This window comes from Panthera uncia, chromosome C2 (assembly GCF_023721935.1).
Source record: "Panthera uncia isolate 11264 chromosome C2, Puncia_PCG_1.0, whole genome shotgun sequence".
In the NCBI taxonomy this organism is placed as follows: Eukaryota; Metazoa; Chordata; class Mammalia; order Carnivora; family Felidae; genus Panthera; species Panthera uncia.
This window is the reverse complement of record NC_064810.1, coordinates 151,241,841-151,313,929: the sequence shown is the minus strand read 5'-3', so window position 1 is coordinate 151,313,929 and position 72,089 is coordinate 151,241,841. Positions and strand designations below refer to the sequence as shown.

Below are 72,089 nucleotides of genomic sequence, written 5' to 3'. Positions count from 1 at the left end.
TTATGCTGGTTTATCAAAAGACTGTTTTCTGTGTTTTGTGTAACTCCTTTTTGAATTCTACTTAATTACTCGTTTTTCTAGTACCCAATCACAACACATGTGAATCTGATTCATTTGACGCCTTCTTTTCTGACCTTAATCATTTTGCTTCTTTATCTTGACTTTTTCACCAGCTAAGACCTCACAATGCTGCAAAAAGTGATCCCTTTCTCAATCTCAGTGGACCTTAGAAATGCTTTAAAATCTTCCGCTCTGATTGTGGATATACCAATTTCTCCCGTAAATTTTTATCATTTTTTCTTCACGTGACTTGAGACTTTACACACTTAGATTTGCTCTACTTTTTCAGTGAATTGAGATTCTTGATTATGAAATATGTGTTTGATATCCAGCAGGGCCTTTCGCATTTACATTTGCTTCTGGCAGGAGGTCAAGGGTAGCATCTTTGGAGGCTGTATGGAGCAGGCCCAGGGTTGCGCTGGCAAGCTTAGTTTTAAAGTGAGCAGGCACAGGGGCGCCTGGGTGGCCCGGGTGGTCGAACGTCTGACTTTGGTTCAGGTCACGGTCTCGCAGTGCGTGAGTTGGAGTCCCGTGTGGGGCTCTGTGCTGACAGCTCAGAGCCTGGAGCCTGCCTCTGATTCTGTGTCTCCCTCCTTCTCTGCCTCTCTCTCTCTCTTTCTCAAAAGTAAATAGACATAAAAAAAATTTAGTGTGAGCAGGTACAGAGCTGAATATCAGGAGGCAGATGCACCAAAGGTCAAAATAAGGTTCCCCCCACCCCCCACCCAAGGCATCAACATCCTTAGCTTTTTGTAGTCATTCTATTCGATTTCCTTCTAGAAGAAAGACCTGTCTGTTGTTATTCCTTGGCATTTTGCCAAAAACAGTGCCCTTGGAGAGGAGGTTAGAGATCATGCGGTTGCTGACTGCCACAAGGCACTCTGCAAAAGATCTGCACACGAATCTCGGTCGAAGCACTGCTGTCCCTGCCGTCTTTCAGGGCAGAGCCCGTCTAGGGTTCCTACAGCAGACATATTCCTATCTCTTCTGCTGGTGCCTCCTAACACTATAGGTTGTGGTTATTCTCCCTATTGTATCTAAAAACGTTGTTGTAATCGCTGACACATTGATGGCCTCTGCGGCATCCTTCACTCCCTTAGCCATTATTGGTGTAGTCTTTTATTTTTTTATTTTTTTTTGACCGTTCATTTGTGTGTGAGAGAGAGAGAGACAACGCATGAGCAGGGGAGGGGCAGAGAGAGAGGAAGACACAGAATCCGAAGCAGGCTCCAGGCTCTGAGCCATCAGCACAGAGCCCGAGCGGGGCTCGAACTCGTGAACTGTGAGACCATGACCTGAGCCGAAGTTGGATGCCCAACTGACTGAGCCACCCGGCTGCCCCTCTGTTGGTTTAGTCTTTAGCTTATTTCCGTATTTTCACTTCCCCTTAAGAAGGAAGGGGAAATGATGCATGCTCAGGCTTCCTACTTCAACCTTGAGTCTTTGTGAAATATTTTTATTGAGAGAATTGTAAAATTAATCCCTAATAGTGTTGCATGAAGGGAAGCTCTTTGTTTTTATGCACAATCCTTTTCTTGACGTTCTCATTTAGGGGCCCCCGGGGGGGCTCAGTCAGTTGAACGTTTGACTCTTGATTTCAGCTCAGGTCGTGATCTCACAGTTCGTGAGCTCGAGCTCCACATTGGGCTCTGTGCTGACAGTGCGGAGCCTGCTTGGGATTCTCTGTCTCCCTCTCTCTCTCTGCCTCTCTCTCTCTCTCTCAAAAATGAATAATAAAAAAAACATAAAAAATAAAGTTCTCATTTAGGGACTTCATTCCCACCTTAACAGTTTACAATGAGAACAACAGCCCTTAACAAACATATCAATCTAATTTTATTTCCACCAAAGTGGATGTGATTGAGCCTCCTGATAACCGTTTCACCATATTGTCAAATATATATGCCTTCAGGAGAGTGCTCTGGGAAGTGTGGTAGAGTGGCTTCAAAGAACCCATCAAGCTCCATACTCCAAAAATATATATATTAACGAGAAGGGGGGCGGGAATAAAACCACAGGCTTTGGACAGGATAAGACTGAGGAGCAAATCTCGACTCTGCCGTTTATTTGGGCAAATAACCCAAGTAACCTCAAGAGGTTCGATTTTTTCATCTCTGTTAAAAAATGAGGATACTGAACCTCTTCAGACCAAGGGCAATTTATCTAAACATCATGGAAGAAAATAACCTATCGTGCTCAGCGGCATCCTGACATTTGAGATATTTGTTCTCCTGCCTATAAGTGTGCCTAACTTGAATTCAAAGACTTTGTGCCAAATCTTGTGGTGAATGGCTTCCTTATATTCCTTATATTTATTAATTTAAACCTCACAGACACACTAAAAAGGAGGTAGTGCTAGGATCTCTATTAAAAAAAAACAAAAGCAAGCAAACAAAACAATAGGAAACAGAAGCACAGAAATATAAAGCAACAACTGTATAAGCAGAAGAGTGGCCAAGCAGAAATTCCAGCATAGAGCCCTGGCCCAGCCCCATTCCTAAGCCCTACACCAGGCCACCTCCCCAACTCCCCACCCCAATCTAGGGAAAGGGCCAGGCTTGGCAGTAGGAACTCGCGTAGAATATTAACAGATACAAATAGAAATGAAAACTAAGATATCCATACGCAGTCATTGGCAGAGACCTTAACCAGGGCATTAAAAATTTCCTTCTTAAATGTTTATTTATTTTTGAGAGAGAGACAGAGCATGAATGGGGGAGGGCAGAGAAAGAAAGGGAGACCCAGAACTTGAGGCGGGCTCCAGGCTTCGAGCTGTCAGCACAGAGCCCTAGGCAGGGCTCGAACTTGGGAATGGCGAGATCATGACCGAGGGCAGAGTCAGACGCTCAGCTAACTGAGCCGCCCAGGCTTGCCGAGGCATTTTAGACTCCCTTTTCAGATGTATGTGTCAGGGTAAAAAGAGACAAAGAAGGAGTGAAGCAAACGTGAAATGTGTTCTGTATCTGTGCTCCTCGCCCCGCCCCTGCCCCCGTGCAGGTGTAGTCGGGCACCCGCAGCATCCACATCACCTGCAAGCTTGTTAGAAATGCAAATTCTCAGACTCCTCCCCAGACCTGCTGACTCAGATAGCAGGGATGGAACCCGGAAATGGGTTATTGCACAAGCTCCCTGGGTATCTCTGATGCCCTGTAGTGTTTGAAAAGCACTGCTTTGAAGTTTGCAGCTACTCTCAAGGGCATCTTCAGAATTTTACCTCCAGTCTTATGACGGCACAGAGAGGTCCTTTTTAAGGTAAGAGTCCTTTTTATGGATTACTACTCGGCATTCCTTCGTCTGTACCTACCTAGTTATGCGGGATTCTTATGCTCTAATTTCCTCTCACTGTTGTAAGATTTTTGTTTGTTTATATTCTGGAAGGGACAGAGAGCATATCAAGGAATTGTATGGGAATATAGGCTCACATAGTTAGGGATAGAAGAGAGATAACCCTGTGTGTGTGTGTGTGTGTGTGTGTGTGTATTAAATACACATATGTTTAATGTCTTTTTAATTTATTTTGAGAGAGAGAGAGAGAGAGAGAGAGAGAGAATCCCAAGCAGGCTCCATGCCACCAGCACAGAGCCCAATGCGGGGCTCAAAATCCCAACCCCCGAGATTATAACCTGAGCTGAAATCAAGAGTCCCATGCTCGACCAACTGGGCCACCCAGGCGCTCCTGTGTATTTTTCATATGGACTATATCCCCCTAGACCACCTGCTAGGATCTTCCCCACATCCCCCCTGATTTCTAAAGTAATTATTTTTCTGGACTCTAGAAACCTGGGCTTTTGGGTTAACCCCATTTCTAGAAGAATTAAAAAAAAAAAAAAAAAGTCTTAGACTTTTCCCCTCTGTGTCTGCTCCTTCGAGATGCCTAAATGTGGAGATGGTCCAGTTAAGTATCTGCATGTTGCTGAATTGCAAATAATTTGTGCAAAGACCAGCACATTTGGTCTACTTTGGCCTACTTCTTGAAAGCTGCAACTCCTGGGGAAAAAAGAAAAAAAAAAAAGCTTGCTGGAAAAATGAGCTAATCCCCCAGTTGCACTGAGAGGTAAGAGGAATGTTTGGAATTCAAACAATGCCAAGGACGCAGTCCTCGTATTTGCTGCGGAGAACTGAGCCCAGGAAGCCAACAGAGGGTCGGCAATCATATAATCAAGGCTAGCAGCAGAGGTCATTGCATCCAGGTATGTTTTCCCAAATCATGCCTTCAGTCTCTATACCCCAAATCGTGGTAACATTAAAAGCAAACTTACATTGAGGGCTCGCTGTAGGCCACATGCTCTGAGCTTGGCAGCACCCCACCATCTTGTAAAAAAAAAAAAAAAATACAGTTGACCCCCAAACAACATGGGGGTTAGGGGCACTGATTCCTTAGCGGTCAAAAATCCTTGTGTAACACTGGTCTCCCCCAAAACATGACTAATAGCCCGCTGTCGATGAGAAGACTTACTGATAACAGTCACCACGTATTTTGTACGTTATATGTATTATGTACTGAATTCTTGCCACAGGGTACGCTAGAGAAAAAGTGTTAAGAGAATCATAAACACGCTTACAGTACAGCCCTGTCCTATTTTTTTTATGAAAAAAAATCTACATATCAGTGGCCTCCCACTTCAAACCCGTGTCGTTCCAAGGTCCACTGTTCTGTTACTCCGCTTTGTGGTTAAGGAAAGGGAAACCACCGAGGTTGACAATTTACCCGAGGGCGCACAACTGGTGAAAGGCGATGTAGCATTTGTATTTTCGGGGTGTGATGCTAAAGCCTGTGTGACTTCACGCACTGCGTGTGTTCTCAGATCTCCGACCTCAGAGAGCCCTGGGGCCAGTTTGGGGACATCTAAATAGTATTCCATTAAGCCAGTGCTTCTCAGACTTTATTGCGCCCATGCGTCGTTTAGGGGTCTTGACGTGCAGGTTCAGCGGGTCCGGGTGCGGCCCAAGAGACTGCATCCCGACCGTTTCCCCGGTGATCCGGAAGCTGCCAGGCCCAAGTTTTGAAAGGGGGGCGAGGCGCTAAACGACAGTAAATTCTGTCGAGTCGAGCGGCGGTGCGGGGGGCGCATCTACACCTCCTCGCTTGGATTGGCCGGACCCCTCCAGCTGCTGGGTATTACCCTTCAGGGGTCAGCTCGCTTAATTAATGAGCTGCCTAAACTGTCTCATTAATTTGCCCTCAGTGCATGGCATCACAAGAAAGACTCCCTTTGTCTCTCCCTGATTTTTCTTCATGCTCCCGGAGCAGGCTGTGAAATAGGTAATTTATGCAAGCAGGTTCCAGATTACACGTTTATTTAGCTCACTGAGGGCAATAATGAGACGCTGCAGGAGGCCGGACCGGTTTCCAGGTCTGTGGGATGCTGACAATCTCTGCCCGGATGCAGCAATTATGCAGGGTTCCGCGGTCTCCTTCTGCAACCCGCAGTTACAAAGGCAATCGATCCTCATGATCTTAAACGTGAATCCGGCTAGCGACCTACTGGTGTCCTTTCAAAGGATTTCCAGTTCTTTTGGATTGTATTTCTGGGCACCCAGGAGAGAGCTGAACTGTGTAATTAATTTGATAAGCTACGGACGGCAGAGGGACCACAGTCCCCCTGATTGCTTCCTTCACCCCGTGCGGGGACTCAGGACAAAGACACCGTCTTCTTGGTGTTTCAGCTGCTGCTGCTGTGCGTTTGTCCTGGGGTAATTAATCCCCACCAGCATTTATTTTGCGCCGATGGGGGGGGGGGGCGGCGGGGAGGGAAACTATTGGAGGGTTAGCTGATCTCTGGGACCCTTTCTCCCTAACCCTCCAGGCCAAGCTGTGGGAGTCACACAACGGGACAAATGGCACCCGTAAGGCCTTTACTTCCAACAGAAGTAGGACAAAGGGACGACAAGGCATATCTCTAGAGGGGAGACATTACAGGGGACACGCTTGGCTTCTGTTAGGCTTATCAAACTTGGGGAGGTTATCTTGGTAAGGAAGAATGTCAAATCAGGTGCAGACCCTCTGGGGGGGGGGGAGGCTGGGCAAGGGAGGGACTCTGAAGCTTGAACCTCATTAGCTCTCTAGGTGGTTCACCTCTGCCCGTCTTCTCGCTCTTTGATTTGTCTTCAGCTCCAAGGCCTTATTTTCTCATTACTTTGCTGCCACTCACCGTGGCAGCTAAATACACTTTCTTCACTTGTCCCCTCACTTTATGAGTCCTTGTCTGCCCCTGTGGCTTTTCGGGCCATCATCATCCATATCGTCCAGAATGGCTTCCTGAGGTTTCCTGTGGCTCCAGAGACATTTGAGAAACCCGAATGGCTTCAGGCTTCATTACCTCTTTTCATGCGTTTACTCTTCGGCCAGTAATTTTTTTCTGCTTTTTTTTTCCCCCTCCCTCTCTGCTTTTCTCCGTGAGCCTAGAAATCAAGAGGAAAATAAATGTCTTACTTACTGCTACAAATGGATTTCGTGGAGTAATATTTAAGTGGATAGCTTTGGTTTCCACGTGTCATCCTGTACTCAGCCAGGTATGTCCCGGTATCTTCTGCTCTTCGTTCCTTAGCGAACATGCGTGTGGCCCCTCGTGTGTGAAAGGTACTGGCATCCCAAGCACTTTATGTGCAATATCTATTACATGTTTTATATCCCGTGCAAAGAACGCGTGCTGCTGAGCTTATCCATGGTCCCTGGGGACTTAAATGAGCGTTTCTTGGTATATTTCCAGGAGTGGAGTTGTGTCCTATTTAGTCTTATATTTTTCCTTCCCAAGGATGTGGTGCCAGGTGACGATCCCACTAAGAGTGCAAGAGCTATCACATTTTCTTATACCCCTGAGAGTACTGGACATTATTTTAGTTGTCTAATTCTTGTCAGTCTGGAAAGGAATCATTGTTATCGCTTTTATAATACTCCATGGGGGTGCCTGCATGTCTTGGTTGAGTGTCCAGCCCTCGATCTCAGCTCAGATCCAGATCACAGGGTTGTGAGTTCGAGCCCCACATTAGGCTCTGCACCGGGTGTGGAGCCTACTTTAAAATAAAATAAAAAGTAAAATAGTCTGTGTTTACTTTTCATTCCCTTTAACTTCTTATTGAAATATCGTAAGTATACAAAAATGTATATATCATATTCCTTTTTTTTAGCAATGTTTTTAAAATTTTTTTAAACTTTATTTATTTTGAAAGAGAGAGCACTGGAGCACAAGTGAGGGGAGGGGCAGAGAGAGGCAGAATCCCAAGCAGGCTCTGCAGGATCAACACAGAACCCCATGGGGTGGGGGGGGGTTTGAACTCACAAACCGAGAGATCATGACCTGAGCCAAAGTCTGACACTTAACCGACTGAGCCGCTGAGGCACTCCTCATGTTCGTTTTTTAGAAGACAAGATCTCTATTTATTGACAACAAATGATCACCGTATGAGGTTTTTTTCCCTTGGCTTTTTAAGTTTTTATTTTAATTCCAGTTAACATGTTAAATCACTTTCAGGTATACAATATAGTGATTCAACAACTCTACTTGGTGCTCATCATAAGTATTCTTAACCCCCATCTCCTACTTCATCCATCCCCCACCCCCTCCCCTCTGGTGTCCATCGGTTCTCCATAGTTATGAATCGTTTTTTTTGTCTTTGTTTATGTTTCTTAAATTCCACGTGAGTGAAATCCACATATGACTGACTTATGTCAGTCAATGGCAACATATGTGTATATATATATACATGCACACACATATATAACACATCGATAGATGAATGGATACAGATGCATATACATATATATCAATAGATGATTGGATAAAGATGTGGTGTATATATACCATTTATGCATTCATCTATTGATGGACACATGGGCTTCCCAAACAAACGAAATGTCATGTTCCTTTTTTTTCTTTTCTTTTTTTCTTTTGATCTTTCTACAGTGCTGCATTTTACATTCCAGAAGTTACTTGTTTGAAATATTACAAATGTCCGTTGCTGACCTGCCTTGGGTCTTTAGGTGTTTCTAGTGTATTAGGGATAGGATAAGTGGGGAACGGGAAACATTTGTGTTTCAAAAATAGTATAATCGATACGGAGCCAGGGGGCCTGGTCTTCAAAGCAGAAAACTTTTCCACCTAGTCATAATAAAAGGACTGTGACTTTCAGGTATCAGTCAGATTCTGTAGGGTCTTTTTTATTTTTATGGCAACTATAGTATATAATTGTACTCTTATGACCAAACCTACTTGGTCATAAAAGTAAAAAAGACCATCTTTATGGACTTCTTCAGAAAACCTATAGAGAAAAACACACTAGTATAGAAACAAACTTCAAGTTGATCCAGTGTAACACCAGTTGGCTTTGCTTTCCCTTTTCATGAAGTAAAGTCTTCTACGTGGCAAATATCATTACTTTCCTTTAATCCTATTGCTTTGCTTGTCTCCTCACTCAAGAGTCTCTGATTGACAGCCGGATGGCCGCTAACTGGGTTTTTTCATAGAATTAGATCCAAGTGAGTCCACTAAATTAATTGAAAGGGCTGTGGATTTTAGACCACCTGTTTTTCACTGTCTTAAAGCTATAGGCATGCCCGACAGCCCACTGAGTTTAATTTACCTCCTATTTCTCGAAACCAAACGATCAAATTTGCAGAATATAGAAAGAAAGTACGACGTTGAATTGGAATCGGAGCAAAGACAAACCCCTTGGCTTCCAGTGTAACTTTTCCTCCGCCCGCTTACAATAAGCCATCATCCGGTGAACCGCAGTATGAACGAGGAACAATGTCAACAGCTGAAAATCGCCACAATGGCCTCTGCCTGAGAAGGGGGGGCAGGTCCCTTCCAGGGGCTCTAACGAGCGGTGTCTAAAGAGCCCGGGAGCAGCTCTCCCTCATATAGAAAGCTGTTGGGAAATACATGCAGCCAGCCAGCGGACGCTAAAATTGCCAGGGAGTGAAAACAGTCTCTGTTATTAAAGATTAAAGTCCACGGAGCTCCCGGGGCTGGGCTCTTACTCCTTCAGGACCCGCCCACAGAGATAAGCACACCTGCCTTCAAAAGTGTCAGCCTGGCAGCTCCAAGATGCAAAGGGAATTGAGACCATTAGATAAACTACAGGAGAAAACAGAATTTCAAGAGTAGTTTGGTGCCTGAGGCGACTACTTCCAATTTCTCAACGTTGCAGGAAGACAGCAATGCCTCAAATGATACTTTTGCAGAAAGGAAATAAAAATACACGTGGGTTCTCCCCTCCCCCCCTTCCCCCCAGATATCTTAATTCTATAGAGGCAGAATTAACCTCTTAAGGGGAATAGCAGATGGAATTCTATTGGTGAAAGGTAAGTGTTTATTGGGTAAAAGGAATACAGTAAAGCGTTGGATCGGGAATAACTTGTTCTGGGAGTATTCCGCAAGATGGGCAAACATTTCTAACAGATTTTAACTTGATAAATGAGCGATGTCTTGTAATGGGACTAGTACGTGAGGCCGAAGGTCGCATGATCGCGACTAAGCCCACGGTTCTTGAGATCCGCTTTGATATACAAGTGCTTGTATTATAAGCATGTTTCTGGAAAGACTTGCACTCGCAAACCAAGGTACTTCTTTCAGTGAACCACAAGCACAGAAGTCATAGTTTCAGAAGATTAGCTTTATAGATAGGCATGACACCAGAAGGTTTCTTCTCTATCCTTCCCTTAGATACCATTCCTTATTTGCTATGATTTTTTTACAGGACCTGGTACTAAATTTCAAAAACATAAATTTGCTTACGATAATGATTTTATAGACTGAGAATTACCTTGTGATCCTGTATTTGGAAGATGGGGCCTGGTGCTGTGATCATCCTTGTGTTTTGTTATCTCTTTACACTCTCCAAACGGGAGATTGTTGAAATAATTGTACCTAATGCATTATCTGTGACACTCCAGGTCATATACACGTTCCAGCAGGGCACGCTGCTATCACTTACTACGGGAAGTTCACTCTTAATTCAATTGCCCAGGAACCAAGAGCCTCTCTACCTATGTTGGTTAGAGAACAAATTTAAGAAGAACTTCAATTTCTTCTTTAAAAAAATTACTGTGCTATGGGGTGCCTGGGTGGCTCTTCGGTTAAGCGTCAGACTTCGGCTCAGGTCGTGATCTCACGGTTCGTGGGTTCGAGGCCCGCGTCGGGCTCTGTGCTGACGGCTCAGAGCCTGGAGCCTGCTTCGGATTCTGTGTCTCCCTCTCTCTCGGCCCCTCCCCCACTCACACTCTGTCTCTCGCTCTCAAAAAATAAAACGTTAAAAAAAATTTTTTTAAATTACTGTGCTAAAATATAAATAGCAAATTTGTCACATTAACCATTTTTAAGTATACTATTTGGTGACATTAATTACATTCACAGTGTGGTGTACCATCACCATGATCTGTTTCCAAAACTTTTCTATCGTTCCAAACAAAGCCTGTACCCACTAAACAATGATTCCATTTACCCTGTTCCCTGCTCCTGGAAACTTCTAATCTACTTTCTGTCTCAGAATGTAGCTCTTCTAGGTATTTTATATAAGGAGAGTCACTTAATATTTGTCCTTTTGTGTCTGGCTTATTTCACTTAGTAAATCATGAGAATCAGAGAGTTGATGGTCTTGAGGCAAGACCATCAATGTAGGACTGTTATCCCTCCAGGAGATCCTACTTCTGCTACTTTTTACTCATCAGAGAAGGGAGAAGTTAGCATTTTCCTCATCAGCAGCTACATATCTGGTACCAGGGCCAGGTTGATTTGCTTCAGTAAAGATACCTTCTAGAACAACACAAGTCCTTGGAATCAACTCATGATTAAGCTTACAGCTACCTTTCTCTTCCAAGATCCTATTGCTAACTAGTCTATGACATAGTTGTTTTCAATAAGCACTTGAAGGATGCTATTCTTGTCTAAACTCATTTGGGTACCAGATACCATATCAGTCAGAGATGAGTTGTGGATAACAGTCACTGTTGATAGTTTAAGCAGACATGGAATGTAATTCGTGGGATGAGATTTACAAAACTGTTGGAAGAGCCAGGGGAGCGGTCTCCAGGCCGGGCCCCTTGGGGTAACTCTCAGAACAACATAACTCACTGACTCGTAAAGAAAAGTGCTTCGCTTGTCTCAACCAGGAAACTGTGCCAATTTATAAGAACAGAAACTCAGTTAAAATATGGCAAACAGAAAACTATTACCAGAACATTAATTTTAGAAACCTATCACCTTATGTGTGATCTGGGTAACCAGAAATTGCAGCAAAATGTATCTTCTGAGCCAGGATATGCCCGTTGTAACCAATACCTGCAAAATAGACACCTCGCATACTGTCTCCTTATTTAAGTCCAGATTCAAGTTAGAGCAAACATTTCCAACTGGTGGGAACTAAATTGTATCAAGATTCCTGACTGTAAGAATAAGTTCAGATTTTATTCTTCTGTTCTCTGCAGTACAGGAATTCATTCTAGAGGTTTGGAGCACAGAGTGAGTGAATGAATCTGCCACATCCTCAGAGAAGGGAACGCTAGCTCCATGATATATTTTAAAAGGATTCCTAACACCTTCAAAAAGGTGAAAATTTTCAGTGTTTGAACATAAGATAATTAAATATTAACTGGACTCTGATCATAAGATAATACATGCAAATATGGATCCTAATGAAACCTAGTAAAGGAATTATCAAAAGCTACAGGAGTGACTTTTTAATCATTGCTTCAAAAATAGGTTACTGTTACCTAATATTGTCTCAAAAGGCATTAAGCTATTGTGTCTCATGAGTTGATTTGTGGTCAATGACTTGCTTTCTGGTACCCTCTTAAAAACAATAAATCTAATTTAAATGCAAAGTAGGCATTAAATGCAAATAACTACTTTCATAGGCAGCATATCCTTAGGTCTTGCTTATGTATCTATTCAGTCACTGTGTCTTTTGATTGGAAAATTTAGGCTATTTACATTTAGCATAATTATTAATGGTTATGGACTTATTGCGATTTTGTTCATTGTTTTTTGGCTGTTTTGTAATAACTTTGTTCCTTCTCTTCCTTTCTTTGTGATTTCATGATTATTTCTACTGGCATGCTTAGATTCCTCTTATTATCCTTTGTGTACTTACTGGAAGTTTTTGCTTTGTAGTTACCACGAGGCTTATATAAAACTTCTTAAATTTATAAGGGTCTATTTTAAGCTGATAATAATAACTTACATTTGAATGCATTCTAAAGTTCTACATTTTTATTTACATCACTCCCCAGGTTTTATGTTTTTGATGTCACAGTTTACATTTTTTACAGTGTATCCTTTAACACATTGTATTTTGTTATTTTTACTACTTTTGTCTTCTAACCTTCACAGCAGATTATAAATAATTAGCCTTCCATCATCATAATATTATTTCTTTTTTTAAGTTTATTTATTTTGAGAGAGAAAAAGAGAGCATGTGAACATGAGCAGGGGAGGGGCAGAGAGAGAGAGAGAGAGAGAGAGAGAGAGAGAGAGAATATCTCAAGAAGGCTCTGCACTGGCAGCCTGGAGCTTTATGCCAGGCTTGATCCCACAACCATGAGATGATGACCTGAGCCAAAATCACGAGTCAAATGTTTAACTGGCTGAGCCACCCAGATACCCCCAATATTATTTATTTTTAAGTTATTTGAGAGAGAGAGAGAGAGAGAGAGAGAGCGCGCAAGCGTGAGTGAGCAGAGAAGGGGCAGAGAGAGTTGGAGAGAGAATCCCAAACAGGCTCTGCATGTCAGCATGGTGCCCGACATGGGGCTTGAACTCATGAACTGTGACATCACGACCTGAACTGAAATCAAGAGTGAGACATTTAACAGACTGAGCCACCCAGGCACCCCCAATATTTTTTTCTAATTTAACTATTCGTGTTTAACAGTAAGATGTATACTTTCATACACTTTCCTGTTACTAATTAGGGCTCCTTTCTTTTTCAGCTTTAAAAAGTCCTTTTAACATTCCTTCTAAGGCCAGCTTAGTGGTGGTTAACTTCTTCAGGTATTGTTTGTCTGGAAAATTCAATATCCCCGTCAATTCTTTAAATTTTTAAATGTTTATTTATTTTGAGAGAGAGAGAGAGAGAGTGCAAGCAGAGTAGGTGCAGAGAGGGGAGAGAATCCCAAACAGGCTCCACACTGTCAGTGCAGAGCCTGATGTGGGGATAATGCTCATAAACCATGAGATCATGACCTGAGCCGAGATCAAGAGTTGGGCACGGAACTGACTGAGACACCCAGGTGCCCCTCTCCTTCAATTCTGAAGGGTGACATTTCTGGGTAGATTATCCTTGGTTGGCAGTTTTTAATTTCCACACTTTCTTGTTTTTTTAAGTTTTTATTTTAATTCCAGTTAGTTAACATACAATGTCATGTCAGTTTCAGGCGTACAATAGAATGGCTCAACAATTCCATACAACACCTAGTGCTCAACATGAAAAGTTCACTCCTTAATCCCCATCCCCTATTTCACTCCTCCCCCTACCCTCTTATTTCTGGTAACCATCAGTTTATTCTCTATAATGAACAGTCTGTTTCTTGATTTGTCTCTCTCTCTTTTTCCCTTATTTTTTTTTTGTTTCTTAAATTCCACATATGAATGAGATCACGTGGTATTTTTTTCTCTGACTTATTTTGCTTAGCATTATACTCTATAGCTCCAACCATATTGTTGCATATGGAAAGATTTCATTTTTTATGGATGAATAAAATATTCCATCGCATATACAGACCACTTCTGTTTTATCCATTCATCAATCCGTGGACACTTGGACTGTGTCCATATCTTGGCTATTGTAAATAATGCTGCTATAATCATTGGGGTGTATGCATCCCTTTCAACTAGTGTTTTTGTATTCTTTGGGTAAACACCTAATAGTGCAATTGCTGAATTGTAGGGTAGTTCTATTTTTAAATTTCTGAGGAATTTCCATACTGTTTTCCACAGTGGCTGTACCGGTTTGCATTCCTACCAACACCCCATGAAGATTCCTTTCTCTTCACATCCTCACCAACGATCGTTGCTTCTTGGATTGTTGATTTTAGCCATTCTGATAGGTGTGAGGTGATATTTCATTATAGTTTGGATTTGCATTTCCCTGATGGCAAGTGATGATGAACATCTTTTCCTGTGTCTTTTGGCCACGTGTGTGTCATCTTTGGCGAATTGTCTGTTCATGTCTTTTGCCCATTTTTTAATTGGGTTATTTGTTTTATTAGGTGTTGAGTTTTAGAAATTATATATGGATACTAAGCCCTTATCAGATATGTCATTTGCAAATATCTTTTCCCATTCCATAGCTTGCCTTTTTGTTCTGTTGATTGTTTCCTTCACTGTGCAGAAGCTTTTAATTTTGATGTAGTCTCTGATAGTTTAATTTTTCTTTGTTCCCCTTTCCTCAGGAGACATATTTAGAAAGAAGTTGGTATTACCCATGTCAAAGAGGTTACTGCCCATGTTCTCCTTTAGGATTTTTATGGTTTCAGAGCCCACATTTAGGTCTTTAATGCATTTTGAATTTATTTTCATGTATAGTGTAATAAAGTGGTCCAGTTTTTTTTCTTTTGTATGTCCAGTTTTCCTGGGACCATTTGTTGATGAGACTGTACTTTTCTTATTGGATACTCTCTGGTGCTGTGTTGAAGATTAATTGACCATATAATTATGGATTTATTTCTGGGTTTTCTACTCTGTTCTGTTGGCCAATATGTCTATTTTTTGTGCCAGTACCATACTGTTTGGACAACTACAACTTTGTAGTATAACTTGAAGTCTGGAATTTTATGCCTCCAGTTTTACTTTTCTTTACAAAGATTGTATTGGCTATTTGGGGTCTTTTGTGGTTGCAAACAACTTTTAGGATTATTTTTCCTACCTCTGTGAAAAAAAGCTGTTGGTGTTTTAATAGGGATTGCATTAAATTTGTAGGTTGCTTAGGGCAGATATTTTAAGAATATTTGTTTTTCCAATAATAAGCATGAATATTGTTTCCATTTCTTTGTGTTGTCTTCAGTTTCTTTCATGAGTGTTCTATAGATTTTAGAGCACAATTCAACTCTTTGGTTAAGTTTATTCCTGGGTATCTTATTTTTGGTGCAATTGTAAATGGAATTGTTTTCTTAAATTTTTTTTATGCTGTTTCATTATTGGTATATAGAAATGCAATAGATTTCTGTACATTTCTTTTGTATCCTGCAACTTTACTGAATTTGCTTCTTCCTTACTGATTTGGATGATTTTATTTCCTTTTTTGATTACTGAGCTAGGATTTGGAGTACTATTTGATTAAAAGTGGTTAGAGTGGACATCCCTATCTTCTTCCTGACCTTAGGGCATAAGTTCTCAATATTTCCCTGTTGAGGATGATGTTAGCTGTGGGTTTTTCATAGATGGCCTTTATTATGCTAGGGTATGTTCCCTCTAAAACTACTTGATGGAGGTTTGTTTTTTTTTTTTTTTTGTTTTTTTTTTTTTTTTTTTTTTTTTTTTTTTTTTTTTTTTTTTTTTTTATCGTGAATGAATGTTGTACTTTCTTAAATGCTTTCTCTGTGTCTCTTGAGATGATCCTGTGGTTCTTATCCTTTCTCTTACTGATGAGATGTATCACGATTTATTTGCAAATATTGAACTACCCTTGCAATGCAAGAATAAATCCCACTTGATCCCAGTTAATGATTTTTAACTATTGTATCATTATCAATTAGTTCCTTTATATTTGTTATTAACTGTTTTATATATTTGGGCATTCCTGTGTTGGGCGCATAAATATTTACAATTGTTATATCGTCTTGTTGGACTGTCCCCTTTATTATAATATAGTGTCTTGTTACAGACTTTGTTTCAAGGTCTATTTTGTGTGATACAAGTATTGCAACTCAGCTTTCGTTTCACCTCAATTTGCATGATACATGTATCTCCATCCCCTCATTTTCAATCTGTAGGTGTCTTGAGGTCTAAAATGAGTCTCTTATAGGCAGTATATGTACCTTGTGTCTTTTGATTTGAGCATTTAATCCATCTGTATCCAAATTAATAATTTATAGATGTGTATTTTGTCACTGTCTTATCTATTTTGTGGTTGTTTCTGAAGATTTTCTCTGATCCTTTGTCTTTCATGTTTTGCTGATTTCCTTTAGTGGTATATTTGGATCTCTTTCTCTTTATTTTTTACATATTTATGAGTGGTTTTTGATATATGGTCCCCATATAACTCCCTGTGCATATAGCAGTCTATATTAAGTTGATGGTCACTTAAGTTTGGACCTGTTCTTTACTTCTCTCCTCCCCACATTTCTGTATATATTGTTGTATTTTATATCCTTTTATTTTGTGAGTTCCTTGACTATTGTGTTTTTGTTGTTTTTTTTTTTACAGAAACATTCATTTTTACTGCTTTTGTGTTTGCTACCTTTGTAGCACTTTGTGCCACTTTGGGTGCCTCCCTTTTCCCTCAAAGAGTGCCCTTTCATCTTTCTTTCAGGGCTAGTTTCGTTTTCGTTTGGGAAACTCTTAATCTCTCCTTCTATTCTGTACGGTAGCCTTGCTGGTGAGAGTGCTCTTGGCTGCAGATTTTTCCCATTCAGCACTTTGATTATATAACAGGCCGTTCCCTTGTGATTTGGAAAGTTTCTATTTTAAAAACTCCTGCTTGCTTTATGGGTTTTCCCTTGGAAGTTACTGCCTGCCTTCGTCTTGCTGCTTAAAAATTTTTTCTTTATATTTTGCCAATTTAATTACAACATATCTTGGTATAAGTCTGCTTTTGTTGATTTTGATGGGAGTTCTCCGTGCGTCCTGGATCTGGATATTTGTTTCCTTCCCCCAGATAAGGGAAGTTTTCAGCTATAATTTCTTCAAATAAGTTTTCTGTCCTCTTTTCTCTCTGTTCCTCATCTGGAACTCCTATAATGCAAATGTTATTACATTTTATGGAGTCCTTGAGTTCCCCAAGTCTATTCTCCTTTTGCATAATTCTCTTTATATTTTGTTCAGCTTGAATTCTTTCCACTTCTCTGTCTTCTGGGTCACTAATTTGGTCCTCTGCTTCTTCCATCCCGCTGCTCTTTTCTCAAGCCCAGGTAGTATCTTTATGATCATTGCCTTAAATTCTCTACCATGTATGTAGAGAATTTAATTATATTAATTATATTGATTATACCAGTTTCACTTTCCTCTCCGGCTGTGGTCTTGCCCTGTTCTTTCATTTGGGATACATTTCTCTGTCTCTTCACTTTGTCTGCTCCTCTGTGCCAGTTTGTGTGGGTTAGGAAAGTCAGCTGTGTCTTCTACTCTTGAAAGTAGTGGCTTTATGAAAAGGAGGTCCTAGAATGCCCTGCAGTGCAGTGTCCCCTGTTCTCCAGAACCTGGTACTTCAGGAGACTATCCCATGTGTGCTGTTTATGTCTTGCTGTTGTGTCTGGGTCCGTTGTCTGTAGTGTAGTTGTCTGCAATGACTCTCTGCCTTTTGTGGGCTGTGCTTGCTCTCTGTGGTGTTAGGGGGATACAGGCAGGCCAGCCTGAGGAGGAGTGCCTACTGGTGAACTTGGAAGTGGGGCGACAGTGTTAGAGAAATTTGTGCTGAGCCCATAGTCTTGTACAAGATCCCCCAAAGTATTATGGCGGCCGGGAGCTATACACATGGGCAGCCATGGGCACCTGGCTGGTTACAGCATGCGATGGCTGGGCCTGGTGTTCTTTGGTGGTGGCTCATCCCAGTGAGTCTGTTGGGTGTGGCACAGTGGCTGGGTGCTGTGGCATGTGCGGCGTTAGCGAAATTTGCCCTGAGCCCAGCGCCAAGGCTTGCAAGGTTGGAGTGGGTGGGTCCTCGGGAGAACCCATGGGTGTAGTGCACGCTGTTATCAGGTTAAATAGTAAGTGTCTGTGCAACCCCACATCCCCCCAGATGGCCCGTGTTTATGCTGGAGGATTGGGGAGGAAAACTGTGCTTGCCATCTCCCTCATTTCTGGAGACATCACCCAACACATTCTGAAATCCCTATGGACAGATCTCTCTCCCGTTTTCCCCAGGGGGTTGTATACACTGCCATGTTTCTTTTGCCTCTGTGCAGGCTGTCTCTTAAAGGGCAGCGACCCAGCCATCACTCCTGTAGGAACCTAACTGTAGAAGGCCCTGGCTCCAAGTTGCACCCCTACCTCTTGTCATGAAGATATGAGACATTTGTCTTTCTTCCGTAGAAGTCAATTACCCAACACAGATGGCCAATTCACCTACCACACAAGTGGCCAATTATGTATGACAAATGATGTTCCCAAGTCCAGTTACTTGAGAACTAGTTGCTGTTTATCTTGAGAACATGGATACAATGGTTTCTATCCACTTGGCTACACGGAGGAAAAGATTACTTTCTGTCCTTGCAATCTTGGTTGGATTCGCCACGGAGCAGATCACACTCTTACTAAATTTGTATTCAAAACGAAACCACCTTCTCTCTCTTACCTTTGTGGAGAGGTTTTCTGGACTGGGTAGTTTTTGTTTTCATGATTTCCCCACCAATATAAAAATTATTATAAAACTTTTGTAATTAAAGTAGTGTGATATTAGTTCAAAGATAGAGATTTCACCATAATAGAGTTCAAAAACAGACCCAAACACATATGGACATCTGGCAAATGTGGTACCATCAAATAATGGGGAAAAAATCTTTTTTTTTTTTTAAGGTTATTGATTTATTTTGAGAGACAGAGACAGCATGAGTGGGTGAAGGGCAGAGAGAGGAAGAGAGAGAAAATCCCAAGCAGGCTTCATGCTGTCACATAGGGCCTGATGTGGGGCTCGAACTCACAAGCCTGAGATCATGACTGGAGCTGAAACCAAGAGTTGGACACTTAACAAAATGAGCCACCCAGGTGCACGAAAAGAGCATTATTTTCAACATACAATGCTGGTCAGAGGAATATACACACAAGAGGAAATATTCACTCCTTCACATCATTATAAAAATCAATTACATTAGATTTTAGGCCTAAAAGAAAAGGTGACATAAGACAAAGCTTCTTGAAGAGAAGGAGAGTATATTCACATCATTAACATGAATACTTCCCCCCCAAAACAGCATTAATTACAATGAAAAATGTTTACATAAAATGTAAGAATTTTGTGCCCCAGATGTGTAGAACATTAAAACATAGACATTATCTGTAACATATGCAACTGATGACAGGTTATAAATAATATTAAAAAAGTCATAATTTAACAATAAGATGCCTAATATGAGAATAATCAAGACAAATCTTAATGAAAGAAGATACTCAAAATGCCAATAAACATGAAAAGGTGCTCAGATTTATAGGTCAGCTAAAAATACAGCTCTTCTTGGATTCATATGATGAAGAGACATAGGGAAAATTGCATAAAAAGTGTGTTCACCATTTGAAAATCAATTGATGTAATCCCCTGTATCAACAGACTAAAAAAAGAAAAATTGTGATCATATCAATAGATGCAGGAAAAACATTTAACAAGATCCAAATAATTCATGATAAAAACTCTCAGTAATCTAGGAAAAGGAGAGAACTTTCTCAACTTCATAAAGATTATCTACAAAAACCCTAAAGCTAACATAATATTTAATGATGAAAAACTCAAAGCTTTCCCACTAAAATCAGGCACAAGGCAAGAATATCCCCTTTCACCACTCCTTTTCAATGTCCTACTAGAAGTCCTTGCTAAGGCAACAAGACAAGAAAAGGAAATAAAATGTATACAGATTGAGAAATAACGCATAAAACAGCCTTTGTTAACAGATGACGTGGTTTTCTACATAGGAAGTGCGAAAGAATCAATGACAACAACAAAAAACCCTCTTGGAATGAAGAGGAAATTATAGCAAGGTTGAAGGATACAGGGTTAATATAAAAAGGTAAGCTTTTTTCCTACATACCAACAATGAACAAGTGGAACTTGAAATTTAAAATGTGATCATTTATATCAAAATCCCCCGAATTTAAGTATTAGGTATAATTCTTATAAAATATGCCTGAAATCTTATAAAATTTCCTCTGCTTGAGGAAAACTACAAAACTGTGATAAGTGAAATTAAATAGAACTAAATAAATGAAGACATAGTCCATGTTCATGGATAGTAAGACTCAAATTTGCCAAAGTGGCAGTGTCCATTTTTCCCAACTTGATCTACAGATTCCATAGAATCCCCATCAGAATCTCAGCAAGTTATTTATGAATATCGACAAACTGATTCCAAAGTGTATATGAAGAGGGGAAAGACCCAGAATAGCAAACACAATATAGAAAGAGAAAAACAAAATTGAAAGACTGACACTACCCTACTTCAAGACTTGTTTATAAAATTACAAGTAATCAAGACAGTGTGGTATTGGTGACATAATAGACAAACAGATAGGTTTTGATCTAGCCAAAACTAATATATGATGCTGTAAGTCAAAATAGGGCTTATCTTTTTAGAAAAAAAGAGAAATGCCATAATTGGGAAGGCCAGGAGAGGGTTTCAGAATCCTAGTATCCCATCTTTACCTAGTGGAGGTTATAGGAGTATAGTCACTTTTAGATAGTACGTTTGTGAGCTTTTTGGCATGCTACATACATATGTTATAACAAAAATTTTAAATATGTGTTGTTTACCAATTAACAGTCTCACTTGCGAAGATCAAAAAGTCCTTGGGATGAATATGGGTAATGCCTGGCTAATGATGAGAATAGACAAAATGCAGTAGCATTTGTATACTTAAAAATGGTGGTTTTTGTTATGAATATTATACCACAATTATAAAAATGAAAAAAAAATAAAATGAATAGCAAAATAATGCCTGAAGTCACAAGATGAGTCATGGAGAGAGCAGAAGAGGAGGGAAATGTATCTAGAGAGACTGAAAGGTCTCTCCATAGTCAACAGGTCACAAATGCCACATAACAGGAATGTTATGTGGGGCAACGTGGTGAATAACCAGGGTATGCTGAGAAGGGGAATTTCAAATCAGAGATGATTTGAGAAAATCCAACTGTTGGTGATACATAAAACTGATATGAAACCTATAAAATTGGAAAAGTAGGAAGCAAAAATGTCTCAAATCAAAAGCAGTATTTAAGCTAGTAGTGGAGGTCCTAGCCACAGAAATCAGATGACAACAAAAACAACAACAAATAAAAGGCATCTAAATCAGTAAAGAAGAAGCGACACTTTCACTATTTGCAAATGGCATGATACTCTATACAGAAAACCAGAAAGACCTCTCCAAAAAACTGCTAGAACTGATAAATTCAGTAACGTCACAGGATATAAAAATCAATGTACAGAAATCTGTTGCATTTCTACTCATTAATGAAGCCACAGAAAGAGAAATTGAAGAATCAATTGCATTTTCAGTTGCACCCAAACCAGTAAGATACCTAGGAATAAATCTCACCAAAGAGGTGAAAGACCTGAACTCTGAAAAGTGTAAAACATTGGTGAAAGAATTTGAAGAAAACACAAAGAGAAAGATATCCCATGCTCATGGATTGGAAGGACCAATATTGTTAAAATGTCTATACTACTCAAAGGAATTGACACATTTATGCAATTCCTATTAAATTCTGACCTCAGTTTTCACAGAGTGAGAAAAAACAATCCTAAAATTTGTTTTTTTTCCAATATATGAAATTTATTGTCAAATTGGTTTCCATACAACACCCAGTGCTCATCCCAACAGGTGCCCTCCTCAATACCCATCACCCACCCTCCCATCCCTCCCACCCCCCACCAACCCTCAGTTTGTTCTCAGTTTTTAACAGTCTCTTATGCTTTGGCTCTCTCACACTCTAACCTCTTTTTTTTTTTTTCCTTCCCCTCCCCCATGGGTTTCTGTTACGTTTCTCAGGATCCACATAAGAGTGAAACCATATGGTATCTGTCTTTCTCTGTATGGCTTATTTCACTTAGCATCACACTCTCCAGTTCCATCCATGTTGCTACAAAAGGCCATATTTCATTCTTTCTCATTGCCACGTAGTATTCCATTGTGTATATAAACCACAATTTCTTTATCCATTCATCAGTTGATGGACATTTAGGCTCTTTCCATAATTTGGCTATTGTTGACAGTGCTGCTATAAACATTGGGGTACAAGTGCCCCTATGCATCAGTACTCCTGTATCCCTTGGGTAAATTCCTAGCAGTGCTATTGCTGGGTCATAGGGTAGGTCTATTTTTAATTTTCTGAGGAACCTCCACACTGCTTTCCAGAGCGGCTGCACCAATTTGCATTCCCACCAACAGTGCAAGAGGGTTCCCATTTCTCCACATCCTCTCCAGCATCTATAGTCTCCTGATTTGTTCATTTTGGCCACTCTGACTGGCGTGAGGTGATATCTGAGTGTGGTTTTGATTTGTATTTCCCTGATAAGGAGCGACGTTGAACATCTTTTCATGTGCCTGTTGGCCATCCAGATGTCTTCTTTAGAGAAGTGTCTATTCATGTTTTCTGCCCATTTCTTCACTGGGTTATTTGTTTTTCGGGTGTGGAGTTTGGTGAGCTCTTTATAGATTTTGGATACTAGCCCTTTGTCTGATATGTCATTTGCAAATATCTTTTCCCATTCCGTTGGTTGCCTTTTCGTTTTGTTGGTTGTTTCCTTTGCTGTGCAGAAGCTTTTTATCTTCATAAGGTCCCAGTAGTTCATTTTTGCTTTTAATTCCCTTGCCTTTGGGGATGTGTCAAGTAAGAAATTGCTACGGCTGAGGTCAGAGAGGTCTTTTCCTGCTTTCTCCTCTAGGGTTTTGATGGTTTCCTGTCTCACATTCAGGTCCTTTATCCATTTTGAGTTTATTTTTGTGAATGGTGTGAGAAAGTGGTCTAGTTTCAACCTTCTGCATGTTGCTGTCCAGTTCTCCCAGCACCATTTGTTAAAGAGACTGTCTTTTTTCCATTGGATGTTCTTTCCTGCTTTGTCAAAGATGAGTTGGCCATACGTTTGTGGGTCTAGTTCTGGGGTTTCTATTCTATTCCATTGGTCTATGTGTCTGTTTTTGTGCCAATACCATGCTGTCTTGATGATGACAGCTTTGTAGTAGAGGCTAAAGTCTGGGATTGTGATGCCTCCTGCTTTGGTCTTCTTCTTCAAAATTACTTTGGCTATTCAGGGCCTTTTGTGGTTCCATATGAATTTTAGGATTGCTTGTTCTAGTTTCGAGAAGAATGCTGGTGCAATTTTGATTGGGATTGCATTGAATGTGTAGATAGCTTTGGGTAGTATTGACATTTTGACAATATTTATTCTTCCAATCCATGAGCAGGGAATGTCTTTCCATTTCTTTATATCTTCTTCAATTACCTTCATAAGCTTTCTATAGTTTTCAGCATACAGATCTTTTACATCTTTGGTTAGATTTATTCCTAGGTATTTTATGCTTCTTGGTGCGATTGTGAATGGGATCAGTTTCTTTGTCTTTCTGTTGCTTCATTGTTAGTGTATAAGAATGCAACTGATTTCTGTACATTGATTTTGTATCCTGCAACTTTGCTGAATTCATGTATCAGTTCTAGCAGACTTTTGGTGGAGTCTATCAGATTTTCCATGTATATCATGTCATCTGCAAAAAGCGAAAGCTTGACTTCATCTTTGCCAATTTTGATGCCTTTGATTTCCTTTTGTTGTCTGATTGCTGATGCTAGAACTTCCAGCACTATGTTAAACAACAGCGGTGAGAGTGGGCATCCCTGTCGTGTTCCTGATCTCAGGGAAAAAGCTCTCAGTTTTTCCCCGTTGAGGATGATGTTAGCTGTGGGCTTTTCATAAATGGCTTTTATGATCTTTAAGTATTTTCCTTCTATTCCGACTTTCTCAAGGGTTTTTATTAAGAAAGTGCTGGATTTTGTCAAAGGCCTTTTCTGCATCGATTGACAGGATCATATGGTTCTTCTCTTTTTTTTTATTAATGTGATGTATCACGTTGATTGATTTGCGAATGTTGAACCAGCCCTGCATCCCAGGAATGAATCCCACTTGATCATGGTGAATAATTCTTTTTATATGCCGTTGAATTCGATTTGCTAGTATCTTATTGAGAATTTTTGCATCCATATTCATCAGGGATATTGGCCTGTAGTTCTCTCTTTTTACTGGGTCTCTGTCTGGTTTAGGAACCAAAGTAATACTGGCTTCATAGAATGAGTCTGGAAGTTTTCCTTCCCTTTCTATCTCTTGGAATAGCTTGAGAAGGATAGGTATTATCTCTGCTTTAAACGTCTGGTAGAACTCCCCTGGGAAGCCATCTGGTCCTGGACTCTTATTTGTTGGGAGATTTTTGATAACCGATTCAATTTCTTCGCTGGTTATGGGTCTGTTCAAGCTTTCTATTTCCTCCTGATTGAGTTTTGGAAGAGTGTGGGTGTTTAGAAATTTGTCCATTTCTTCCAGGTTGTCCAATTTGTTGGCATATAATTTTTCATAGTATTCCCTGATAATTGTTTGTATCTCTGAGGGATTGGTTGTAATAATTCCATTTTCATTCATGATTTTATCTATTTGGGTCATCTGCCTTTTCTTTTTGAGAAGCCTGGCTAGAGGTTTGTCAATTTTGTTTATTTTTTCAAAAAACCAACTCTTGGTTTCGTTGATGTGCTCTACAGTTTTTTTAGATTCTATATTGTTTATTTCTGCTCTGATCTTTATTATTTCTCTTCTTATGCTGGGTTTAGGCTGCCTTTGCTATTCTGCTTCTGTTTACTTTAGGTGTGCTGTTAGATTTTGTATTTGGGATTTTTCTTGTTTCTTGAGATAGGCCTGGATTGCAATGTATTTTCCTCTCAGGACTGCCTTCACTGTGTCCCAAAGCATTTGGATTGTTGTATTTTCATTTTCGTTTGTTTCCATATATTTTTTAATTTCTTCTCTAATTGCCTGGTTGACCCATTCATTCGTTAGTAGGGTGTTCTTTAACCTCCACGCTTTTGGAGGTTTTCCAGACTTTTTCCCCTGGTTGATTTCAAGCTTCATAGCATTGTGGTCTGAAAGTATGCATGGTATAATTTCAACTCTTGTAAACTTATGAAGGGCTGTTTTGTGACCCAGTATATGATCTATCTTGGAGAATGTTTCCTGTGCACTCGAGAAGAAAGTATATTCTGTTGCTTTGGGATGCAGAGTTCTAAATATATCTGTCAAGGCCATCTGATCCAATGTATCATTCAGGGCCCTTGTTTCTTTATTGACCGTGTGTCTAGATGATCTATCCATTTCTGTAAGTGGAGTGTTAAAGTCCCCTACAATGACCACATTCTTATCAATAAGGTTGCTTATGTTTATGAGTAATTGTTTTATATATTTGGGGGCTCCAGTATTCGGTGCATAGACATTTATAATTGTTAGCTCTTCCTGATGGATAGACCCTGTAATTATTATATAATGCCCTTGTTCATCTCTTGTTACAGCCTTTAAAGTCTAGTTTGTCTGATATAAGTATGGCTACTCCAGCTTTCTTTTGGCTTCCAGTAGCCTGATAAATAGTTCTCTATCCCCTCACTCTCAATCTAAAGGTGTCCTCAGGTCTAAAATGAGTCTCTGGTAGACAGCAAATAGATGGGTCTTGTTTTTTTTTATCCATTCTGATACCCTATGTCTTTTGGTTGGCGCATTTAATCCATTTACATTCAGTGTTATTATAGAAAGATACGGGTTTAGAGTCATTGTGATGTCTGTATGTTTTATGCTTGTAGCGATGTCTCTGGTACTTTGTCTCACAGGATCCCCCTTAGGATCTCTTGTAGGGCTGGTTTCATGGTGACAAATTCCTTCAGTTTTTGTTTGTTTGGGAAGACCTTTATCTCTCCTTCTATTCTAAATGACAGACTTGCTGGATAAAGGATTCTCAGATGCATATTTTTTCTGTTTAGCACACTGAAGATCTCGTGCCAATCCTTTCTGGCCTGCCAAGTTTCAAAAGAGAGATCAGTCACGAGTCTTATAGGTCTCCCTTTATATGTGAGGGCACGTTTATCCCTTGCTGCTTTCAGAATTTTCTCTTTATCCTTGTATTTTGCCAGTTTCACTATGATATGTCGTGCAGAAGATCGATTCAAGTTACGTCTGAAGGGAGTTCTCTGTGCCTCTTGGATTTCAATGTCTTTTTCCTTCCCCAGTTCAGGGAAGTTCTCAGCTATTATTTCTTCAAGTACCCCTTCAGCACCTTTCCCTCTCTCTTCCTCCTCTGGGATACCAATTATGCGTATATTATTTCTTTTTAGTGTATCAGTTCTCTAATTTTTCCCTCATACTCCTGGATTTTTTTTATCTCTCTTTCTCTCAGCTTCCTCTTTTTCCATAACTTTATCTTCTAGTTCACCTATTCTCTCCTCTGCCTCTTCAATCCGAGCCGTCGTGGTTTCCATTTTGTTTTGCATTTCGTTTAAAGCGCTTTTAACTTCCTCGTGACTGTTCCTTAGTCCCTTGATCTCTGTGGCAAGAGATTCTCTGCTGTCCTGTACACTGTTTTCAAGCCCAGCGATTAATTTTATGACTATTATTCTAAATTCACTTTCTGTTATATTGTTTAAATCCTTTTTGATCAGTTCATTAGCTGTTGTTATTTCCTGGAGATTCTTCTGAGGGGAATTCTTCCGTTTGGTCATTTTGGAGAGTCCCTGGAGTGGTGCGGACCTGCAGGGCACTTCCCCTGTGCTGTGGTGTATAACTGGAGTCGGTGGGCGGGGCCGCAGTCCGACCCGATGTCTGCCCCCAGCCCACCGCTGGGGCCACAGTCAGACTGGTGTGTGCCTTCTCTTCCCCTCTCCTAGGGGCGGGATTCACTGTGGGGTGGCGTGGCCCGTCTGGGCTACTTGCACACTGCCAGGCTTGTGGTGCTGGGATCTGGCGTATCAGCTGGGGTGGGTAGGCAAGGTGCACGGGGGCGGGAGGGGCAGGCTTAGCTCGCTTCTCCTTAGGTGATCCACTCCAGGAGGAGCCCTGTGGCAGCGGGAGGGAGTCAGATCCGCTGCCGGAGGTTTGGCTCCGCAGAAGCACAGAGTTGGGTGTTGGCGCGGAGCGAGCAAGTTCCCTGGCAGGAACCGGTTCCCTTTGGGATTTTGGCTGGGGGATGGGCGGGGGAGATGGCGCTGGCGCCTTTGTTCCCCGCCCAGCTGAGCTCTGCCGTCCGGGGGCTCAGCAGCTCTCCCTCCCTTTGTCCTCCAGCCTTCCCGCTTTCCGCGCAGAGCTGTTAACTTATGACCTCCCAGACGCTAAGTCGCGCTTGCTGTCGGAACACAGTCCGTCGGGCCCCTCCACTTTTGCCAGCCAGACTCGGGGGCTCTGCTTGGCCGGCGGGCCGCCCCTCCGCCCTGGCTCCCTCCTGCCGGTCCCTGGATCGCACACCGCCTCTCCGCCCTTCCTACCCTCTTCCGTGGGCCTCTCCTCTGCGCCTTGCTCCGGAGACTCCGTTCTGCTAATCCTCTGGTGGTTTTCTGGGTTCTTTAGGCAGGTGTAGGTGGAATCTAAGTGATCAGCAGGACGCACGGTGAGCCCAGCGTCCTCCTAGGCCGCCGTTTTCCTATCAAGCCACCAACAATCCTAAAATTTGTATTGAACTGCAATAGACTCCAAACAACCAAATGAATCTTGAAAAACAAAGGGAAGCCTGGAGTCATCACAGTTCCAGACTTCAAGTTATATAACAAAGCTGGTAGTGATCGAAACAGTAAGGTACTGGCACAAAAATAGATCAACGGAACAGAACAGAAAACCAGAAAGGAACCCACAACAATATGGTCAATTAATCTTTGACAAAGCAGGAAGGACTATCCAATGGGGAAAAGACAGTCTCTTCAACAAATGGTGTTGGGAAAACTGGACAGCCACATTCAAAAGAATGAAACCGGGCCACTTTCTTACACCAGATGCAAAAATAAATTAAAAATGGATTAAAGACCTAAATGTGAGACGACAAAAAATCCTCGAGAACACAACGAGTAACTTCTTTGACATTGGCTATAGCAGCTTCCTTCTAGATAAGTCTCCTGCGGCAAGAGAAACAAAAGTAAAAATAAACTATTGGGATTTCATCAAAATAAAAGGCTTCTGCACAGCAAAGAAAATAATCAACAAAACTAAAAGGCAACATACAGAATGGGAGAATATTTGTAAATGACATATCTGATTAAAGGGTTAGCGTCCAAAATATATAAAGCGCTTCTAAAACTCAAACCCCCCAAAACAAATAACCCAGTTAAGAAATGGGCAGACAGGAATAGCCATTTTTCCAAAAAAGACCTCCAGATGGCTGACAATACATGAAAAGACGCTCCACATCATTCATCATCAGGGAAATACAAATCAAAACTACAGTGAGGTATAACCTCCCATCAGTCAGAATGGCCAAACTCAACACAAAAAACAACAGGTGTTGGTCGGGATGTAGAGAAAGGGAATTCTGCACTGTTGGTGGGAATGCAGGGGTGCAGCCACTGTGGAAAACAGTATGGAGGTTTCTCAAAAAGTCGGAACTACTCTACAGTTCAGCAATTGCACTATTAGGTATTTACCCAAAGAATACAAAAATACTGATTCCAAGGGACACAGAAACCCTGATGTTACAACGGCATCAGCTACAATAGCTAAATTATGGAAACAGCCCAAGTGTCCATGGATTGATGAATGAATAAAGAAAATGTGGTACGTATGCATATGTGTGTGTGTGTGTGTGTGTGTACACACACACACACACACACACACAATGAAATACTACTCAGTCTTAAAAAAAGAATGAAATCTTGACATTTGCAACAACATGGATGTAGCTAGAGAGTATAATGCTAAGAGAAAGACAAATACCATGATTTCCCTCATATGTGGAATTTAAGAAACAAAGGAACAAAGAAACAAAAGAAGAGAGAGAGAGGCAAGCCAAGGGAAAGACTCTTAACTAACTGTAGAGAGCCAGCCGGGAGGGGGTGGAAATGGGTGAAATAGGTGATGGAGATTAATGATTACACTTGTCCTGATGAGCGCTGGGTATTGCATGGAAGTGTTGAACCACTATATTGTATACCTGAAACTAACATTACACTGTATGTTAACTAGAATTTAAATACAATTTTGAAAAAAAAAAATCAAGAGCGGTATTGGAAACACAATTAAGCAGACAGAAATACGAGAAGATAGGAGTTTACAGCTTACTGGGTGTGGCTGGTAAGAAAGAAGTAGGCTGATTAGGGCTCTGAGATTTACATTTAATGGAGCATCATAATTTGATGGTATTTCTACCCCTTAGTCCTGGGGTGATACTTCAGGAAGCAGCGGGAATAGGTTTGGGACTTGGGCATTAGTTTCTGTGTCCCTCTCAACTGGTCAGATAAGAAGAACCTTGTCACGATCATTTCTAGGATTAAAAAGTCACTTCCACTCCCAACTTACAATAGATACCAACCACAGATAACTTGGTCCAACAAAGCGCCAATTTTTTTATGACTATACAAATGGATAACTTTACAAATAAATTACTAGGGATGCTCAGTGCTGATCTCTGTGGACCCGTCTAGCTCAGTACCACTTTTCCTGAGTTCAATTCACATTATTCTGGATTTGCCCCAGAGCTTACCCAGCTTCCACATTTTTTTATTTCAAGTGTCATAACTTGCATTGTGTCTGTTTCATTTGTTTGCTTCTTGATTCATTTCTTTATTCATTCATCTATTATGTATTCAGATCCGTTGAATTGTGAATGGCACTGATGGAATTAAAAGATGGGAGCGACATCCCTGCCCCACGGACGACTTCTACTCTAGTGGGTTACATCCAAATAAGTAATGCCCATAACCATATAAAATAGTAAAGTAAGTCTCCTCTCATCACGGTTTTTCCAAATGTTCCCCCTGCTACTGGTTACCTCTTGCATTTCTTTCCTCTCCAGTCGTTCGTTACTCTTCATTCTTTATTTCTCTGCTCACTGGCACGGCCACCAAGTTTGAAGGTGACATTAGACTTGCTATCATGGGCTGATAACAAGAATCTATTTCCCCTACTGTTTTAAAAGCCTCTTTTCTGGCTGAATTGTCTCATTCAGTTTGTATGAACGTTCAGAGAGATAACTGACCGATCTTAGTTAAAAATGCCAAACAATGTTCTCATGATATTTGTGTAGCGACAGCTTTTTGGGGAACACGGAAACCTGGCACTTTTCATCTCAGCAGAAAATAAAAATTAGGCAAGTAGAGTATTGCGTTAGACAATGGAAAATATTGGCACTGTTTGGCAACAAATAGGGGCACGTTAATATTGCTGTTAGAGTAACACAGGTATTTAAGTTTGAGTTGCAAAACCCAATAAATACTGCCAGGATACGGCGTGGATTAGAATCTGAAGCTATGGCTGCCTGGGGGGGCCCGCTGCCAGTCGGAGAGGAATATACAGGTTGTGGAGTTGTTTCTTCCTGTGATCACAAGGGCCCGTGATGCCAGAAGCTCCCTACAACTAACTCATGCTGTTTTCTGTGGACCACTGTCCATGTTACAGTTTCCATGCTCTGTTGACCCAAGCCAAGTCAACTCTCCATCATATCAGCAACTTGGTGCCCCGCAGTTCCAGAACTTTCTCCAACTGATGCTAAAATGTGAACACCCTAATGCTGACGTGTGTCGTAGGGAATAAGAACCGTTTGGAGAGGCAAACTCTCCAAGTTAGGCTGTTAGTCTTTTAAGGAGGACAGAGAGGCTACTTGAAAGAAAAGAAAAGAAAAGAAAGAAGGAAAGAAAGGAAAGAAAGAAGGAAAAGGAAAGGAAGGAGGGAAAGAAAGGAAAGGAAAAAGGAAAGAAGGAAAGGAAGGAAGGAAGGAAGAAAAAGAAAGACAGAAAGAAAGAAGCCTTCATGCAGGTTCACCATCTCCAGGAAAACAGATCAATACAAAACAAAGCTAAAACAGTTTCTCCCTTCCTGTAAGGTCAAGCAGTCACAAAGTTTGGCAACTCTGCACATTACAACTGCTTTCAAATCTGTTTTTGCCCATTTATCCTCACCTCCAGTGCCCCAGTACAGACTCTCATCATTTCCACTCTGGACCGTGATGGCTCCAACCCAAATGGACAGAGCAGTCTTTTTTCTTTCTTTCTTTTCTTTCTTTTATTCCATTCCATTCCATTCCATTCCATTCCATTCCATTTATTTTGAGAGAGAGCGAGAGCGCGAGAAAGTGGGGAAGGGGCAGAGAGACAGAGAATCCCAGGCAGGCACTGTCAGCACCGAGCCTCTATGCGGGGCTCGGACTCACGAACCGTGAGATCGTGATCTGAGCCGAAGTCGGACTCTCAACCAACTGAGCCACCCAGGTTCCCCAAGAGAGCAGGCTTTCCAAAGTATGTTGGATCATCTGTGGCTCCCTATTGCCATGGGGAAAGCATTCCAAATCCTCCCTGTGGAAGACAAACCCTGCCACCATTAACCTCCTCTCCTCCTCTTACCAGACCTCGATTCTGTATGCGATGAGCCTTTTTCTCCCAGTGCATCGCTTCTATCCACCTCCTCAGTCTCAGGCTGTCAACCACCTTTACAGGTGAGTGTTTCTCCCCTAGTCACTAGGGGATTAGGACCCGCTGTTACATGCTGACTTAGCCCGTGTTAATTACTCTCTCACACGCACAGCACATTTTATAAATAAGCAACTGTGATCTTTGTCTCTCCTGCTGGGCTGAAAACTGTGACATCAGTGTAGTGACTTATTCTTTACTTTGCCTGAAAATTGTCTGGACTTGTCTGGAGCTTAGTAACTATTCACTATTTGATGCAAGACGTCAGGCTGCCTAAATCTAATAACGACATAAATATTTATAATATTTGAATAAATGCAATTGCTTTAAACATTGTTTGATTATAATAAAATGAAAGTACATTGATATAACATAGTGACAAACGGCTGAGCTCTGCCATTTTCTCCACTAAATGACTTGCCAAAAGAATGTGTCTTTATAAAGAATCCTAATTTAGGGAAATTTTAAACTGGAGACAAGGCAGGTTTTCATTTTTTAAATCTCTGAATGACGGAGGATTAGAAGGCTCTATTTATTTTAAATTCACAGATTTTAAGTTCTCCCATGTTAGTGTCCTTTGGGACTGCTCCGTTTAGTGAATACAATAAGAATAATTTAAATCGATTCTCTTATGTGTAATTTTTTGCTAAGGGATTTATAGCAGTATTATCTAATTAGATTAAACATATCTCCCTAAAATATGATCGGTGTTTTCATCTGGCTATCGAGTAGCTTTAAACTAAATAACATAGACATATCAAAATTAAATGCAAAATATAAAATATTTTCCCTCAAATTTCACTGATTCAAATTAAATGGATGTCAGTTGGGGCATTTAATTCTGTGTAAGCCTAGGACACACTATCAGCTACATTTTAGTCATTGAGTACCGTCCCACTGTTGACTGAATAACTTCCATGTGCCCTACGTATTTTCTTATGAGAAGATACCCGTTACATCTACATGTTTAAGAATTCTAGCTCTCCAAGATAGGGAAGCTTTTAGCATTATTGTTATAGCTATAGTTTATGAGCCCCGGGCTCAAGGCAAACACTGATGAAAGTCACTGGGTCCAGTCTGGACATTGGGCAAAAGGCGGACAGCCATCATGGGCACCGTTTTCTCAGATCTTGTGGAGCGGTGTCCTTGGGTTGGGGTAGCTGGATATGGGGTGGAGCCATGCTCCGGCCGAGAGTCCAATACTCTTTTATGCAAGAAGCATGGGGACATGAACACTTGGACTTGGATATTAAGTGGTCCGAAATTAGGCACGGATGGTTTTGGGCAGTACAAGACATGCCAGACTCCCAAAGCCAGTTGTCCCACGCGGACAACTCGGGGACTGTGATGCTACGGGAATTGAGCCTGGGCGCTGATCTTCCCTCCCGGGAAAGCCCAGAATACTCCTTTCACGAGGCAGCCTGACACAGGTGAGCCCTGACACAACTCATTGCAAATTCTGGCTGCTGTCTCCAGGCACGTATTCCTTGTACGTAAACTCTTTTTTCATGAGCACTGAGTTGAGACTGAGCTCAACCTCTTTTTTCTTGACGGCACTGAATATGTAGTGGCCTGGAAACTTGTTAACAACCAATTAGGAGAAATCGGTCTTTAAGTGATAATTTTCTGGATGAGAACAAGAATGAAAGAAGACAAAGCAACGGATCTTTTGGGGGATACTGGCTCACACCTGCTACACTGTCTGTTCCTGAAATACCCCTATAAAGGAGGTATTACAGGCCCTCTTTTAAGATTAGGAAAAGGAGAATCAGTTTAAATAAGTGGCCCAAGGCCTCATTGCTAATGAAAAGCCATCTTGTTTGGATCCAACCCCCATTTGCTGGGCTGACTTTCTGCGGTTCCCTTCGGAGTTGTCATGCACACCGGTTTGTTTTTCTGACAATGACACAAAATGCTGGGGTCAATGGTTCAGCGTCCTGTGCAGGCCCAAGATAATGTGCTGGTTACTTTTTTTCTCTCCTGTCCCATCTGACCGTTCACTTGTCTGCAGTGACTTTTCTGCTCAAATTCTAATTGAACCACAAATCAGGGGTTTTCCAACTTGTTAAAATTCATGGAATCCATTTTTAAAGTAAGGTCTAAATCCAAAGTCCAAAATATAAAAATGGCCAAAGAGGAATTTCTCTGGTTCATAAGAGGTGAGGGCTCCAGAGCCCCACCCCTTCCTCAAATACAACGTGCCCTTGATCATCCGACGTTTCAGTTCACAAATTGGGGGGAATCACCTCATTACCCCCGGATGCCTGTCACTGCAACTCAATTGTATAGGGTACAAATGCTTGTGCCATAAAAATTATGCTCTCTGTAGATCATCTTGAAATTGAACTAACCTCACCCTTACATAAACTCTTAGGAAATCACATGGATTTGCAGTAGGAGTCCATTTGTCTCCATGATCTATTAAGAGTGCATTTATCATCAAATGCACTTAAAAGAACTTAAAATAACTTGCTGCTGTTTGCTTTCAATGGGGTAGGTGACCAAGGTGCTGACGTTAGTTGGGGAATCTCACCGGGAGGCAGACACTCTTTGGGCACACAGCAGGCTGGTAAAGATTCTCTGAAAGAGGGAAAAAGGAGATTCTGCAAATGGTGGAAATGAAGGCAGAAAACACAATTACTGGATACATTAGCCTTTGTGATAGTGTTTCTGCGACCGTGAGGGAGCAAACACAGCTCCTCTCTTAGGCAACAACAAGGGGTGTCCTACCAGTGTTTCTCATCCTGCAGCCATGGATTTTTTTTAATTTTTTTTAATGTTTATTTATTTTTGACAGAGAGAGAGAGAGAGACAGAGCATGGGCGGGGGAGGAGCAGAGAGAGGGAGACACAGAATCCGAAGCAGGCTCCAGGCTCCGAGCTGTCAGCACAGAGCCCGACGTGGGGCTCGAACTCGTGAGCTGTGAGATCATGACCTAGCTGAAGTCGGACGCTTAACCCACTGAGCCACCCAGGTGCCCCCTGAAGCCATGGATTTTACCTACTGAACTCGTTCCTAGCGCTTAAAGTGGAAATAAAGGTTGTGATTATCCTTATTGTTCAAAGGTAAGAAAAAAATAAGAATTTTATGGTACCGTTGTCTCCCTGGCTCCAATTCGTCATAGGAAATATAGCAAGAATACGCAGCCCCTTCAATTTGGTGGATTAATCAGATAGTCTTTTCAGAGTAATGTCAGAGGTCGTCTCTCTGTGGACCCCTTCAGCCGTTACACCCATACACTTCTTCACCTGGAAAACCACACCAGAGTAGCAAAACAAAACAAAATGCGCTCTTCTTGTTTCTCCCAAGAATCATCCAGTTTCTTCTTTTGTAGTCAATAACAAGCCATCTCAACTCATTCTCCACATAACTAGCTTCAGTCTATAGTCTGAGGGGCGCTGGGGTGGCTCCGTCTGTTGAGTGTCTGACTCTCGATTTTGGCTCAGGTCAGGATCCCAGATCGTGGGATCAAGCCCCTCATTGGGCTCTGCACTGAGTGCGGAGCCTGCTTGGGATTCTCCCTCTCTCTCTGCCCCTCTCCCCTGCTTGCTCCCTCTGTCAAAACAGAGTCTGAACCCTGACATCTCTTTCTACCCTCATGTAGTTCTCCATTTCTGAATAAGAGCAGAGAACGCTATAGCAGAAAGTCAAGGGGGGGCTTTGGGATTTCAGAATGCTTAGGATGAACCTGAACTTGTGCAGAATTCATAAAGTTATGTCAGAAGCATCAGCAGAAGAGAGAGGAAACCATATCCAGGAAGACTCTACCTGAGTCATAAATTCTAAGGTGGAAACTAGGCAGATCAGGAAAATTCTAGGAAGAAGCAATGAGCAGGAAACCTCAAGTCCAATGTGGGATTTCTCAACTCTTTTTTTTTTTTAATATTAAATTTTACTTTCTCGGGTGTCTCTTCTTTTTCTGATAAAGGCACTAATCCCATCATGGGGACTCCACCCTCCTGACCTCACCTATTCATACCATCACATTGGGGGTTGGAGCTTCAACGTAAGAATTTTCTGGGGACACTTTGAGTCCCTAACACTCTAACCTTAACCGGCTATTTAATAATGCTGAGCCTGTAAAAGAGGGAATACCAAAACTTCCCTCAAAGATTCAGTTCAACGGCTGTTGTGATGCATAAATGAGATGTAGAAAACAGTGTTGAGGGGGCAGCTGGTGCCTCAGTCATTAAGCATCTGACATTGGCTCAGGTCATGATCTCATGGTTCATGCATCTGAGTCCCTCACCGGGTGAGCTCGAGCCCTGCTTTGAGTGAGCCCTGCTTTCTCTCTCTCTCTCTCTCCCTCTCTCTCTCTCTCTGCCCCTCACTCACTTCTGCCCTCTCAAGAAAGAAAGAAAGAAAGAAAGAAAGAAAGAAAGAAAGAAAGAAAGAAAACAAACAGTGTTTACATCAATGTCTCATACGCAGTAAGACCAGAAAAAATTTTGTTCCCTTTTGTTCTCTCAGGGAAATACATAGCTATTTCTTAAAGGAGTAAACAAAGGAGTGAATACAACCTATGATGCCTAGGGAAGCATATGTATATACTACATATATAGTATCCAGATGATTGAGCGACTGGGCCCATCTCTGCATTGTTGATTCAGTTCTTGGCTTTTCACCTGGAGTGGTCTTTAATAAAGGGATCCATCCCCAGAGGATGCCCCCGTGATGTTAAGATATGTGGATACCAGTATACATGTGATCACTTATGAGCATCATATTTTAGAAAGATTATCGATAGATATAGGAACTTCTAGAGAAAGATGATCGGGTTAGGAACTGTCTAGAAGCCATGGGAATGGGTGAACCAAATGCCACAAGTTGTCAGATTTCGCAAATAAAAATATAAAAATCACAGTAAAATCAATCTCAGATAAACAATAGTTTACAGTAAAGGTATGCCTCGTGCTATCTGGGGCCTATTCATACTAACAAGTATTCCTTGTTGATCCAACATTCAAATCCAACCCTCTTTTTAATCCCTGTATTATATCCGACAATCCTAGCTACAAGGAGCTTACAGTCTCTTGTTGGAGACAGGGCAAATGTATGAGATAGATCTGCAACATCGCAATCATGAGCACATATGTATATTTTTATTTGAACAGTACGAATTGCTGGGCATACAAATTTCTGAGTGAGCTACAGAGAAGAATTAGGTGGCATTATGTGGGGGAGAATTTGTCTATTTTTTCTAATGTTTTATTTATTTTTGAGAGCGCACAAGAGGGGCGAGGGCAGAGAGGGGAACAGAGGATCCAAAGCAGGCTCCCTGCTGACAGCAGAGAGCCCGATGTGGGGCTCAAACTCACAAACCACGAGATCATCACCTGAGCTGAAGTCAGACGCTTAACCGAGTGAGCCACCTAAGGCGCCCCCCTCCTCTATTTTTTATGAAGAAAGTTACCCACACTAACGGAAGCAAGGAGAAAGTATTACCACAGAATTTCCTAATATCTGTAGCTGTTGGTCTATGGTAACCTTGGGATTCCCAGAAGTAATCTTAGGATCCAACCTTCCCACACCCACTGAGTTTGCTGTAGTCTGTCCTCCTTTCCCACCACTGCTGGCTCAAGTCAGGTACACCTGCTCAGGTCATTCTCTGGACTCTCTTACCGGCTTCCCAACGGAGCAAGTCCTAGGCTATGCATCATTTCTTTGTAAAGATATGAACAAATGCTTCATAGAGAATTCCCTTCAGTTTCTGGGATGATAGCACCTTCTCGATTTTTCACCTTGCCATATGGTTTTTCGTGAATATATTATAGGTTACTTCAATACATATTTCCCAACATGGCAATGTAAATAAGCTACCAGCAAAGGAAGAGTTGACTCTACTTTGCAAATTCCACTTGGGATAATGCTCACACCATTTGGCTTTTTCCCAACCTTCATGATAAAGAAGAAACCATAGGAAGGTATCTTATTCAAGGCATATAAATGAGGTACCTTCCTGAGCTAGCACTGGGCTGCAACAGTAAGTGCTAAAAATAAACTCAAATTTCAAAATAAAATTCAGGTTAACTGAATATTTCCTTTCTCAACTTACCTGGATCTGTAATATCCATAGGGATCCACACCGACCAACATGCAAAACTAGGCAAGATCTCTCTGTGTCAGAAGGGTAACCAGGGTGACAAAATTTGTGTTACTCCAACATGATCAAGTGAGGGTGGCAACACAGTCTCTCCCTCAAAAGCAACTAGAAACCTGGGAAAATGGTCACCATCAACCATTTCAGTGCTCTGGAAATTGGCCAAAGGCATGAAACAAACGAAGATGCATTCATTCATGAAACTATGAACTTCTTTTAGTTTTTTAAAATGTCTATTTATTGACAGAATATTCCAAGAAGGCTTGGTCCTGTTAGTGTAGAGCCCGACATGGGGCTCGATCCCACAGACCATGAGATCATGACCTGAGCCGAAACCAAGAGTCGGACGCTTAAACGACTGAGCCACCCAGATGCCCCGAAACTATGAACTCCTGATAAGAACACAGCATCATTGCCCCCTGCTCCCCGCTCTACACCCCCTGCTCAATGGGGTCTTTCAACCAGGGCAGGGCAGGCAGTGAACCCCAGCAGCTTTCTTCCCCGTTAAAGGGTGCTCCCTTAATTTGGACATTGTTACTGGCAAGGAAACAAAACCAGCAGCTCCAGTAACCTGAAGTTATGGTTCTGTTTGCGACAGGGACTGGAACAGCAGACCAGCCTGGAATTAAGAGTGAGTTCTGAGAGGTAAGACAGCCATAGGGCTCGAAGACTGTCCACTCGTGGGTTAAGCAGCAGCTGTGCACGTACACAACAGAGACAAACTACTGGAAGGGGTGATGGCAAGCAGGCTCTGTGAAGTTTTCTGAAGTATTTTAAGACTGGATTTTGAGGATGGTTGCACAACTCTACGAATTTACTGAAACGAATGGAATTGAACATCGACAAATGGTTCATTTTACAATATATAACGTATATCTAAATAAGGCTATAAAGAATTCACATGACACATTAAAAACTACGACTCAAAAGTAAGGACGAATCTACATATCTAGATACCAAATGGCTCTGAAGAAAAGGCATTAATAAAATGGGTCTTATTCAAAAGATTTTAATGTAATAGATACATTAATGTTTAAAGTATTTTAAAAATCCGTTGATTTTAAGAAGGATAATGCAAATTCAAGAACAGCACGGTCCAACATAACTTCTTGCAATGATGAAAATAGATAGGTGCTCAGTCCAACATTTTGGCTCCTTTTCACATAGGGCTTTTGAGAACTTAAAATGTGGCTACTGTAACCAAGAAAGCGAGTTTTTCATTCTATTTCATTGTAGTTAATTTAATTTTCAAGAGCCATTTCTGATTAGTGGTTACTTTATGGCACAGCACAAGTCTAGAAAGTTTGTATTGGCAAACATAATTTTGTTTATGGAACATGGTCGTTTCAAAATAACGGGAAAGTAATGGGTAATACAGAATATCTTTTTAAGGCTTACAAACTCAAGAAATGCAAATTCAGGTACTGTGAGACTATTTTACCTGATTAAAATTGACAAAATAAAAAAAATATTATCCATTAGTAGACAGATTGTTTGCTAATGGATGGAGGAACTTAGGAACTTGATTTTCAAGACACCGCTAATTGAATTATCAAGGATTCTGGCTTCTGGCAGAAAATCGGTTGTGCGTCTCAAATAATTTAAAAGTATGCGTATAGTTGACTCTGAAATTCCACTTGTAAGAAATGGCCCTAAGAAAACAATTTAAAATGAGCACAAGTGTGCTCACCACTGTGATTACAATAACAAAACACTGGTAGTAAATTAAATATTCAAGAACAGAAGACTAGTGACATAAATCGCATCACTGTATTGGTAGGATTGTAGTGTATTTTAATATTTATTGAACTTCAACTATGTTTTTTAGGAAGCACAAAAGGTAGGTTGTACATTAGAAAACGTGCTTTTATTGTTGGTATCTCTATGTCTGTATTTATCTGTCTCTATATCTAGAAGCAGATAAATCAGTCAAGCAGCGGGCCTCATCTATGGGTGATAAAATGATGGGCATATCAATTAGGAATCTCTGTTGGCAAGCACACAAACCAATTCCAATTACATTCTTCAAGCACTGTTTATTTAAGATGACCGAAAAAAATACATAAACCCATACCGAATCTGATTGAGGAGAAAAAGAAAGAGAATGAGAAAGAATACTTATCTAAAGAAGCACAGAAGAGTAGAATTATGTGGTATACAGCTCTATAGCTCTAGGACAATAAATTTATTTTTAAAAATTTTTTTAATGTTTTTATTTATTTTTGAGACAGAGCATGAGCAGGGGAGGGGCAAAGAGAGGGAGAGACACAGAATCCAAAGCAGGCTCCAGGCTCTGAGCCATCAGCACAGAGCCTGATGCAGGGCTCGAACTCCCGGACCGTGAGATCACGACCTGAGCTGAGGTCGATACCCAACTGACTGAGCCACCCAGGTGCCCCATCTAGGGCAATAAATTTGTAAACGTGGAGGCCTCCTAATGGTCCAGACATTAAGCCTTTAGTTACTAGACTGTGAGATAGCCCAGGGGATCTTTGGGGAAGAGTTCAGGGATTGGATCTGTAGCTACATACCAAGCAGTACAGAGTTTCGCTATTTTAACAGCCATTATAGTTGTACAAATAAACTATCAGCCTTATCTTCATCCATATCCATAGATACCATATTTACTACTTTCTTCAAGAGCCTCTGTTCTGTTTGTTTTTTAGATGTATGTTTCAAATATTTTTCTCAGGAAAGAATGGGATGTGTGCATTACTCTAAAAATTCCTAAAATTCCTAAAAAGTTAGACTAGATAGTTAGATGATAGAAATATAAACATGGAGATATACTTGTCAAATAATATCTTTCTAAATTTAGAACTCTCTTGTCATAGTCATTTTTTAAATGATGTATCAATATCTTTCCTCGGACTTTTTTATAATAAAAACATTTTATTGAAGTATAACATACTGTAGGTTGCATAAGGGGCATTAATATTAAGCATATAGCTTAACAAACATCACCATATATTTATACCTCTGTAGTTACCACTCATTTCAAGATATAGAATATTTCTAGAACCCTGGAAGGTTCTCTCTTATCTCAGTGGTAACCAATATATTGACTTCTTTCCTCTGACTTCTAAATGCAAATTTTTGCAATCGAAGAATCTGACAGCAGTCGGGTTTTATGTTTCTTTTACTCTTTTGACCTGGAAGCTTATGTATTTATATCCTTAGAGACTATGGATTTTACCAAGTATGCCTAAGAGGGATGCCTTTTATGGATTTTTTTTCTGACTAACCTAGCCTAGAACTCTGAGCAGTTTCAGTCTAAAGATTCTGACCTTTCTTCTTCAGAGTTAATGCTCCTCTATTATCTGCTTAATTATTGTCTCTACTCTGTTTGTTCTGTCTTCTACTTCTGAAATGCATATATTTAATATGAGAAACTCGGTCTTCTGGGGCTCTTCTCTTCTCCCTTGTGATTTTCAGTTCCTTCATATCTTACTCAATGTATTGAGAGATTTCTGGCTTGATCACTCAGACCACTAACTGAGGTCTCCACAATGGCTAGCCTGTTCTTCAGTTAGTCTAAGAACTGCTTAATTGTGAAACCACGTCTTAGAGTGTAAGAAAGTCTCTTTGCTGCGCAACTTGAATTCCCATGGATGCACTTACTTATTTTTTTTAAATTACATTTTCCATCTGTCTTTTTCTAGCAATTCCATTTCACTGGTTCTGATTACTTTTGTCTTTTTTCCTCCAACCTAGCACTCCCAACCCCACTCTATTGGAGACGAGTAGTGATTTTTCTCAACCCACTGGTCTAAATGATGGTTCTTGGAATAATCTAAATGGTGATGGAAAGCCACAAGCACTTTCTCACAGACTGGCAGTAGAGAAGCAAGACATTTCCCTGAGAGTGGTGATCAGCCTGTCATGTGCTTATTTTCCATCAGTTTATTCTCTTCTGTGAATTTCTCTCCCTTATTTACCCATGTTCCCATTGGATTGTTTGGGTTTTTTTTACTGATTGTGAGGGTTCTTTACATTCTGGCTACTAGTCCTTTGTCCCATGTGTAGTTTGCAAATATTTTCTTCAGTCTATACATTGTCTTCATCATTTGAACAGTGTCTTTCCCTGGACAAAAGTATTTGATTTTGATAAAGTCCAATTCACTGACTTTTTCTAATTTAATAAATCGTGATTTTGGTATCGTGACTAACAATCTCCCCCAAATCCTAGGTGCTGCAGACGTTGTCCTATATTTTTCTTCCACAGGTTTTATATTCAAATCTGTAATCCATTTTGAGTGCATTTTGGTATATGATGAGAGGCGTAAATGAAGATTCACTTTTTTTTTTTACTTTATTTTTTTTAAGAACAATTTAAGGTTTGCAGCAGTTTTTAAACTCTCAGTTGATGATCTTGCTTCCTCATTCACTGAGAAATTGAAGAAATCAGAAATTAAAGCAATCAGAAGATAATTTCTCATGAGTTTATAACTCACTTACATACCTAACAACATCTATATCTATATGCTCTGCCTTCCCACATGTTACAACAGATTAACTATCTACCTTCCTTTCTAAAAGCATTTCCTCTTTCCTATTTGCACTAGAACAAAACCCCAGAATATTTCCCTCTCTTCAATGTTATCAGTTTCCTAATATAAATAACCTATATTAGCATATGAACATACTGTCTCTTCTATATTAAAAAAAACTATCTCAAATACTTTCCTCTCAAACTATGACCCATTTTTTATTTGCCCCTTGTCACCAAAAGTACTTCCAAGCATTGAACATACTCATTGTCTCCATTTCAACTCTTTCCATTTTGTCTTATAGCCAGAGTAATCAGTGTTTTCACCACCTCCCCCCCGCCCCCATTATTACATTGAAATACTTTTTAAAACACTCTATGTTATTAAACCTAATGTTCAACTCTCTGTCCCTATCTTATTAATGTTTGTTTATTTTTGAGAGAGAAAGAGAGACAGAGCGTGAGGTGGGGAGACACAGAATCTGAAGCAGGCTCCAGGCTCTGAGCTGTCAGCACAGAGCCCGACACGGAGCTCAAACCCACGAACCGACAAGCTGTGAGCCACCCAGGCGCCCCCACACTCTCCTTTAGAAACAAAACCATGACTTGGCCTCCAGTCTAGATTTTCCTCCTCTTCCATTGGTTGCTCCTTATCCGGCTTCTTCGTTATTTTCCCCTCTTTTCCCTGGCCTCTGCAGGATGGTGTCCCTGGGATGCTTAAACCTTAATCAAGGTCCCAAATATTTATTTCCCTTCAATAACCAGCCTGTGTCCCCCTTCTTTGTGCCATTGTCAAGTCTCTTTTGCCTTCCACCTGGAACAAATTCCTTCCTGTCCAAAGGCTTTGCTATGTCCTAACAGAGATGCTCTGTATAGATCTGGATCCCGTGGCCCAGAAAAGACTGTATAGATGCTCTGTATAGATCTGGATCCCGTGGCCCAGAAAAGACTGTATAGATGCTCTGTATAGATCTGGATCCCGTGGCCCAGAACACTTATGGTGCTCCTCTGCCACATCAAAGAAAAGACTCCCCCTTAGGAGGTGAGGATCTAGGGATGTGGGAGGATAATCCAGAAGGCAAGACCATCTGTAATCGACAGGCTGGAGCGTAGTGAAACTCGTTCCAGGTGAGTAAATGACTTGCGTGTTGTCTTTTATGATATTGAAAGACCAGTTGTAGCCAAAGCATAGGGTAGAGTGACAAAAGACGAACGGCTGGAACTGGGGTTTGCTTTAAAGCATCCCATAGCTAAGATACCCAACTCTCTCGCTCCAGAGAGCCCATCAACGTTAACCAGTATTTTTTTCTTAGCGAACGTGATTTGTTCTCACATTCAGGGCTTTCTTGGCAGGGATCCCTAATAAAAATTTATTATTTTCTCCATTTTTCATGTTTGCTTTCATTAGTTTCCTGTAGCGCTTCTCCCTGCACCTATTTTCGCTTTATTAAAGCTCATATGTGGAAATTATCAGACACTAAAGACCATAAATAAACTTTTATTTAGCAAGCTGTGGAAATCAGGGGCACGCAGCAAAGACGATTGAGTTCATTAACCACCAATGGCACTAATGTGCTCTCACTCATTGCTCATTCACTTCACTGATTGCTTCAACAGACCAGGAGACACCGCTTCTCCCTGGGATCGTCCAACTGTTCACGACGGGAGACACAGAAGACAGGGCAGGCGGACCTATGCACCTTGGCTCTTCAGGGGACACAGTGCAGTTGAGAGCATTAATCACTGACACTTCCAAGGTGTGTATTCACTCTCTCACTTCTTCTCTCTATACGTAAAGGGAGTAGAAGGAGGTGGTAAGAGCCATGTGAGTTTAAGAGCCCCTCTCAAAGGGGAGTTTTGGTCCAGGGGATCCCAAAAGCAGCATTAACCATTTAGTGTAATAGTTTATTTCCACTATAAACCTGTATTTACAATGTCAACTCTACCCCTGCCAAGTGCTAGAAGCATCCTTGACTCCAAATGATAACAAGAACTTGTGACACATTTCATCGTCATTTCCATTCAAGGTCTCATAACGGGTATAAACTGATTTTCAGACTCGGAGAGGAAAGGCAGTCTGTAAGTTTCTTCTATTTACACACGAGAACAGATTGAGAGAAATCATTATGTATATATAAATTAACAGTAAAAGGTCAGTTACAACAGCACATGAAAAAGGGATAGAGGGGTTTTTAGTGACCTTGGAAAAAATGTTTGAAGTGGGATTACTTGTAACAGATTCTGTGGCACCTTGATGGACCTCGCGAGATTTGGAGGGAGTGTTTGGGCACCTCACGGCGTTAGACAATCGTTCTCTAGAGCGGTTGGTTTACAATATGGCTGTTCCTGAATGGAACAACAATACGACAGGTGCTCCAAGGTGAGTAGCTCCAAGTAGGTGTTTATTTAACAACAGCTAACGATTCCTCGGCAGTGACTCTGGTGAAGATATCTAGCAATATCATAATGAGCCTTCTCTCAGCTCTAAGTGTCAGACACAAGGCTAAAGCTTCGCTTGTGCTGTGTTATTGAATCTCCAAGATAATGCACGTTGCCCCTCATTTCACAAATGAAACAGAGGCCTAAGCAAAAGGTCACACAGCTGGCAGGCAGCAGTTCCAGAAGTGAAAAAGAAGGCTGCTTAGCTTGAAATCTGTTGCACTTGACAGCTCCCTTCAAAGACGTGAAAAGTCAGAAGCACCATCTACAGACGCATCCCTTGTAAAAGGCGATGAGACACACGTCTGCGAGGTACATCGCAGGTTGAGAATAGGACACGAAGAACAGGTTGTCATTAAAACTAGAGACTGCAGAGATTAGAAGAAAACCATCATGAAACAATCAGAGTTAGCCAAGGGTATACACTTGGGTGTACCACTGCAACTTTCCCTGTAGTTTAAGCACAAAAAATGAAATGGGCAGGACAATGCATTTAGAACAAGAAACCCCATACCTCTTTGGGACGGGATTTTTCCCCTCTCTATCCCGTAAGAGTGGTGACCGGAAAGAAGGGAAAGGCTAGCATTTTGTCGATTTTCCAAAGCGGGGCGGTCATTGAACCTTCTCAGTAATGACTTCATGGGGCCATTGAACCTTCTCAGTAATGACTTCATGGGGCCATTGAACCTTCTCAGTAAGGACTTCATGGGGCCCTCAAAAGAAAATCTTGGCTAGAGTCCACCGGCCCATGTCAAATTGAAATTCTACGACTAGAGAAGGCGAGGCAGTCATGGGCCAGCAGTTACCCAAGCCTAAAGGAAGAGCTCTAATGTTCAACAGGTCCTGGAGGCACAAGGACGGAATTCTTAAATTTGTTGGCTAGGAAACAGCATAGGTGGGCATTATTTTATTTCCTGCTTTTACACTGGATACACGTTTATCCTGGAAAAATTTGAATTCATAGAATTCAAAGACACCTGCATCACCCATATGGCCACCCTTCGGAGGCAATCAGTGTTAGCTGGCCACACCTTTTTCATACCTCCCATCTGCTCACTTCTGACCCCAGATGACCCACTAAAGACTAGATATCCTAAAGGAGACTATAGTTAATGGAAGCTGTGCAATTTGTGCTGAAAGAATGTATGAAGGAAATCCTCTCTTCCCTTCTTCCCAGGATCTGAGCAACCACCTCTTCCCCTGTGATGGACAATTTGATTAAGGAAGACTGTCCACGCTCCGAGGAAATTTGACGTGTTATTGGGGCAAGGGATTTTTCTATAGCCGTTAGAGATAAGATTGACCGGTGATATGGAAACATGTGCTGTTCTGGGATCGCCAGAGTAAGATCTTTGGATAAGAGTTCCTTCGTTAGCTCCATGCCAAACTCAACAAAGCACCTACGGGAAAGAAATTCGTTGGCAAACCACTTGCTTATCAAATCTTTTCTTATTTTAGGGCTGTCACCCGGTGAGGGAAGATAGTGGGTGAAAAAGTACCATTTCCCATCACAGAAGGTTCTAAGGCACGGAAGGTTCTTTCTCAAGACTTTATTACTTCGCGTTAGTAAAGAGCTCTTTTCCAAGGTCTCTTAAAACTTGAAACTAAAATGAGGTCAGGGACAACTTTCACCAACTTTTCCACTCCGGTATCGTATAGGGCGTGGTGGGGGCTGTAACAACAGTGGAGTGTGCACATGCGTACAGAAATCGGTCTCTTTGATGCGTTCATCACTCAGCAGACGTTTATGGGCCATCATCTACATGTCAGGGGGTATTTTAATTGCTGTTTCTATGGTCACAGAAACAGTCTCTGCCCTGAAATGGCTTACGTTTTAGTAAGGGATACAGACCATAAATAATATCTCCTATAATTCAAAGTGTCACTTAGCCTAATAAAGTAAAAAAGAAAAAGCAAAGCATTATATATACATATAATGAGATGCTTCTACTTTACACAGGATAGTCTGGCAAAGCTCTCTAAGGAGGTGCCCTTGAGTAGAGATTTGAATAAAGCGAAGGAACAAGAGCATGCTGAGTGGGAAGAAAACAGACCAAACAGAAGAAAGCCTAAGTACAAAGCCTTGGGAGGGAGAAGTGGGGGCTGGTGGTGAATTTGCTCGGCCTCCTTCAGCAATAGCAGGAAAGAGGTCCTTGTGGCTGGTGAGGGAGGGAATGGGGAGGTGGAAGGAAAGACCTCAAGATCACATAAGGAGAGCCCTAAATCCCACGGAAAGACCACGGCATGATTGTACCATGTACCTCTCCCACTTCTGCGGCCCTGAAGTTCCCTCTTGAGACCGTCTCCGATGGTCTGGACCCTCACTGTTCCACTCCACTCCAGGGCCTTGACTCTTTTTGCCAGCCGTACTGAACTATCTCGTGTGCCCAGCTTCTCTGCTTCTCCCTTCCCCTCTGCACTTGGGACGCAATATCCTCAGCCTTGAACGCTTATCTCCGATGACCCCTCTGAGGAAAAACACCTTTTGCATCAGGTTTTTCCTGGCTCCCACTTGTCTTTATGCCCCTTCTTTTCCTAGCACATCTAATGGCTGCTTTGCAGTAATTTGCTTGTCTGCATTACTGCTTCCCACATAAGAGAATGAACTTTGTGTAGTCACAGACTGGGTCTTTGTCTTCAGATTCCTGATGTTTGGCACAAGGCCACATGCATGGGGGAAGAAAAAAGTTAAAATAAATACTGAATAAATGAATGAGTTTGTGAGTGCCCAAATGAATGAAGATCGTCTGAATGAGTTTTGCATTTGTTTTACTTCAGGTCAATGATACAGAGAGTCCCTGCAAAATGGACTTCTCTTTCATTCTCATTCAGCCAAGCAGATGATTTTTTCCTGAACCTTTTCCTTTTCTAATCGAAAACTACAAGTGAAGTGAATGTCAAGAATGTTCTATGCATGGAAAATATAATAACTACATAATACACCTGTCAAAAGGGTGTTTAAAATAAAATGCTAACAGACCCATATAACCGAAGAGGTTTTGTGGGAGTTGCTATTATAAAGTGGTTTTTAACACTCTGCACAGAAAATTGTCACCTACATGAAACTTTTAGAGCAACTATGATTTAGAGTTAGCAGCTGTACCTGATATTACCAGTAAAGCCGCTTCAACCATTTCATACATCTGATGGTTGGTTTGCAAACCCACAGAATGGGCCAACTCGTGTGTTCAGGGAATGGAAGGCATTTCAGGGTCAACTTTTTCTTTAAACACCGCCCTTTATTAGGGTAAATGTCTAAACTTAACATAGCACAGGAAGTATATGAAATTAATATGTGCCTGAGTATTATATGGGAATAATCAATGATATTCCATATCATTCAATGATCAAATTAAGTTAGAAGTATCATGCTCTGCTCTCATGAAAGTTGAGGTATTAAAAATCAGAGGGAGGCAGGGAAATGAATTAAAGATGTTCTTTTCTGCCCTGTTTATTCACGTCCAGCTTCTCTCTTCCTCGCTTTCTTCTTTGGTCACAATTGCTCTAGATTCCACAGAACCTCTTTTCCTGGTCTGAGCAGGGACAGGATTGTGAGATCCCACCGGCAGGACCCGACAGAGAAAGTGGCTGTGCACCCGTGTGGTCAGGGCTAATCCAAGTGTGTCCGAGTGTGGACATCAAAAAGGGGGAGTCAAAAGAAGAGTTGATACTTGGGGTCCACAGCCAGGAGAAGTGGTGATGGAGAGAAGGGGAGGGCAGAGGAAGGAGGAGAAAACACAACCACCACATTGTGTTTACCATGCTGTCAGGCACCGGCCTAAACCCTGAGCACAGAGTACACGACTGGCCCCCAGCATCCTGGCACCTACCTGGAGCAGACTTGATTCTCTGTTGCAGTAATGACCTTGCACAGGTGGTTGGGTTCACAGGAGGGCCTATTGGTGGTAACATGGATCGTCATTTATTTTCCATAACTTTATATCTTCTTGATGCTCTTCCTGCCACGAGCACTTCTCTTGGGTTTTCAGTCCATTAGTCTTATTGTGGACCTCTAAACCACAGTCATTAAGCATCCGATTTTCTCTAAATAGAATTGACCGAAAATACTCTCCGTGCTCCAAATGTCCAAGGACATCCTGCAGATCTTCAGCCATTCTACTTAATTGCATGCGGTGATCAGCATTTGGATGCCTCGCCATTCCCAGACATAGCAGAGCCAGTCTCATCGTCTTCCAGTGAACTTCACAAGATGTTAATGATAAACTCTGTGGAGATAGTATGCATATATTTATTAATTTCACTCCTCTTAGATGCAGGCTGATTCTAAGATTTGTGTCCAGGTCTCTATGGTATTGGTTAGAACACCTAGTGCAGTGGTTGGCACATTGGAGGGGCCCATCACATGTTCAGTTTGTTGAAGTGAACTCAGTGGTTGGGTAAATTAGGGCAACGGAATAGCTAAGAAAACATCATTTGGTGAAAATACTTTGGACTGTTCCAAAAATATCTCTAGCATTAGTTTCAACCCTGGAGTGTGTAGGTTCATGAGTTGTTTTCAAAATAGTGAAGACCATAAAAAAAATTATATATATATATATATGTATATATATATATATATACATATATATATATATATATAGTTGAGCAAAATATATACATATACATATATGAAAAGACACAATGGTTTAAATTTCAATATTGTGTGTAGCACCAAGTGGAAACCACAAAGACATTCATTAATGCATGCTGGTAAAAAATTGTGGTACCTCAACAAAATCACATTAAATACTCTGTGTGTGTGTGTGTGTTGACGAGAACTACAAGATGCAGAAAAGTGTGTGTGTATTATCATTCTCCTCGGACTTCATGGAAGAATTGACACTGCACTAGAAACCAGGAGAAGATTAGGGTGACAGCTAGAGTTAACATTAGGGTTCCGGGCAAGAGCTTGAAAGTCAAGCGTACAAGGAAGATTAAATTTTCACTGCATATTGTTTCCAATATTGGAATCTTTATTAGATGCTTATATTAGCCTTTTAAAAAGCTCCAGCTGAGTTAAACAAAAGCCAGAACTATTAAAACTACAGAGAAATCTGAGGCAACAAGGTTTAATATTCAAATAAAACCAGAGGCAGTTTCAGAAGGCCTCCCAAAGCATTCTTTCTCTGGGATATGACATTATGATTCAAGGGATCAAAGTCAATATCCTTGAGCAGCTAGATCTTTTTGTAATGGCTTTCCTGTTGTTTTTGTCTCACGGGATTGTGAAGTGTCTCTTCAGATATTTTGCCCAATTTTCTAACTGGGTAGTTTGTTTTCTTATTATGGAGTTATAAGACTTCTTTCCATAATCTTGATACAAGTCATTTCTCAGATATGTGACTTGCAAATACTTTTTTCAGCCTGTATTTTGGTTTTTCATTCCAAGAGTAACCTTTGAGGAGCCAAAGTTTTTCATTTTGAAAAGTATAACTTTTCATCTTTTTATAGATCATGTCTTCGATGTTGTATAAATTTATTGCCAAACCCAAGGTCACACAGATTGTCTCCTATTTTTTTCTGAAAATTTTATAATTTTGTTTTATATTGATATCTATTATCCATTCATAGTTCATCTTTGTATGAGATATAAAGTAAGTGTCAAAGTTTGCTTTTTAGCAGAAGGATATCCAATGATATCAGCACTATGTTTTCTAAAAATTATTCTTTCTTCATTAAATTGCCTTTGACCCCATATCAAAATAATCAGTTGTAGGTACAACGTGTGGGTACATTTCTCTGCTTTCCCTTCTGTTCCCTGTGTCTACCCTTTCCCAATACCACACTATTGTAGTTACCGCTGCAGATAGTAAGTCTTGAAATCAGGAATTTGAGTCCACCAACAATGCTTTTTTTCCCCATCAGAATGGTTTTAATGATTCTAGATCCTTTGCTCTGCCATCTAACTTTTAGATCAGCTTGTCACAAAAAGCATACTACAACTCTGATTGAGATTTTGTTGAGTCTATAGATCAAACAGAACCGGCATCTTCGGAAACTTGGATATTCAATTCAGGACCATGATACATTCTCTTTATTTAGTTAGATATTTGATTCCTTTTCGTAACTGTTTTGTAGTTTTTAGCTTACAGATTCTGCACATGTGTTGATATATTTGTACCTAAGTACTTCATTGTTTTGCTCCTACTGTGATTAATACTATTTTTGTTTCCAATTTCAAGTCCCAACTGCATATTGCTGGCACACAACACAACTGATTTTTATGTAATAACCTGGTACTCTATACCCATGTTAATATCACATATTAGTTCCGGGAGCATTTTTGTAGACTCTCTGGGATTTTCTACACAGACATTCAGGCTGTTACTAAGTACAGAAGTTGTTATTTCTTACCTTTCTACTCTGTATTTCTCGTTCTTTCCTTGTCGTACTGGTTAGGTCTTCCTGTTTGATATTGAATAGGAATGGCATGAGAAGACATCCTGACCCGATTTCTGATCCTTGAGAAAAGATCATGATGCATAATCGTCAGTAAGTAGGAAGTAAGATCTAAATTTTTTTGTGTATGCTCTTCAGTAGCTTAGGGACGTTACCTTCTATTCTTGTGTTGTTGAGAGTGTTTGTTTTGTTTTTTTTTTAGCCATGAATGGATGTTGAATTTGGTGAATTTTTTTTTTTACATAACTATTGACATGAGCATATGATTTGCTTATTTAGTTTGTTATTACTGTGAATTTCAACGATTGATTTTTGAATGTTGAATCAATCTTGCACTCCTGGGATGAACCCCACTTGGTTGTGACAATTATGTTTATATATTGTTGAATTTGATGTGCTGACATTTTGTCAAGAATTTCTGTGTCTACATTCATGACGAATATTGAATTATAGTTTCCTTGTAATGTCTTTGCCTGGTTTTAGTTTTATGGGTTTTTTCAATTGAAAAAAAATTTTATTTTTTATTTAAAAAAAAAATTTTAACGTTTATTTATTTTTGAGACAGAGAGAGAAACAGAGCATGAGTGGAGGAGGGGCAGAGAGAGAGGGAGACACAGAATCCAAAGTAGGCTCCAGGCCCTGAGCTGTCAGCACAGAGCCCAATGCAGGGCTCGAACTCACAAACCATGAGATCATGCCCTGAGCCAAAATCAGCTTAATCAACTGAGCCACCCAGGTGCCCCTAGTTGTATGTTAATGCTGGGCTTGTATAATGAGTTTGGAACTGTTCCCTCTTCTATTTTATGGAAGAAATTTAGTGGAAATCTTATTATTTGCTGTTTAAATATTTTGTATAATTCACCAGTGACACGGTCTGGATCTGACAGTCTTTTCTCTTAATTTTGAACAAGAAATTTTTTAAGTTTGTTTATTTTTTTAAGAGAGAGCACAAGCAGGGGAGGGGCAGAAAGAGACAGAGACAGAGAGAGACAGAGAGAGAGAGAGAGAGAATCCTAAGCAGACTCTGCATTGTCAGCAGGGGGCCCAACTCAGGCTCAATCCCACGAACCAATGAGATCCTGACCTGAGTTGGAATCTTCACCAACTGCTCCAGAAATTAAATTTTTAATAGATATAGGTTATTTAGATTATTTTTTCCTTCTTGAGTGGGATTAGTAGTTTGTATCTTTCAAAGAACTGGTACATGTCCTCTAAATTGTGAGACTCATGGGCATAGGATTTTTCTTAGTATTCTCTTATTCTTTTAGTGTCTTTGGGATTAATAGTGATGTCTGTACTCCTTTAATCAATAACTTGTTTTTTTCCTCTTTTCTTTTTGATCAGCCACACTAAAGATTTATCAAGTTTATTGATCATTTCAGGGATCCAGCTTTTGGCTTAATTGATGGTCCCTATTGCTTTTCTGTTTTATTTTCATTTTTTTCCCTTTCTGCTTTGTGTTTAACATGTTCATCTTTCTCTAGTTTCCTAAGGTGGAAGCTTGGTCTACTGGTTTTAGATCTCTTTTGTTTTCTAATAGAAACATTTAATGCTATAAATTTTCCCTCTCTGCCCTGCGTTAGTGGTTTCTCACAAATTTTGATATAGTATGTCTCATTTAAAAACTCTCCTTGTGATTTCTTTTTGGGTTTTTAGAATTCTGTCTTTAATGTCGGAATAATTAGGGATGTTTCTAGATATCTCTCGTTAGTGATCTTTGGCTTAATTTTGTTATGGTCCAAGGAAAAATATAAAATTGTTTCATAAATGCACATATTTAATTTGTTAAGTCTTATTTTATGACTCAGGATATAGTCCGGCTCAGTGTCTGTTTCATTTACACTTGAGAAGAATGTGTATTCTGCTATATTTTGGTGGAGTGCTCTATAAATAGCAATTAGGTCAAGTTGATTGACAGCTCCGGGTATCTATATCCTCACTGATTTTCCTACTTATTTACTGTATCAATTCCTGAGAGAAAAAAGTGTTAAAGTCTCCAACTATAGTTGACAATTTTTCTATTTCCCCCTTAAGACCTATCAGGTTTTGTATCGTATGTTTCAAAGCTCTGTTGATTAAGTGCATAGAAGAAATATGTATTTTTGAAGAGTCAGAAGTTTATATTTTCAGTTAAAATGTCAAAGATTTTTGACCTACTTATTTGATTTTATATTAATTTTCTCCCTTGTCACTGAAAATTATGTTTTCTAAAACACATTAAGAACATTAAAGTTACAGTTCCCTTGTCAGTGAGAGTATCGTTTCATATATTTAAGGGCCATCTTAAATTATTTTTCTATGAACTGCTTATTCATGTATTTTGCCCATTTTTCTGTTTTCCTTAAAATTTTTTAGTTCTTTATATGTTAGAGATTTCTGATCTTTTTTTTTATGTTACATAGTTGTGTACTGATTGTCCCCGTATTTTAATTTTGGGGCTTTGTCAATGCTTTGTAAGTTACAAATGCTTTATCATGTAATTGAAACTCCAACATTTTCTTATTGCTTCTGAACTTTGAATCATAGAGAAATTTTCTACCCCTTCGTTTTATAGTGAAATCCATCCGTTCTTTTATAGTACCTGTATAGCCTTTTAAAGAAACATTTAGATCTTGAGGTGCTTGGGTGGTTCCGCTGGTTAAGTGACTGACTTTAGCTCAGGTCATGATCTCCTGGTTCCTGAGTTAAAGCCCCACATCAGGCTCTGCACTGACAGCACTACGGATCCTTTCTCTCCCTCCCTCTCTCTCAAAAAAAATAAATAAGCATTTAGCAAAAACAGAACATTCAAATCTCTCACCTATTTGGCATTTGTTTTGTGTATGGTGTGTTATACAAAAACTTTATCTTTTTTCAAATGGCTATCCAATTTTCCAAGACCACTTACAAAAAATTTCATCCATTCCCTGCTAATTTGAGATATCATCTTGGTCCTATATTAAGATTCCACTGTCATGTGTTAAGATTCCCTGGTATATATTTTAGAGCTTTGCCTTTGGTTCAGTTAGCCTGTAGGTCCATTCCTGAGCCAACGTTACCGTGTTTCATTATAGCGGAGTTATAATTTGGTAAGGCTGCTTCCCAAATTGCTCTGGTCTTTCAGGATTTTTCTCACTATTCTTGGCTTCAGGAATGGTATTGTCTTCAAACAGTCTAGACCCCAACACAATGTATGTATTGTACTGGGGTAACATCGAATTTATAGATTTACTTAGGGAGAACTGACATCTCTACGATATTCCCTGGTCTCCCTTACCATGAACATAACTCCTTTTCTCCTTGTTTGAAATCCTTACAATGGATAATTACTTGAAAGGTTTTCTCAGGTAGATTTCAAATATTTTAAGTACCTGTCTGCGTTTGTTTGTTGTTTGTGTTGGGTGGGGGGAACATTCAGGTAAGTCTGGCCTCATGAAATCTGTGTGCCAAGGTGATTCTCTCTCCTGCTCTCTCACCATGGAAGCCTCCCCACCGTGACTCTAAGACCACCACGTCCTTCCTAGAAGTCTGGAATCTCCCTCTCACACACTAATGATGCTCTGGAGTGTGCACTGTTCACAGACTCCATGGAACAGATGGGAGCCTTTCTTGAGTAGTACGTGATAGGAGCTGGCTGAGCCAGTATGAAATCCGGGAGGGAGAAGACCGACAGGTCCACTTCATAAGGTGAGTTCCAGAAGCTGTAAGCTGGCTTGCAGAGCTCTGAGAATGTCAGCAGCCCTGTTCTTCCCTGAACTTCCTGCACTTGTAGACGGCATCTCTCCTGGACGTACATTCTGTCAGCAGAACGTCCTGACATACGTTTCCCTTCACTTAAGTTCACAGGCAGCCTTCAGGAAAACTACCATTCGGAATTGTAACGGTGAAAGTTGAAGTGGGTGGGGTGCAGAGGGGTGGGGACGACGACAATTATGAACTGAAGACCAAGGAACAATGGTTCGATGCTGGTGAAAGGTGCTTTTAAGTGTATTTAGTGAGATTCCTCTGAAAGCTACCTTAGCAATTCATTCAAAATAAAACAGCCATTAGGTGGAAATTGTGATGCAGAAGGAAAGAACAGAATGATCCTTTTGTTACAAGCATCGGGAGCTAATGAGTCAAGATTCAATCAGGGTTCCCTGAAAGAGATGTTAAGTATGGGAATTAATGGGCCTTTTGAAAATATTTCTGAATATTAAAAAGCCGTTAAAATGATCTGAAAAAAGCCTATGCTTTCTTCCTGCATACTTCTTTTCCCTCCGTCTTGTACTAAGAAGCCTCCCTAGGAGTTAAATACCTGTCTCGATTAACCTTACTTCTAGTGGACACTGAGCCCTCAATTATTCGTGGTAGAGCAGAAATAAATGGTCACCGGGATTAATAATGCAAGCTGTCATTTTCTATCCTCTATGTCGGGCAGTGATGGAAGATGCTCTCTCCCAATATTTTTCAATAAACTCTCATACAGGTACAGAATAACGTCCGTATGTTTTCAGAGTTGTCCCCGTTGATCACGTCTTGGCTCTTCTAATAATGGGTTGAGACGAGTGAAAATTATGTGGATTTGGGAGCCAGACCTGGGTGTGAATTCCAGGTTCAATCTGTTTTGGTTGAGACATCAGGCAAGTATTTAACCTTCCTGGGTAATGGGGAAAATAACTATCTTCCATATTGTAGTGAATACTAAAAGAGATAATATGTATCCGAAGGGGATACCTTCATGCCCAGTAGACAGTAGGTGTTCTGATGAGCGGCTGTTTACTCCCTGCACCATATTTCTCCTACTTTTTGTCTTTTTCAACTCTCCCTCCCTCTAGAGAAGTGCAAGTCTGTATAAGAAGTTCATAAACACTTGAATAAATAGAGGGATACTGATGTGGTCTCTGGACTAGTTCAGGTTTAGCTACTCCCCACACTTGACAGTGAAGGCTCACTGGCTGAATTCCACAATGACAAGAACTCCAGCTGTATCTCCAGGCCCACGTCTTACAAGGACGGTGAACAGCTCACAGCCTCTGAGTCGGATGGATGCTGTTGTCGGCACACTGAGGAGAGAATGACTTCCTTGTGGGGTCTCCTTGCCAAGCTCAGGCAGACGCTGCCCGGATTTCCCATTGTTCACCCATCGTCTAAGCTCAGGCTCTTCTGTGTGGCTTACTATCTCCGTGTTGTGCACTTGGCAGTGAGAGGAAAGAACCAATTATTGAACACACACTCATTTGGGGCATCATATGCGATACGTGTATTTTCTTACGGATTTCATAAATTGTATGATGTGGGTACTATAATTCTCATATTTTAGGTGGGAAAATTGGAACACCATGACTATTTTTTAAATCAAATGGAAGGCACACAGCACTTTCCAACTCCAGTGCATGGAACCATTTTACTCTACTGCATACTCTAGTTTTTAGGGGCTCACTAAGAAGGCCTTCCACTGACCTAAGAACCACAAAGGGATACCATAGGAGCGAGGATGATGCTTCACTTTGTCCTCTAGCTGGGATACTGTGATACAGCCTTACGACAGAAAACGGATAGTCATTAGCCTACCTTTTAATGATCCGTAAGGTCTCTGAAGATGAACATTATAACAATGCCTTAGTTTTGTCCTCTGCCACCTTCTTCCCATTATTGAAAAGACTCCAAATCTCAGAATCCTGGGTCTAGCTGTTCTTAAAACCTCTATAACCAGAGGAAGTCCTTCTCTTTCTTAGGAGGTTGGGTCCTGCAGGTTTCAACGACATTGGACAATATGATCACCTCGATGCTTTTCAATTCCAAATAGATTTTAATTCTGTAACTCCAAATAAACATCATTTTTTAAATCTTTTTCCTTGGCCTCAGGTTTAAACCTCTTATTCATGTTTAAGACTCTCTTTGAAATCTTCAACAAATTTTATATTTATATATATATATATATACATATATATATATCCAATTATATATATATATCAAGTTATATATTTGACATATCAAATTATATATATAATTTGGTATGTACCCAGGAACAAATAACCAGTGTTAAGCATACCATAATAATAAATATGTGGGAGAAATACAATCAGTGTTTTATTGACTCAGATCCCACCTACCCAAGAAGCAAATAAATACAACAGTTGAAAGTCCACACATCATGGAGAAAGTCGTGTATGACAATACTTCAGGCATGGGGAGGGGAAAGGTGTATATAAGGGGTTAGAATTTCTACTTAATTTCCAACCTTGTATTCAAAGTCTAGTAGGCTACGGGATCAATCCTGCCAAGTCCAGTAATCTATCCCATTTTTGAAAACGTGGGGGTGGAAGAGGATTTTAAATTAGGTAATAGTGACATTTTGTAAGTGATCTAACATTTCCTGGAGAAGTACCACATTGTTGGCTCTGTCCACAGTTGTTTGATTTCAAACTCCCAGTCCAATGTACAGAGGAGGTCATTAAGTATCTTCAATATAGGAACACAGTTACTGAGACTCAGCAGCCTAGACTTTGCTATTCATTCCGTAAGTAGTAAGTCGCACACTTAGACTTTGAAACAGATTCCGTCTAGATCCGGAGATGAAGCTCTACCTGTAACAAAACGATGATGGTTTTGATAGCAGACTAAACAAGGTGATCACAGTGTCTTTCCTAAAGTGTCATTGGATCAACGCTGTGACCTAAAATTTCCCAGTCCTCAATCTGCAGGGTCACACCTAATTTTATCATAGTTGATAACTAAAAGGGGAAATTGATTACCACTTTGAAGCGGCTTACGCAACTTACCAAAGATGGATTTAATTTAATGTAGAGAAAATAAGAGCTGTAGGTTGGTAAAAATGGGTGATCCCCTTGGTGTCAGAAGACCTTAGCTGGCCCAATGAATCCGATGCCCCTGGTTGTTGCTAAAACAGGCTTTTTTGTGGCTGCTTTGGTTTGGTGCTAAGACTTCTGGTCCTTCCCTTCCAAATCTCCAAGGTGAGTCTTCCGAGCAAAGGCAAAGGAATAGTCATTATACTTTGGAAGGTGCAGGAATATAGCACAACCGACACGAAGAAGGAATGGAGACGGGAACTCCATTTAAGCGGTCTACCCTCCCGTCATTACTTTAAAATAGAATTGGGTAAATGCTGACCATATGGGTTTTCAGGTTATGGACATTGGTTTTAGAGTAGAGAAAAGAAAGTTGGTACGCATTTGTTGATTTCCCCTTGCGTCCCAGGCATTGTGCAGACATATCTTTGAGGCATCTTCATTTTACACACAAGGAGAACTTGAGTGCCGAGCTCTGTAGCCACTTTCTCAAGGTGAAGTTCAAACGTGAATCTCGGCGTGTCTGACCTGATGACCCTTAAGCACTTTGGAGATCCGCGTTACACGGACTCCTTTTTCCTTCCTCTTCTCTTCTTCCTCCTCCCTATCACTGAAATAACTCTGGCCAATTTATCATCACCATGTTTATAAGATTGTGTTTGGTGTTCACCCTGGTAAATCCCACCCATGCCCCGACTCAAGGCCTCTCTCACCTCTGCCTCCTTTCTTTTGCCTTTCTGGTCCCACAACAGAGCTCAGTCACACACGGGGCATGAGCCACTCTGCTGGGGGGTTGGGTTTCTTTCACTATCAAATCACAGGTGTTTGCTGGAGGGCAGTGAGCAAGGTGGGCGTCGTGTAATTTTCACGACCATCTTCCAATCCTGATCATCCCATCACAGCAACATTTTCTGGCAGGGCATCTGTCCATCTTTTAAGTTTAAAACCTGCAATATCGGGTGACTTCAAAGAACCAGATCTGAGAACGAGTGCCAGAAGCGGAGGCGCAGAGATGGGAATAACGACGATGATTACCCCACCTCCAAAATAATAGATCTCTCGTGCTGTCTCCAGCACCACTTGTGTCGGAGGTAAGGAAGCTTTCCCTGACAAAATGACAGTGCCTGCTTCCCATGAGAGAGGGGCTGGGACCTGGCGGGATTGCTGCTTCCTTACCTGCGGCCGACATCCTCAGTTGTAGCAAACGTTCTAGAATCTGTCGTTATTTTCAAACACCAACAGAGGGCACGGCCGCTTCCGTGGAGCTATGAATAATTCATTGAATGTTTCAGGTAGAAAAGTCACTAAAAATAGCACCAAAGTTGAATGCCCTGACCTTAAAACAAAATCTTTGCTATTGCCGAAGACTGTTATTTTTTGAGACATGACACGGGGCAAACTAATTTCCTAAAGATTTTATTTTAACTTCCTTCACAGCAGAAGCCCAAGTTCTTTCTGAAAGACTGCACACATGCTGAAATCACTCTTATAACACTGCTCTAGCTCTTAAAATCTGAGTACAGACGAGATCTTTCCCTTTACACTCTTACCCAGATGCCTTCACGTGACTGCCACGGTTGAACAGCGAACCAGAGTACGAGAGACCGAAAATAGATTTAAAATCCTTGGGAAGAAACGGGGATCTTAGGCAATAGCTTTTTTTTTTTTTTATGTTTTACAACTTGTATTTTATTGAGATATAATTTACACGTAGCATCATAGAAGTTCAAGGTGTATGGGGCTTGTTGGTTTCATAGGCTGCATAGGCTGCTACATCGTAACGAGATTACCACCCTGGCATTAGCTAACATCTCTAGCATGTCACTTAATTACCTTTTGTGTGTGCTCAGAACAATTAAGATCTGGTCTCTTAGCAACTTGGAAGTTTAGAACACAGTATTGTCGTCTGGAATTGCTACACTGCCCACTGCATGGCACCACTTACCGATTTCCTGGCTGCAAGCTTGTACCCTTAAACCATACCCCCCCTCCGCCCCCGTGCTCCCCGCTCCTGCAGACTCTGGTAACCGCCCTTCCACCCTTTGTTTTTATGAATTCAGCTCTCTCTCCACGGTGAAAGCGGATATTCCCTACTGTTAGGGAGCAAACTCCTAAATTTTGTAATGACAGACTAGGTTTTTAACTTACTAGCTCTATATCCTTGGGCAAATCAGTCAGCCTCTCTGTCCTCTGTTTTCTCATCTGTAAAGCAGGGATATTAACACCTGCCTACAAGAGCAATGTACAGATCAGTTAAGAAAAATAAGTGATGGGGCGCCTGGGTGGCGCAGTCGGTTAAGCGTCCGACTTCAGCCAGGTCACGATCTCGCGGTCCGTGAGTTCGAGCCCCGCGTCAGGCTCTGGGTTGATGGCTCGGAGCCTGGAGCCTGTTTCCGATTCTGTGTCTCCCTCTCTCTCTGCCCCTCCCCGTTCATGCTCTGTCTCTCTCTGTCCCAAAAATAAATAAAAAAAAAAACGTTGAAAAAAAAAAATTAAAAAAAAAAAAAAAAAGAAAAATAAGTGAGAACCTTTGTAAACCCTAAATCGGCACAGGAATTTAAATACTGTCATTGATTCGAATGAAAAAAGGAGGTGAAATCATCACAAAGGAAATCTGGATCATAAGCCCCACTCCCGTTTTAAGAGTATATTTTCAAACTATTTTATTCACACAAGATATGAATAACTTACTGTAAATTATTCAGAATCGTATGGAGGAAAATGAGAACATTTTCTTTTTTTTTTTAATTAAAAAAAAATTTTTTTTTTTTTGAGAGAGAGAGAGAGGGGGAGAGAGAGAATCCAAAGCAGGCTCCAAGCTGTCAGCACAGAGCCTGATGTGGGGCTTGAACTCAGAAACAGCGAGGTCATGACCTGAGCCAAAGTCCAACAACCTAACCTACTGAGCCACTCAGGTGCCCCTAGAACGTTTTCTTTAACGAATCTGTTTAGATTTTCCCCCCTCTATGTAATCACCATGAATAGTTGGAAATATAGTTTCCTCCTTCCTCTTGACACAAACTGTCCTTGTTACATCGGGGGCAGACTTGGAAAAGTGTTGGCGTTTCACCTCTGTGTGACCCACGTGTATCATGTTTCCTGCAATGTGGTTCACATTTTAGAACTGAAGAAATAGAAATCTCTTTCTGGATGGAGGTGATGACAAAGAGAATCACGAACATCCCTCCCACCCCAAAAGCTTTGTTGCTTAAAGTCTTTACTTTTTTTTCTTTTCTCAGTGAAAAGACAATTATTCCATTATCCATGATTCATCAATTTTTAGGCTGTTATTCATATAAAAGTTTGAGAATCAAGCTGACAGGAAAATAGGGCCAAATCATTGATGCGAAGCTTGAAAACGATGCATAATTTGATCGCTCTGCGGTTTTCAGTGGACTAGAAAGCCAAAACGATCACTTTAATTCTACTGAACATACCAATTTTTGTCAAACTTTTTTGAGATGTTTTTGAATTTTACATTTTTGATGTTGCCTTTCTCCCCCTGCAGTACTGTGATTGAAAATAGCCACAAGTTTATTTGGGATTGCATTAAATTTACGTCAGCTCTCAATTGAAAGTTTCCATTTATAAATCCTGAAAAAAACTTTATATTAATCATTAATACAGATTAAAGACTGTTTTAAGACTTCATATGGTCCCAGTGATGGCTTTATACCAAAACTAATTTTCATTTTCCTATTGTCTTTGGAAGGGAGAGATTTGCATCTATGATCTTCAAGGTTTGTGTTCTTTTTACTCCTAAAAAATAACTTTTTTTTTTCCTAAAAAGGATTTTGAGAAGCTAGGCACCTCTTTATATATTTAGAGGTGACACAGAAAACTTTATTATAAATGTAACGAGTTGTAAAGCATGTAATTACCACAGACGCTGACGTTTTAAAATAAAACTCTTTAAGCGTATCTAATAAAATGTAGTAAACACTTGAGAAATGTGATACCCACGTTCATCCATTTAAACAAACAGCCAAAGTCTTACCGATCAAATCTTTTACGTAATCCCTTAAACTTTTTGAATTTATGTTTTGTGTAGGTCTGGAAAGATGAAGTGGCCCAGGGAGGTTAAGTGACTTGCCCAAGGTTACACAACACATATATGACAGCTCTGGATGGGAACCCAGAGTCACTGCCTCAGTCTGTTGTTTACCGTTATCATTAGCCCTTTGCTACTTACAGTTTGAATTTAGACAAAGCGTAAACTGTGCTTGTATGATCTGGTTCCAACTTGTGCCTGGTGTGAACTTCTTCCATCTGCCAACGCAGACGTTTTAATGCTGTCGCTAGAAGACCAGGGTACGGGATGGCCGGTCAGTTCTGTGCCCAGGAAATGTGTGCGTTTAGAAAGGAAAGAGAACACATTTCTCCGTCTTTATATTTAGCGAAATGTCATGAGCCATTTTTGTGTTTATTACCTCGTAATCTCTCTGATGTAGGATAGAGAAAACCCACTTTCAGTAACTCAAATAAGCGAAAAATAAGGGGCACCTGGGTGGCTCAGTTGGTTAAGTGTCGGGTTCTCGACCTCGACTCGGGTCATGATCACGTGGTTTGTGGGTCCAAGGCCTTCATCCAGCTCCGTGCTGGCAGCGTGGGATTCTCTCTCTCCTGTCTTCTTTTGCCCCACGCGCACACTTGCTTTCTCAAAATAAACAAATAAACTTTCAAAACAAAAAGAAAAGAATTTTTTGGGATATCATCGCTGCCAATTATCTTTATGTTTAAAAACAGGGAGACCGATCGCCCTGGGAAGGAGAACCAGCATGAGAGCTCTTGTCGGGGGAGCTTGCACTTGGATAAACCCTTTTGTGTAGGGTCCACTCTTCCAACAGCAGGGTGGAGCCACCAGTTTGACTCCTACTTTTGAAAGACCTGAAGGATTATGCGCTAACCAACAAAAGGCTAGAAAGACCTGGAGGAGGGTACCGATCATTACCAAACGTTTTCCATCGAGTAGAAAATCAATGGATTTTGAAAATATTTTCTGAATGATTTCTGCCTCTTGAATTTCTGAACTTACTACTCCGGACATTATAAAACGGATGTATTTACTGGGGACCTGGCGAGAAGGAAAAAAAAAAAAAAATTCCCTGAACTTTGGGCTGAAAACGTCCATTAATGTTTGTTACCAATCACTAACAATCAACGGTCATTAATTACCAAGAGTGAGGCTAGAACAACACAGGTTATGAATGTCCAACACGGGATGAGCCACAGTAGACAGTTACTTCTGATGGTAGCTCTTTTTTTCTTTTTTGGACACCTCTTTTTCCTTGGCTTTTTCTCCTCTGCCTCCTTTGTCATATTCCTCCCTTCTTCCTGCACCCCCCATTTCCCTTTCTCCTTCTTTATCTTTGCTCTTCATCATCCCCTTACCACATTATTTCACTTCCTTTTCCTTTTCCCTATCTATAAACCTGCTAAGCGTGCCCATTGCCCCTAGTGGGTAAGTCTGATTAAGGGCTAAGAAGTCTCGCTGTGCCTTAAGAGTAATCAAGAATGGGGCTTCTGGGTGGCTCAGTCGGTTGAGCGTCCAATTTTTCATTTCGGCTCAGGTCATGATCCCAGGCTTGTGGGACCACACCCCACGTTGGGCTCCATGCTGAGTCTGCTTAAGATTCTCTCTCTCTCTCTCTCTCTCTCTCTCTCTCTCTTTTCCTCTGCCCTTCTCCCCCATTTACACACTCTTTCTCTCTCTCTCTCAAAAAAAAAGTAATCAAAATTAAATAGAATGCTGAGCATTATTCCAGAAGAATTAATATCACAATAACATCTGTCAATTTCTCTACGTCACTCACAGAACCTGTCCCCCAGTGTGGAGGACTTAAAGCATTCGTGAGGAGGCACCAAGATTTATTATTCAGTGTATCAAACATCGTGCCATCCACTTAAGACACATAATAGATCTAGATGCCATAATTCCTACATGGAATTACGAACTGGATAAAGAAACAGAAGCTTCGAGAACTGTTTAAGGCCATAGACCAGGGATGACCCAGGCCTGCCTAGTTCCAAGCCTGTGCAAAGCTGTTTCCCTCACCCCTTAACTCACTGCCTCTAGGCACGTGGTCATCACAAGTAAATTCTGACTGAACTAGATTACATACCTCAGGTTGGTATTCCATGCAGGGACTATTTCCAGAAAACTTGAGCTATTACTCAGGCTGAACTGTGGCAAGATTCCAGTCTTCCGAAGGGTAGACTTCACCATTTCCTTTTGGTTTCAGGATATATTCTTTTCACTAGAGTCTGAAGGCTCAAACTGTGCCTTTTTCTTTGTAGGCATGTGTATATTGAATAGAAGCTGTTTATGGGAGTGCAAATGAACCCTCATTTAAATTCTTCTTTTTTCTTTCTGAGAGGGAGAGAGAGAGACAGAGATGGAGAGAGAGAGAGAGAGAGCTTATGCAAGCCAGGGAGGGGCAGAGGGAAGGAGAGAGAGAATCTTAAGCAGGCTCTGCACTGAGAGTGGACGCGGGGCTCAATCTCAAGGCCATGAGATCACGATCTGAGCCAAAATTAAGAGTTGGACACTTAATTGACTGAGCCACCCCAGGCACCCCGAACCCTCATTTAAATGGAAGACTTTTTCTTTTTACATTTATTTCTTTTTGAGAGACAGAGAGAGACAGCATGATCAGGGGAGGGGCAGAGAGGGAGGGAGACACAGAATCCGAAGCAGGCTCAAGGCTCCGAGCTGTCAGCCCAGAGCCCGACGCGGGGCTCGAACCCACGACCCACAAGATCATGACCTGAGCTGAAGTTGGACGGTTAATCGACTGAGCCACCCAGGCGCCCCGACTTTTTCTCTTTTTAACTTGCCATGATACTCTGCTATAAACTACAAAGGTGACAATTAAGAACATACACACTCATAAAGTGAAATGTCAGAAATGACAAACGTTTAGAGCTTGCAGATTTTTTTCAGCTGTTTTGGAAAGGCAAAACTATGTCTTTCTCTCCCACATATGACCGTACGTCTATCACCGTGGTATAAAAGCTATTATATTCAAATTGCCCTTTTGTTTATTCATTCCATCCTGGCAACAAATATCTAGAAAAGAGCTATAGGCAAATGCGTAAATGATTGATACTGAATTTGCTATCCAAAGCACAAATCAAATTATCTCCAAAGCTACTCAAATCCCTTTCCCACCTCAAACACAGATAATAAATTAAATTGTCAGAAACACTCTGTGGCTTAAACATTTGTTTTGAAGATTAAAGATAGGACTCGGCGCTACTGTTAGCGGAAAAATCATACAAATTCTCTTCTTTGGGGGATGGTGGCAATATGGGTCTACAGAAAAGGGAAAGACAGTTTAGAAATTTTCCCTTGTATCGGTATGTCTTGAATAGAGCAAAATCATTTTTTTGTAATCTGAGAAGCAGGATCTGGTGCTGGATTCATGATCTGTCTCTGCTACTTGCTATGTGGGTTTGGGGAAATTCATAACCCATTTTCTCACTTCTCTAATGGGGATGGAAATGGTGCCTGAATACCAAAATTGTTGCGAGTATTAAACGTGATTATGCATGTAAACATCCTCACCCTTATTACACCTGACATGTAGTGCGGCAAGGAGTCAATAATGGTTTGGATTTTAGTTATTACGTAGGAGAGGGGTGGCAGGCTAGGAAAGATTTGGAAACGCCTTCCATAGTGGTTATAGTCAAGTAAGTTCGTAAAATACACAGGAGCATGATGAAGGCTCTGAAAAGTCCTGCACAAAAGAATGCTCCCAAGTTTTATTTAACGCGACATTTTCCCATGTGTTTACCAAGGACAGCTTCTTGCACACGGTGCCCCCAAACTGTGATGTGAATATTCTATAGAAATTAAAACAGTGTTGGTACCCCAATACAAGCCCTTCCTTGCTGGTGATTCATCTTTCATCAATTGGTTCGTTTAGTGGGTGATGTTGAATTTTAAAATAAGGCATATGTTTTTTTTTTTAATAACAAAGGAGTTTGTAGTTATTACTGAAATTTTAGAAAGTTGGGAATATAAAAATAACAGTTAATTGTTTTAAGGCTTATCTCCGCCCCCCACCCACCAAAAAAAAAGTGTTAACATGAGGTGGGTTACCTTCTTTATTTTTCCTACCACTTAATTTTTTATTAGGATGTTTACGTATACTCATTCTGTAATATAAAATCTTGTATCTTTCCACTTAGCATTTTAACCAGTTAATATAAACTCTTTATAGACATTGTTTGTAAAATATGACATTGTTTTCAGTTGGGGTGCCATACCATAATTTACCTAATCATTAATTTGGGGTAATGTCCTTATGCTTTTACCTAATTATGATTCTTATAAACTAGTATTAAAGTCTCCTAAAATTATGGATTAAGATGTCTAAACTTTCAGGGATGCCTGGGTGGCTCAGCTGGTTAAACGTCCAACTTGGGCTCAGCTCACGATCTTGCAGTTGGTGGGTTCAAGCCCTGCATCAGGCTCTGCACTGACAGTGTGGAGCCTGCTTGGGATTCTCTGTCTCCCGCTCTCTCGGTCTCCATCCTGCCCTCTCTCAAAATAAATAAAATAGAAAAACTTTTAAAAACTTTCAGATATGAAATAAACAACTCAAGGAAATAAAAAGGTAAACCAAAGTTCACTAACATTCTAACATTCAAAAAAAGTTTTCATTTTTAAAATTTATTTTAAATTTCTTTTTAGTATTTATTTATTTATTTGGAGGAAGAGAGAGAGCAGGGGAGGGGCCGAGAGAGAGGGAGACCCAGAATCTGAAGGAGGCTCCGGGCTCCGAGCTGTCAGCACAGAGCCTGACGCTGGGCTCGAACTCGTGAACTGTGAGATCATGACCTGAGCCAAAATCAGACACTTAACTGACTGAGCCACCCAGGCACCCCTCATTTTGTAAATTTATTTTACAGAGAGAGAGAGAGAGTCCGTGAGTGGGGGAGAGGGGCAGAGGGAAAGAGAAAGAGAGAGGAGAGAGAGAGGAGAGAGAGAGGAGAGAGGAGAGAGAGAGAGAGAGAGAGAGAGAGAGAGAGAGAGAGAGAGAATATCTTAAGTAGGTTCCATGTTCATCACAGAGCCAGACATGGAGCTCCATCCCATGACCCGGGACCAGGACCTGAGCCAAAATCAAGAGTTGAACATTCAACTGACTGAGCCACCCAGGTGCCCTCTGACTGACTGACCTATTTATTTATTCATTCATTCATTCATTCATTCATTGCCCCTAACATTTTTAAATTCTAAAGTTTTCTGCCCCATATTTTGGATAACTTATTCACAATAAAATCTAAGAACTAGAATGAAAGGAACGGAAGTTTACTGACTGATTGATTTATGTGTTCAGCAGGTACTTACTCACTTATATCCGGGCATCTGTCCCGGGCTTGGTGCTGTGGTTGGAATCTAATGGTATTTAGCCACGGATCCTGCCTTAGAGAGTGTGCTGTCAGATCTTTAAGACTCTGGATAGATATATAAATATGTCTCTCTCTATATAGAGATAGATAAATTGATTTCCAAAAGCACTGTCCCAGTTTGTGCTCTAGCTGATAGTAATTAGATTCCCATAGCGATTGCAGAAATATCTAGAAAAACGTATCTAGATACAATACAGATATAGATACAGTTATAGATAGAGACATACAGATATATAGACATAAGTCTGGGAGAGGGAGGGAGCATTATGATGCATGCATGCCTCACAGTCCTCTTCCTTCCAGATTCTTGCTTTCAGTAGTAAGTATACCTTTCCTATTTATCTAAAATATATGTAAACATCAGAATATCACTGCTGGTTATCGAATGAATGTTTTTGCACATATTTCACAAGATAGAGACAAAAGAAGAAATTCTTAAGTTTTTCATACGCTTTCACTGATATTGTCAAATTGTTCCCGTGTGATCCGGCTCCAGAGGAAATCGTGCAGTCGGCCGCCAGATCCTAAAATTCTCAGCTCCGTTTTATTTGCAAAACTTCGCTTAGTAAATAACGTTCCAGTAAACTCTTTTCGAATGCTTCCCTTTCTTGCTTCGGAATTCCCACAGATTGGTGCCACCCGTAAAAGCTTTCCTTTGCTATGGCCATGGCAGCTCAAAGTGGTTTTTCCCTTCACGTCTCCCCAACGCAACCTCCAGATCAGCTTCTTCCTCTGAACCAGAAGCCTTTCTAGACTCTTCTCTAAGCCCAGGGGGAAAAAAATCCAAGTTTTTGCAAACCATGCTTTTTCCTCCTCCACAGGATTCCAGTTCCAGTCAAATGCAAATATTCAGCTCCCTGTCTACACCCTTCACTCTTCCCCCTCATTCCTTGATTCATTGTGTCTCATTGGTCTAGAAAGCCCCACCGCACCCACACAATGGTAATAGCTGTCTTGTGTTAACCATCTGCTTTGTGCCAAGAACGGAATTAGTGCTCCCAAAGGGTATCTCACTTACTTTTAACCATCACAACCTTTATTTCACATGGGAAACCACTGCAGTGGACTTAAGTGACTTGTCCAAATTCACACAACTTAAATGTAGAGTTCTGTCAGACTCCAGAGTTCTTGTGCCTTCAACCTCAGTACATTTCATGGTCCAAATGGTATTTGTGTTAATCTTAGATGCCACCAAATTCATGAAATCTTTTCCAACGTCCCAGTTAGAAGTGAGTTTTCACACCTTCTGAGTTCTTACAAATCTGACTTTATGTCTCTAGCACACCATTGATTATGTTACCTCTAATTTATTTAGGTAATAAGTCTTCTTTTATTTACTCATTCGATATTTTATTAGCTTTGGGCCTACTGAATGACAAGGACTTTGTTAGCCATTTGTTACATAAAATAAACATGATCCTTGCTCTCAAAAAGCATACAATGTCGTCATGGAAACGAACATTTCCATGGTAAACTCAAAATAAATATATAATCATACATTTTAAGTGCTATGAGGCAAAAGCATAGAGTAAAATGAGTTAATAAAGATCATAATGCATATGGGGATTGTTCAGAGTTGGCCTTGGTGAGGAAGTAAAATGTCAGCCGAGAAATCAAGATGAAATTAGTCAAGTAAAGAATGGAAGTGTGGAGGAACAGCATTCTAAGCAGAAGGAAAATCATTGGCAAAGGTTTTAAAGCAGAGAAATACTGTTTTCCAAGAATTAAAGGAAGATCATTCAAGCATACGGTATAGAGCTATGTAAATTGTCTGTGTGAACAGAGCCCCGTAGGGTTTTGCAGTGGTGGCCAGAACTCAAAATGCCTTGAGTGAACCAACGGAGTAGAAAAGCAGAATGGTATCAGTGTGAAAAGGAAAGCAAGGTCAGATCATTCAACCTTCTGTAGTACTAAGAGTTCTCATCTCCTTTAAATGCACATGGAAATCTCTCAACAGATTTAACTTGTGATTGCTGTGATCCAATTTCAGATGTTTGTTTATTCTTCTAGAAGGTAAACACTGTGGGTTGACACATCTAGGCATGCCTATTCTGTCTTTATTGTATTTTTATCTCCAAGTACCTAATATAATTCTTTGAGGATATTATTGAATACTTATTTCCTGAGACAGAATGAGTTACTATCCTATCTTCTGGAACATACATGATCTGTCATCATAACCATGCTCTTTTCTCATATCCTTACACCAACTCTCACTGGAGACTATGTGTGAAATTCTGCACCTTCCCCCCCCCCACCCCCACCCCAGGTGATATTTCTTTAAATCCAGTTTGAACTTGATTTAACCAAATGGTTGACTTGGGTTCTTGATATTGTTGCCAGCTAGAAATGATTGCAAAGTACGGATGTTTGGTGCAATGACCACTGCGACAGTCCACGTGTAAAAAAACTGTCAAGCTATTTATTCTAAGGCTACAGGTAACAGGAAATTCAGGAATAAAGTTTGGTGTTCCCTTTGAATCAATCTGTCACAACCTCCGCCAATCCCATTTCTAAAAGGGCTTACTTTACTTTCTAACAGATTACATATTGTAGCTCTTGGCCTCTCTGAGAGTACTTGATAAAGTTGAATTTGCAGCAAGTTAGAGGTTGGACAGATTAACAGAAGATTGTTCTTCCCCAAATAGAAATCCATTGCGTGGATCACTGCAAATTTCCTAGACTAGAGAGGAAAGCTTATTTATATTGCATAAACCAGTGCCAAAGTTAGTAATAGCTGTACTGAGAATGATTTGGAGACCACATTTGGGCTGAGGAAGTGATGCTTCTGCTACTTAGTAGCATCTGCCATTTGCCCAGAAGAAGGAAATGGCAGTGGGGTGAATGGTTATTTCTACCTAAATCCGCTTAGAATACCCAGGACCTTGAGAAGTGTTTCAAGTATAGGAGAATTTAATCAAAATGCAAAACAAGGGGGGAATACAAACCAATATGCTTAAAGAATGGCCCAAAAATGCAATATAAAAAATGCAGTATGAAGGCAGCTTGTGAAGCTAAAATTAATATTCATTTATTTTTAAATGTTTATTTTCAGAGGGAGAGTGTGGGGGAGGGGCAGAGAGAGAGGGAGAGAGAGAATTCCAAGCAGGTTCCACGCTTAGCGTGGAGCTCAACACGGGGTTTGATCTTACAATCGTGAGATCATGACCTGAGCCAAAATCAAGAATCAGACATTTAACCCACTGAGCCACCCAGGCACCCCTAAAACTAATATTTAAAGAGTGCTATTAAATCAATGATAAACATGACCCTGACATAACTTTGGGTAATAAACCCAGGCAGGTACTGAATTGTTTTAGTAGTCCTTTTCATTCAGTCTGCTTACTGAATTTTTTTTTTTAATTTCTCATCATTGATACCTTGAATCACTTGGATTTTCACATGGAAAACCTGTAGGTAATTGTGACAAATTCTACTGCAACTTCCAAATATCTTTTTTCTTATCTTATTGCATTGACTAGAACTTCTAAAACAATATAAATAATGAGGAGAGAGTGTACATGCTTTTTCTGTTCTTACCATTAATGTTAATTCTTTTAATATTTTACCATTGAGAGTCAGAGATTACATTAAGAGTGATTTTTTAAATCAGAATAAAAATTAAATTTTATAAATAGGCTTTTATGATATTAATTGATATGATTCATATGATTTTTTCACCTTTGGCTTATTAATATGGTTAATATGTTTCCTAATATTGCTAATAAAGATTTGATAATGATATAATATTGATGTTGCTTTAATGGATATATCAATATTTTATTTAAAATTTTTGTTTAAATGTTTAAAAATGAGAATGACTCAACTATTTTATTTTCCTTAGAGATAGTTATTTGGTAAGAATATTGTGTCGATACTATGAATGTTTTATGAAATTCTGTATTTTGTTGGTATTTATGTCCTGGAAGCAACTTAAGGCATTGGTTAAAATCTAGGCTCTCAAAAATCAAAAGTATGATATCAGCATAAAAACAGACACAGATTAATGGAACGTAACAGAGAACCCAGAAATAAACCTGTACATATATGGTTAGTTAATTTATAACAAAGGAGGCAAGAATATACAACGGAGAAAAGATAGGGAAGGGTTTGGAAAAACTGGATATCGATATGCAAAGAATGAAATTGGACCTTTGCCTTACACCATACACAAAAATAAACTCAAAATAAATTAAAGGAATGTAGGACCTTAAAACATAAAACTCCTAGAAGTAAACATAGGGGTCAGTTCCTTAACATGGTTTTGGCAATGATTTGTGGGTTTGACACAAAGAGCAGAGGTAATAAAAGCAAAAATAAACAAGGGAGACCAGATGAGATTAAAACACTTCTGCACAGAAAAGGAAACCAACAACAAAATTACCACCTATGGAATGAGAGAAGATATTTGCAAGTCATATATCTGATAAGGGGTTAATATATAAAGAGTTCATACAACTCGACAGCAAAACAAAAAACAAAGAAAAAATCTGATTAAAAAATGGGCAGAGGATCCGAATAGACAATTTTTCCCCCAAAGGAGTCGTACAGAATGGCCAAGAGGTACATGAAAATGTGCTCAGCATAGCTAATCATCGGGGAGATACAATCGAAACCACAATGATATATTGCCGCATACCTGCTAAAATGGCTATCATCAAAAAGACAAGACGTGACAAGTGTTGGCGAGGGTCTGGAGAAAGGGCAACCCCTGTGCACTAATGGTGGGGATGTAAATTGGTGCAGCTGATGAAAACAGTATGGAGGTGCCTCAAAAAGTTAAAAATAGAACTACCATATGATCAGGCAATCCCCCTTCCTGTATTTGTCTTAAACAAAATCATTACCTTGAAATGATATTTGCACCCCCCATGTTCATATTACAGCATTATTTTGAAACAGCCAAGACATGGAAACAGCCTAAATGTCCACCAACAGA

The 72,089-nt window shown here is 40.5% G+C and overlaps 1 long non-coding RNA gene across 3 annotated transcripts; it reads right to left on the bottom strand.

Annotated features, from left to right (window-relative positions):
- Nucleotides 1-38,475: 38,475 nt before the first annotated feature.
- LOC125921453 (uncharacterized) lies at nt 38,476-59,923 on the bottom strand. 3 transcript variants are annotated; one of them, XR_007457429.1, is made up of 9 exons: nt 58,907-59,923; nt 57,704-57,901; nt 57,310-57,508; nt 56,493-56,667; nt 55,874-56,114; nt 50,916-51,022; nt 48,392-48,787; nt 43,823-43,908; nt 38,476-42,020 (listed from the first exon to the last, which is right to left on the bottom strand). It is a non-coding gene; the product is annotated as an uncharacterized LOC125921453 (long non-coding RNA). The 3 variants fall into 3 exon arrangements; XR_007457428.1 differs by lacking the exon at nt 38,476-42,020 and having other exon boundaries at nt 43,605-43,908; XR_007457430.1 differs by lacking the exon at nt 38,476-42,020 and having other exon boundaries at nt 43,605-43,908; nt 55,874-55,984.
- Nucleotides 59,924-72,089: the final 12,166 nt, after the last annotated feature.